This window comes from Arachis ipaensis, chromosome B4, assembly GCF_059453495.1.
Source record: "Arachis ipaensis isolate K30076 ecotype BB chromosome B4, ASM5945349v1, whole genome shotgun sequence".
Taxonomy (NCBI): domain Eukaryota; kingdom Viridiplantae; phylum Streptophyta; class Magnoliopsida; order Fabales; family Fabaceae; genus Arachis; species Arachis ipaensis.
Genome location: NC_142439.1, coordinates 82226647 through 82298735, shown reverse-complemented (window position 1 = coordinate 82298735; position 72089 = coordinate 82226647). Strand labels below are relative to the sequence as shown.

Genomic DNA, 72089 nt, shown 5'->3' with positions numbered 1-72089 from the left:
CACTACACTTTTCAGGTATACCTCCCATTAAAGCAGATATAGAACTACCTAAAGGAATAGTTTCTAATTCATTAATTTTGTCTTTATGTATACATAAATCTTTTAGAAACTTTGCGTATTTAGGTACCTGCTGAATAACATCAAAAAGGAGAATAGTTACCTCAACCTCTTTGAATATTTCTACCATTTTGGGATCAAGTTCCATCTGCTTCCTGGGCTTCCTTGCAATTTGTGGAAATGGAATAGGAATGGCATTTTCTGCAGGGTCTGCATCCTTTGGTGCTTCCTTCTGTGGTTGAGCTTCTTCTTCTTCAACCATGTCTTGTATGTCCTCTTCCTCTTCAGCATCCTCTACTTCCACCACCTCTTCAGCTGAGGCGTGTTCTGATGGGATTGGCTCCTCCTGATTCCTCTCTTGCAGTGTGGTTCCAGACCTTAGGGAGATGGCATTGATGCCACCCTTTGGATTGGGTAAGGGTTGAGAAGGAATTCCACTGGAGCTTGCATGTTGAGTATTTGAAGTATTGGATGATCCTAGCTGAGAGATGAGAGCTTGTATAGCGGATGTTAGACCGATAAGTGAACTTTCCATATTCCTTTGTCCTTGCGCAATGGATTGAATCACCTCGTCACTCGGAGAGGAATTAGATTGAGTGATCTGTGGAACTTGTTGTTGGTTGTGCTGTGCTCCTTGGGATTGCCTCAGGTGAGGTGCTCTGTAAGGCTGGTTCTGGTTCTGCTGCCTGTTATTGTTATTATTCCACCTCTGATTTCCTTGTTTGTCTCTGCCTCTTCTGTTATTGTTGTCCCTCCAACTCTGGTTAGAATTATCTCTCCAACCTTGGTTGGAATTATCCTGCCATCCATGGTTGTAGCTGCCACCTTGATTGTATCATTGATTGGGGAGGTCATAGAAGTTATGAGTGGCTGCCACAGTGTTGTCTTCCTGCTGGAGCTACGGACATTCATCAGTATAATGGCTATAATCAGCACAGATTCCGCACACTCTTTGTGGGAATAACTGTTGGCTTTGCTGCGCTTGTTGTTGACTCAACTGCATCTGCTTCAGTAAGTTGGTCATTTCACATATACTCTGAGTTAGAGCAGTAGTCTCTCTGCTAGAAGAGACCTCTGCAACAACTTTTGACCGGCTTTGTTTCTGCCTATGATTCCGAGTAGATTTAGCTAAGTCGCTGATCAATTGCCATGCCTTATCAGTGGTCTTGTACTTTTTCATAGACCCATTGCTAGCACTTTCCAAAGTGGTCTTATCTTGAGGCCTCATGCCCTGTGTGACGTAGCCGAGCAACACTATCTTGTCAATCATATGGTGGGGGCATGCTTCCAGGAGATTGTTGAAGTGCTCCCAGTATTCGTAGAGAGTCTTGGATTCGTCCTGAACAATCATGGAAATGTCTTTCCTCAGTTTATCAGTGACTTTAGTTGGAAAGAATTTTTCCAAAAATTCTCTTCTAAGCGTATCCCAGTCAGAAACAGTTACTGCGGGTTGAGTGTAGTACCACTCTCTCGCCTTTCCCTCAAGAGAGAATGGGAAGGCTTTTAACAAAATAGAAGTTTCATCTGCACCATCACGCCTGACAGTAGAATAGGCTGCTTGGAAATCCCTAAGGTGCTTGATAGGCTCTTGAGCAGATAAGCCATGAAACTTAGGCATCAAGTTGAGTAGTGCAGTCTTTATTTCAAAATCTGTAGCTACCGCTGGGTGATGCGCTTGAAACGGTTGCATTGTAAAATCAGGGACTCCAGCCTCCTGGATAGTAACTCTCCTAGGTGCTGCCATGTCACCTGCACGTAAATCAACCGAATCAGTAGAACAAGAGCTTGTTTCTTCCTTACATGACGTTTCAGATTCGCCCTTGGGGAGGACTAACTGGTTTATCAACCTCCCCACACTTAAACATTAGCATGTCCTTATGCTTAGTTGAAGGAGATAAAATAAATGAGTAGGAACATGTAAAACTCATGCAATGCAATGCAACCTATATATATGAATGCAACTGTATGATTTTTGTCTACTTGATCAATAGTAAATAAGCTCTTCAAAACAATTACAAATCAAATTTCACTAATTCAATTCTCATGCAGTAAGAACAGATAAAAATGCAAGAAGGCAGCTCATGAAAGCAGGAAACATAGAGTTTTAAGCATTGAACCCTCACTGATGATGTATATACGCTCTAATCTCTTTAGTGTATAGGCAATCACTCTATCCTTCTCTAATCATGCTTTCTAATTTTTGTTCTTCTCCTAATCAATCAACAACATTTAATATACCAATGCAGACATCATGAGGTCATTTCAAGGTTGTAATGGGGCCAAGGTAATGGTAAGGATACATATATGGCTAAGTAAGCTTATAAACTGAATCTTTAATTAACCCAAGCTTTAACATAACCTATGTATATATTCTATATAACTTTAGAATTTATACCTAGCTACCCAGAATTTCTCTTTCACATTCCATACTCATGTATCAACTTTTATTTTAATTTTATCATACATGCATTGACCTTGAATTCCTAACTTAACGTTGGGGTAATTTTGTCCCCTTATTTATTTATTGAATATTTTTTATTTTTTTTAATATAAGCATAAAAATAAACATAGCTTATCAATGCACATAGATTTTTAATTCTTATAGTTTCACATGAGTAGGTATCCAAATTCCCATTATATTATCATGACACATTCCCTTATTATCTTTTGTTCCCACAATTTCCCATACTTAATTAGCACACACAATTCTATCTTAAGCTAACCAAAGATTCAGTTTGGGATATATAATTGTTTTTCCGCTTAAGACTAGTAATGTGGTAAAATATAGAACAAATGGGATTTAAAGCCTCAAAGTGGCTAACAAAGGTAATTGAAAGGGTACGTTTAATTTGGATAAGTGAGCTAAACAATTAATGGCCTCAATCATATGCAAACATATAAATATAATAAATATTGGACATATAGGATGAAACAAAATATAGATTACAATCATAGAGAAGTAAACAAACAGGAATAAAATAATTATGGTTAAATAATGTAACCATGCATAAAGGCTCAAATCTCACAGGTTGTGTGTTCTTTAGCTCAAAAATCAAGTTCCAAATACAACTTCAAGCAAATTTAACATAAAAATTTAATTAAAATTAGTGAAATTTTGTTCCAAAAATAGAGTCTTAGAAGAAACTTATTGTCTTTTTAATCAAGTGGAACATGCATGCAACTAATCTATTGCTATGCAATTTATTCTATTCTATAAAAGAAAAACTAATTAAATATCCTAATTTATTGGTGTTTAGGGAAGAGAAATTACCTCCGGAAGTCAGGTACTGACTGACCTCCCCACACTTAAGGCTTTGCACCGTCCTCGGTGCCATCTGTCAGGAATAGGGGTGGCCTGGTAGCAGTATCTCCACAGTCGGGACCATCATGGCTCCCTGTGCTAGTAAAGAAAGTGGAGTCCGGGGTGTCTAAATCCTTGAATTTTCCCATAATCAGCTCCTTGAGGTATGTGAATCGGCGCTTGTTACGACGCTCTCTCATCTTAGCTTTGTGTTCCTGCCGATCCAACCTTTCGAGTATCTGATGGAGCAGTTGGTCTGTGGTAGGTGCTTGTGGTACGGAAGGAGGAATGTCCTGAGCCGGTTAAGTGGGCTGGCTTGTAGTGGCTGCTGAGGGTCTGATATATTTCCCATTAGGGACATATTGATCATCCTGTGGAAGTATGGCTTTGGTGTCCCCGGCTCTGAAGGAGACTCCGGCTGCTGAGACGAGATCTGAGACCAAGGCGAGAAAAGGTAAGTTGCCCGCGATTTATACGTGTCCCACGGTATTCCGGATGTGTCTTGGTAGGTTCAGAGGCTGGTCTATAAGGATGCACCATAGTAGAACGGCCATGTCCACAGTGAAGGAGGACTCGCGAGTGCTCGGAAAGACGTAATGAGACATGATTTGTGCCCATACGCGAGCCTCCAAGGTAAGTGCTGAAGCCGAAATTCCCTTAGGGCGGGTACGATGGTATCCGTAGACCCATCGGCTGCCAGGTTGTGCGATAACTCTGAGAACGGCGTCCCAGTCAAATTGGTACATCTGGCGCTTGAGTGCGGATTCTTGAAAGGCGTCCAAACCTTCTGGAATAGGGGGAAGACCTAAAGCTTTTTGAATGGCCTCTTCTGTAATGGGGACTTGCTTCTGACGGACAAAGACAGACTGCAGGGTTGGCTGGTGGAAGTTGGAGTAGAACTCGACTACCCAAGAAAGATTGACCTGCCTCGGCTGTCTCTGTAGGAAACCCCATTGTCTTTGTGCAATTTGCGGCTTAACAAAGGTAGCAATATGGTTTGGGAGGAGAAGAAGGTATTCGTTGTTGTAGCTCCTTTCTGCCTGGATGGGGAACATCTGCTCACAGTAGCGATTGGGAAATCGTGCAGTGTCCTTTGCTGGGAAGGCTTTTTCTTTATCATCAACCTTTATAATCCTCTTAAGTCTCTTTGTTGAGGGTTTAACCGTAGTTGAAGAGGGTTCTGCCACTAATGCTCTTTTTATTCCTCTTCTTGCTGTTGATTTGGGAGTAGCTTTCTCTTTTCCTTTTTTGGTGGCCATTCTGAAAAAGGGCAGAGAAAGTAAATTAAATTCAAAGAGATAGAGCAAGGAAGAGAATGGAAAAGGGTGGTTATGAATGCACAGTAAAAGGTAAAAGATGTTAACACATGGTCATGACTACATGTGAAAAGTCATCAATGGAAAATAGTTAGTGCATATGATGACAAGTGAATGCAAGGTGTTTATTGGCATGCTGGCAAAGGCATGAGTAGCATAGATCAAGCATCACTCGTAACAAATCATCACGTTTGTGTTGACAATTATTTATGACGAATAAAATATAAAAGGGTTTTTGTGAAAAACGGGCATTTAATAGTAGGATAGAATAACGTAGAAAAGTGTAAAATGCCATATGGGCTTTTTTCACAAACACATAGCATGCATGGTGAAATAATGTATGGAAAGTATTAAATTGAACATTCAAGCAACCCTTTAAAAAGTAATACATAATTGCCAAACAAATTTAGAACAATCCACAAGCATATAATGAGAAATAATGACTCAAATAAATTTCTAACACCAAGTAAAAAGGAAGAAAATTTGAATAATGAAAGGAGAAAGAAAAGAAAAGAAGATAACATATAAAAATAAGAAGAAAAATAGAAAAGTAAGGGGAGAAGAAGAAAAAAGAAAACCTTGTTAATGGGGGGAGAGAGAGAGTGAGGGTGGAAAAAGTGAGAAAGAAGGAAGAAGGAGGAAAGAAGAAGCGAGGAAGGAAGAAATAAGGAGGGAAAAGAGAAAATAGGATTGGAGGAGAAAAAGATAAGATAAGTGGCAAATCAGGAAAGTTGTGAGGTGCAATCAACGTGGTCGCGTGGGGAACGCGGTCGCGTGACTTGCGCTGATACTGATTGATGAGCGGATAATTTATACGCTTTTTGACATTGTTTTTAGTATGTTTTTAGTAGGATCTAGTTACTTTTAGGGATGTTTTTAATAGATTTTGTATTAAATTCACATTTCTGGACTTTACTATGAGTTTGTGTGTTTTTCTGTGATTTCAGGTATTTTTTGGCTGAAATTGAGGGACTTGAGCAAAAATCAGATTCAGAAGTTGAAAAAGGATTGCTGATGCTGTTGGATTCTGACCTCCCTGCACTCAAAGTGAATTTTCTGGAGCTACAGAACTCGAAATGGCGCGCTTTGAATTGCGTTGGAAAGTAGACATCCAGGGCTTTCCAGAAATATATAATAGTCCATACTTTGGCCAAGAATTGACGACGTAAACTGGCGTTCAACGCCAGCCTTCTGCCCAAATCTGGCGTCCAGCGCCAGAAAAGGATCCAAAACCAGAGTTGAACGCCCAAACTGGCACAGAAACTGGCGTTCAACTCCACAAATGGCCTCTGCACGTGCTACACTTAAGCTCAGCCCAAACACACACCAAGTGGGCCCCGGAAGTGGATTTATACATCAAATACTTACTCATGTAAACCCTAGTAGCTAGTTTATTATAAATAGGACCTCTTACTAATGTATTAGGCATCTTTGGATGTCTGGTTCTTAGATCAGAGGGGCTGGCCATCTCGGCCATGCCTGGACCTTCACTTATGTAATTTCATACGGTAGAGTTTCTACACTCCATAGATTAAGGTGTGGAGCTCTGCTGTTCCTCAAAGATTAATGCAAAGTACTACTGTTTTCTATTCAATTCTTCTTATTTCTCTTCTAAGATATCCATTCGCACCCAAGAACGTGATGAAGGTGATGATTATGTGTGACGCTCATCATCCTTCTCCCTTATGAACGCGTGCCTGACAACCACTTCCGTTCTACATTAGAATTGAATGAGTATCTCTTAGATCTCTTAGTCGGAATCTTCGTGGCGTAAGCTAGAATGATGGCGGCATTCAAGAGAATCCGGAAAGTCTAAACCTTGTCTGTGGTATTCCGAGTAGGATTCAATGATTGAATGACTGTGACGAGCTTCAAACTCGCGAGTGCTGGGCGTTAGTGACAGACGCAAAAGGAGGGTGAATCCTATTCCAGCATGATCGAGAACCGACAGATGAATAGCCGTGCCGTGACAGGGTGCGTGAGCATATGATTCACTGAGAGGAGGGGATGTAGCCACTGACAACGGTGATGCCCTTGCATACAGCCAGCCATGGAAAGGAGTAAGACTGATTGGATGAAGATAGCAGGAAAGCAGAGGTTCAGAGGAACGAAAAGCATCTCCATTCGCTTATCTGAAATCCCTGCCAATGAATCTACATAAGTATCTCTATCCCTTTTATTGTTTATTTTAATCTAATAAAATATCATGTTTAAATTCGCCTGACTGAGATTTGCAAGGTGACCATAGCTTGCTTCATACCAACAATCTCCGTGGGATTCGACCCTTACTCACGTAAGGTATTACTTGGACGACCCAGTGCACTTGCTGGTTAGTTGAATGGAGTTGTGATCACACGTGCCATTACCAGGGATTATTAAGATCCCAATTCATCACACCATGATCTCTTTGGGGTATTTTTGATTTCATACAAATACAAAGAGACTAACTTTGAGGATCACAATTTCGTCCACCAAGTTTTTGGTGCCGTTGCCGGGGATTGTTCGAGTTTGGACAACTGACGGTTCATCTTGTTGCTCAGATTAGGTAATTTTCTCTTTATTTTATTTTCAAAAATTTTTTCAAAAACTTTTTCAAAAAAAAAAAAAAAAATTTTTTTTTTCTTTGTTTTCGTTTTTCTTCAAATAAATTTTCGAAAAAAAAAAATGTTTTCAACTATGTACTAAAAATTTTTTACTAAAAATAATGTTTTCAAAAATAAATTATTCTATGGCTTCAAAATTTTTAAGAATGAATTCTAGTGTTTCATGAAATATGTTGAATCATATCTGGCTGTAAAGCCATACCCAAACTACTTTGGGATTGGTATTCAACTAATCACTCCAGCCCATGTAATTATATGTTAAAGCTTGGCTGGCTGTTAAGCCATGCCAGACCCTTTGATTGGAGCTTTAAGACTAACATGGTAAGATTCCTGGAATTCATATTAAAAATTTTAGAATCCATATTTTTCCTTTAATTTTCGAAAAATATAAAATAAAAATCCAAAAAAATTAGAAAATCATAAAAATCAAAAATATTTTCTGTTTCTTGTTTGAGACTTGAGTCTTGTTATAAGTTTGGTGTCAATAGCATATGCATCTTGCATTTTTCGAAAATTTCATGCATTCATGGTGTTCTTCATGATCTTCAAGTTGTTCTTGGTAAGTCTTCTTGTTTGATCTTGATGATTTTTTGTTTTGTGTCTTTTCATGTTTATCATATGCATTCTTGAATTCTTAGTGCGTAAGCATTAAAGAATTCTAAGTTTGGTGTCTTGTATGTTTTCTTTGCATTAAAAATTTTTCAAAAATATGTTCTTGATGTTCATCATGACATTCAAAGTGTTCTTGGTGTTCATCTTGACATTCATAGCATTCTTGCATGTATCACATGTTTTGATCTAAAAAATCTCATGCATTGCATATTTTTCATGTTTTCATAAAAATTCAAAAAATCAAAAAAATATCTTTCCCTTTTTCTCTCATCAAATTCGAAAGTTTGAGTTGACTTTTTCAAAAATTTTAAAAATCAAATTGTTTCTCATGAGTCAAATCAAATTTTCAATTTGAAATTCTTATCTTTTTCAAAATCTTTTTCAAAATTATTAGTTATTTTCGAAAAATTTCAAAAAAATATTTTTAAAAATCTTTTTCTTATTTTTATATAAAATTTTCGAAAATAACTAATCAATTAATGTTTTGATTCAAAAATTTGAAGTTTGTTACTTGCTTGTTAAGAAAGATTCAAACTTTAAGTTCTAGAATCATATCTTATGATTTCTTGTGAATCAAGTCATTAATTGTGATTTTAAAAATCAAATCTTTTTCAAAACTAATTTCAATCATATCTTTTCAAAAATATCTTCTTATCTTATCTTTTTCAAAATTTGATTTCAAAATATCTTCTCTAACTTCCTATCTTTTCAAAAGTTGTTTCAACTAACTAACTAACTTTTTGTTTGTTTCTTAACTTTTTCAAAACTACCTAACTAACTCTCTCTCTCTCTAATTTTCGAAAATATCTCTCCCCTTTTTCAAAATTTCTTTTTAATTTATTAATTATTTTAATTTTAAAAAAAAAAAAACTTAATTTTCGAAAATTACTAACAATTTTTCAAAAACCATTTTCAAAAATCACTAACTCTTTTTCAAAATAATTTTCGAAAATTATTCCTCCCCCATCTCATTCTATTTATTCATTCATATCCTAACATCTAATCTCACATTCCAATCCTCACAGTTGTGTTTCTTCCATTATATTACATTCTTTATCTTCCCCTCTTCTTCCACTCACAAAGGGATCCCTAAACTGTGGTATAAAGGATCTCTATTATTATTATCATTTTTCTGGCCATTCTTCCTTGTCATATGAGCAGGAGCAAGGATAAGAACATTCTTGTGGAAGCAGATCCAGAACCTGAAAGAGCTCTGAAGAGAAAATTTAGAGAAGCTAAAATACAACAATCCAGAGATAACCTTTCAGAAATTTTCAAACAGGCAGAGGAGATGGCAGGCGAAAATAATAATAATGAAAGGAGGATGCTTGGTGACTTTACTGCACCTAATTCCAATTTACATGGAAGAAGCATCTCCATTCCTGCCATTGGAGCAAACAATTTTGAGCTGAAACCTCAATTAGTTTCTCTAATGCAGCAGAACTGCAAGTTTCATGGACTTCCATCTGAAGATCCTTTTCAGTTCTTAACTGAATTCTTGCAGATATGTGATACTGTTAAGACTAATGGAATAGATCCTGAAGTCTACAGGCTCATGCTTTTCCCTTTTGCTGTAAGAGACAGAGCTAGATTATGGTTGGATTCTCAACCTAAAGACAGCCTGAACTCTTGGGATAAGCTGGTCACGGCTTTCTTAGCCAAGTACTTTCCTCCCCAAAAGCTGAGCAAGCTTAGAGCTGATGTTCAAACCTTCAGACAGAAAGAAGGTGAATCTCTCTATGAAGCTTGGGAAAGATACAAACAGTTGACCAAAAAGTGTCCTTCTGACATGCTTTCAGAATGGACCATCCTGGATATATTCTATGATGGTTTATCTGAGTTATCAAAGATGTCATTGGACACTTCTGCAGGTGGATCCATTCACCTAAAGAAAACGCCTGCAGAAGCTCAAGAACTCATTGACATGGTTGCTAATAACCAGTTCATGTATACTTCTGAAAGGAATCCTGTGAATAATGGGACACCTATGAAGAAGGGAGTTCTTGAGGTTGATACTCTGAATGCCATATTGGCTCAGAATAAAATATTGACTCAGCAAGTCAATATGATCTCTCAGAGTCTGCATGGAATGCAAGCTGCATCCAACAGTACTCAAAAGGCATCTTTTGAAGAAGAAGCCTATGATCCTGAGAACCCTGCAATAGCAGAGGTAAATTATTTAGGTGAACCTTATGGAAACACCTATAACTCAACATGGAGAAATCATCCAAATTTCTCATGGAAGGATCAAAAGCCCCAACAAGGCTTTAACAATGGTGGAAGAAACAGGTTTAGCAATAGCAAGCCTTTTCCATCATCAACTCAGCAACAGACAGAGAACTCTAAACAAAATGCTTCTAATTTAGCAAATCTAGTCTCTGATCTATCTAAGGCCACTGTAAGTTTCATGAATGAAAAAAGGTCTTCCATTAGAAATCTGGAAGCACAAGTGGGCCAGCTGAGTAAAAGGATCACTGAAATCCCTCCTAGTACTCTCCCAAGCAATACAGAAGAGAACCCAAAAGGAGAGTGCAAGGCCATTGACATAAGCGCCATGGCCGAACCTGTGAGGAGAGGAGAGGACATGAATCCCAAGGAGGAAGACCTCCTGGGGCATCCAGTGATCAATAAGGAGCTTCCCTCTGAGGAACCAAAGGAATCTGAGACTCATCTAGAGACCATAGAGATTCCATTGAACCTCCTTATGCCCTTCATGAGCTCTGATGAGTATTCCTCTTCTGAAAAGAATGAGGATGTTACTGAAGAGCAAACTGCCAAGTTTCTTGGTGCAATCATGAAGCTGAATGCCAAATTATTTGGCATTGATGCTTGGGAAGTTGAACCTCCCTTGTTCATCAATGAACTAAGTGATCTGGATCAACTGACATTGCCTCAGAAGAGACAGGATCCTGGAAAGTTCATAATATCCTGTACCATAGGCACCATGATCTTTAAGGCTCTGTGTGACCTTGGTTCAGGAATAAACCTCATGCCCCTCTCTGTAATAGAGAAACTGGGAATCTATGGGGTGCAAGCTGCTAAAATCTCATTAGAGATGGCAGACAGCTCAAGAAGATAGGCTTATGGACAAGTAGAGGACGTGTTAGTAAAGGTTGAGGGCCTTTACATCCCTGCTGATTTCATAGTCCTGGATACTGGAAAGGAAGAGGATGAATCTATCATCCTAGGAAGACCTTTCCTGGCCACAGCAAGAGCTGTGATTGATGTTGACAGAGGTGAAATAGTCCTTCAATGGAATGAGAACTCCCTTATATTCAAAACTCAAGGATCTCCCTCTGCAACCATGGAGAGGAAGCATGAAAAGCTTCTCTCAAAGCAGAGTCAACCAGAGCCCCCACAGTCAAACTCTAAGTTTGGTGTTGGGAGGCCACAACCAAACTCTAAGTTTGGTGTTGAACTCCCATATCCAAACTCTAAGTTTGGTGTTGGAGAGTCTCAACAAAGCTCTGCACATCTGTGAGGCTCCATGAGAGCTCACTGTCAAGCTATTGACATTAAAGAAGCGCTTGTTGGGAGGCAACCCAATGTTTATCTAATTCTTATTTTATTGTTTTTCATGTTTTCCTAGGTTCATGATCATGTGGAGTCACAAAATAAACAAAAAATTCAAAAACGGAATCAAAAACAGCAGAAGAAAAATCACACCCTGGAGGAGCATCTGTCTGGCGTTCAAACGCCAGAACAGAGCATGGTTCTGGCGTTCAACGCCAGAAATGGCAGCAAATGGGCGTTGAACGCCCAAAATGGGCACCAACCTGGCGCTGAACGCCCAGAGTTGTGTGCAAGGGCATTTTGCATGCCTAAATTGGTGCAGGGATGTAAATGCCTTGACACCTCAAGATCTGTGGACCTCACAGGATCACCTCAGGATCTGTGGACCCCACAGGATCCCCACCTACCTTCACTCACTCTCTTCTCTCTTCTCAATCATCCTTTATTCCCAATAAACACTCATCCCTTCTTTCTTCCATTTACCCCTCACACCCATACACCCACTTACCTTCAAAATTCAACATCTCTCTCTCATCCAATCCCACCCATATGGCCGAATACACACAGCCATCCATCTCCTCCATATCTTCTTCTTCTTCTATTCTTTCTTCTTTTGCTCGAGGGCGAGCAACGTTCTAAGTTTGGTGTGGTAAAAGCAGAGTTTTTTTTCTTTTTTTTTTCCATAACCATTGATGGCACCTAAGGCCAGAGAAACCTCTAGAAAGAGGAAAGGGAAGACAAAAGCTTCCATCAAGGGTCTATAGCTCAGTGGTAGAACATTTGACTGCAAATCAAGAGATCCCTGAGATACCTCAGGGGATACATTTTCTTCCACACAATTATTGGAAGCAACTAAGGGTGGAACATCAAGAGCACTCCTTCATCCTTCATGAAATCAGAGAAGATCTAAAAGCAATGAAGGAGGAGCAGCAAAGACAAGGAAGAGACATAGAAGAGCTCAAGGACATCACTAAGGTGGACTCATTCCTTGTTCTTACTTTCTCTGTTTTTCCTTTTCTATGTTATGTGCTTATCTATGTTTGTGTCTTCATTACATGATCATTAGTAGTTAGTAACTATGTCTTAAAGATATGAATGTCCTATGAATCCATCACCTCTCTTAAATAAAAACTGTTTTAATTTAAAAGAACAAGAAGTACATGAGTTTCGAATTTATCCTTGAACTTAGCTTAATTATATTGATGTGGTGACAATGCTTCTTGTTTTCTGAATGTATGCTTGAACAGTGCATATGTCTTTTGAAGTTGTTGTTTAAGAATGTTAAATATGTTGGCTCTTGAAAGAATGATGACTAGGAGACATGTTATTCGATAATCTGAAAAATCATAAAAATGATTCTTGAAGCAAGAAAAAGCAGCAAAGAACAAAGCTTGCAGAAAAAAAAAAAAAATAGGCGAAAAAAAAAATTTAGAAGAAAAAGAAAAAAGCAAGCAGAAAAAGCCAAAGCTCTTAAAACCAAGAGGCAAGAGCAAAAAGCCAATAACCCTTAAAACCAAAAGGCAAGGGCAAATAAAAAGGATCCCAAGGCTTTGAGCATCAGTGGATAGGAGGGCCTAAAGGAATAAAATCCTGGTCTAAGCGGCTAAACCAAGTTGTCCCTAACCATGTGCTTGTGGCGTGTAGGTGTCAAGTGAAAACTTGAGACTGAGCGGTTAAAGTCAAGGTCCAAAGCAAAAAAAGAGTGTGCTTAAGAACCCTGGACACCTCTAATTGGGGACTTTAGCAAAGCTGAGTCACAATCTGAAAAGGTTCACCCAATTATGTGTCTGTGGCATTTATGTATCCGGTGGTAATACTGGAAAACAAAGTGCTTAGGGCCACGGCCAAGACTCATAAAATAGCTGTGTTCAAGAATCATCATACTGAACTAGGAGAATCAATAACACTATCTGAACCCTGAGTTCCTATAGATGCCAATCATTCTGAACCTCAATGGATAAAGTGAGATGCCAAAACTATTCAAGAGGCAAGAAGCTATAAGTCCCGCTCATATGATTGAAGCTCTGTTTCATTGATAGTTTGGAATTTATAGTATATTCTATTCTTTTTATCCTATTTTGATTTTCAGTTGCTTGGGGACAAGCAACAATTTAAGTTTGGTGTTGTGATGAGCGGATAATTTATACGCTTTTTGACATTGTTTTTAGTATGTTTTTAGTAGGATCTAGTTACTTTTAGGGATGTTTTTAATAGATTTTGTATTAAATTCACATTTCTGGACTTTACTATGAGTTTGTGTGTTTTTCTGTGATTTCAGGTATTTTCTGGCTGAAATTGAGGGACTTGAGCAAAAATCAGATTCAGAAGTTGAAAAAGGACTGCTGATGCTGTTGGATTCTGACCTCCCTGCACTCAAAGTGGATTTTCTGGAGCTACAGAACTCGAAATGGCGCGCTTCGAATTGCGTTGGAAAGTAGACATCCAGGGCTTTCCAGAAATATATAATAGTCCATACTTTGGCCAAGAATCGACGATGTAAACTGGCGTTCAACGCCAGCCTTCTGCCCAAATCTGGCGTCCAGCGCCAGAAAAGGATCCAAAACCAGAGTTGAACGCCCAAACTGGCACAGAAACTGGCGTTCAACTCCACAAATAGCCTCTGCACGTGCTACACTTAAGCTCAGCCCAAACACACACCAAGTGGGCCCCGAAAGTGGATTTATACATCAAATACTTACTCATGTAAACCCTAGTAGCTAGTTTATTATAAATAGGACCTCTTACTATTGTATTAGGCATCTTTGGACGTCTGGTTCTTAGATAAGAGGGGCTGGCCATCTCGGCCATGCCTGGACCTTCACTTATGTAATTTCATACGGTAGAGTTTCTACACTCCATAGATTAAGGTGTGGAGCTCTGCTGTTCCTCAAAGATTAATGCAAAGTACTACTGTTTTCTATTCAATTCTTCTTATTTCTCTTCTAAGATATCCATTCGCACCCAAGAACGTGATGAAGGTGATGATTATGTGTGACGCTCATCATCCTTCTCCCTTATGAACGCGTGCCTGACAACCACTTCCGTTCTACATTAGAATTGAATGAGTATCTCTTAGATCTCTTAGTCGGAATCTTCGTGGCGTAAGCTAGAATGATGGCGGCATTCAAGAGAATCCGGAAAGTCTAAACCTTGTCTGTGGTATTCCGAGTAGGATTCAATGATTGAATGACTGTGACGAGCTTCAAACTCGCGAGTGCTGGGCGTTAGTGACAGACGCAAAAGGAGGGTGAATCCTATTCCAGCATGATCGAGAACCGACAGATGAATAGCCGTGCCGTGACAGGGTGCGTGAGCATATGATTCACTGAGAGGAGGGGATGTAGCCACTGACAACGGTGATGCCCTTGCATACAGCCAGCCATGGAAAGGAGTAAGACTGATTGGATGAAGATAGCAGGAAAGCAGAGGTTCAGAGGAACGAAAAGCATCTCCATTCGCTTATCTGAAATCCCTGCCAATGAATCTACATAAGTATCTCTATCCCTTTTATTGTTTATTTTAATCTAATAAAATATCATGTTTAAATTCGCCTGACTGAGATTTGCAAGGTGACCATAGCTTGCTTCATACCAACAATCTCCGTGGGATTCGACCCTTACTCACGTAAGGTATTACTTGGACGACCCAGTGCACTTGCTGGTTAGTTGAATGGAGTTGTGATCACACGTGCCATTACCAGGGATTATTAAGATCCCAATTCATCACACCATGATCTCTTTGGGGTATTTTTGATTTCATACAAATACAAAGAGACTAACTTTGAGGATCACAATTTCGTCCACCAAGTTTTTGGTGCCGTTGCCGGGGATTGTTCGAGTTTGGACAACTGACGGTTCATCTTGTTGCTCAGATTAGGTAATTTTCTCTTTATTTTATTTTCAAAAATTTTTTCAAAAACTTTTTCAAAAAAAAAAAAAAAAATTTTTTTTTTCTTTGTTTTCGTTTTTCTTCAAATAAATTTTCGAAAAAAAAAATGTTTTCAACTATGTACTAAAAATTTTTTACTAAAAATAATGTTTTCAAAAATAAATTATTCTATGGCTTCAAAATTTTTAAGAATGAATTCTAGTGTTTCATGAAATATGTTGAATCATATCTGGCTGTAAAGCCATACCCAAACTACTTTGGGATTGGTATTCAACTAATCACTCCAGCCCATGTAATTATATGTTAAAGCTTGGCTGGCTGTTAAGCCATGCCAGACCCTTTGATTGGAGCTTTAAGACTAACATGGTAAGATTCCTGGAATTCATATTAAAAATTTTAGAATCCATATTTTTCCTTTAATTTTCGAAAAATATAAAATAAAAATCCAAAAAAATTAGAAAATCATAAAAATCAAAAATATTTTCTGTTTCTTGTTTGAGACTTGAGTCTTGTTATAAGTTTGGTGTCAATAGCATATGCATCTTGCATTTTTCGAAAATTTCATGCATTCATGGTGTTCTTCATGATCTTCAAGTTGTTCTTGGTAAGTCTTCTTGTTTGATCTTGATGATTTTTTGTTTTGTGTCTTTTCATGTTTATCATATGCATTCTTGAATTCTTAGTGCGTAAGCATTAAAGAATTCTAAGTTTGGTGTCTTGTATGTTTTCTTTGCATTAAAAATTTTTCAAAAATATGTTCTTGATGTTCATCATGACATTCAAAGTGTTCTTGGTGTTCATCTTGACATTCATAGCATTCTTGCATGTATCACATGTTTTGATCTAAAAAATCTCATGCATTGCATATTTTTCATGTTTTCATAAAAATTCAAAAAATCAAAAAAATATCTTTCCCTTTTTCTCTCATCAAATTCGAAAGTTTGAGTTGACTTTTTCAAAAATTTTAAAAATCAAATTGTTTCTCATGAGTCAAATCAAATTTTCAATTTGAAATTCTTATCTTTTTCAAAATCTTTTTCAAAATCAAATCTTTTTCAAAATTATTAGTTATTTTCGAAAAATTTCAAAAAAATATTTTTAAAAATCTTTTTCTTATTTTTATATAAAATTTTCGAAAATAACTAATCAATTAATGTTTTGATTCAAAAATTTGAAGTTTGTTACTTGCTTGTTAAGAAAGATTCAAACTTTAAGTTCTAGAATCATATCTTATGATTTCTTGTGAATCAAGTCATTAATTGTGATTTTAAAAATCAATTCTTTTTCAAAACTAATTTCAATCATATCTTTTCAAAAATATCTTCTTATCTTATCTTTTTCAAAATTTGATTTCAAAATATCTTCTCTAACTTCCTAACTTCCTATCTTTTCAAAAGTTGTTTCAACTAACTAACTAACTTTTTGTTTGTTTCTTAACTTTTTCAAAACTACCTAACTAACTCTCTCTCTCTCTAATTTTCGAAAATATCTCTCCCCTTTTTCAAAATTTCTTTTTAATTTATTAATTATTTTAATTTTAAAAAAAAAAAAACTTAATTTTCGAAAATTACTAACAATTTTTCAAAAACCATTTTCAAAAATCACTAACTCTTTTTCAAAATAATTTTCGAAAATTATTCCTCCCCCATCTCATTCTATTTATTCATTCATATCCTAACATCTAATCTCACATTCCAATCCTCACAGTTGTGTTTCTTCCATTATATTACATTCTTTATCTTCCCCTCTTCTTCCACTCACAAAGGGATCCCTAAACTGTGGTATAAAGGATCTCTATTATTATTATCATTTTTCTGGCCATTCTTCCTTGTCATATGAGCAGGAGCAAGGATAAGAACATTCTTGTGGAAGCAGATCCAGAACCTGAAAGAGCTCTGAAGAGAAAATTTAGAGAAGCTAAAATACAACAATCCAGAGATAACCTTTCAGAAATTTTCAAACAGGCAGAGGAGATGGCAGGCGAAAATAATAATAATGAAAGGAGGATGCTTGGTGACTTTACTGCACCTAATTCCAATTTACATGGAAGAAGCATCTCCATTCCTGCCATTGGAGCAAACAATTTTGAGCTGAAACCTCAATTAGTTTCTCTAATGCAGCAGAACTGCAAGTTTCATGGACTTCCATCTGAAGATCCTTTTCAGTTCTTAACTGAATTCTTGCAGATATGTGATACTGTTAAGACTAATGGAATAGATCCTGAAGTCTACAGGCTTATGCTTTTCCCTTTTGCTGTAAGAGACAGAGCTAGATTATGGTTGGATTCTCAACCTAAAGACAGCCTGAACTCTTGGGATAAGCTGGTCACGGCTTTCTTAGCCAAGTACTTTCCTCCCCAAAAGCTGAGCAAGCTTAGAGCTGATGTTCAAACCTTCAGACAGAAAGAAGGTGAATCTCTCTATGAAGCTTGGGAAAGATACAAACAGTTGACCAAAAAGTGTCCTTCTGACATGCTTTCAGAATGGACCATCCTGGATATATTCTATGATGGTTTATCTGAGTTATCAAAGATGTCATTGGACACTTCTGCAGGTGGATCCATTCACCTAAAGAAAACGCCTGCAGAAGCTCAAGAACTCATTGACATGGTTGCTAATAACCAGTTCATGTATACTTCTGAAAGGAATCCTGTGAATAATGGGACACCTATGAAGAAGGGAGTTCTTGAGGTTGATACTCTGAATGCCATATTGGCTCAGAATAAAATATTGACTCAGCAAGTCAATATGATCTCTCAGAGTCTGCATGGAATGCAAGCTGCATCCAACAGTACTCAAAAGGCATCTTTTGAAGAAGAAGCCTATGATCCTGAGAACCCTGCAATAGCAGAGGTAAATTATTTAGGTGAACCTTATGGAAACACCTATAACTCAACATGGAGAAATCATCCAAATTTCTCATGGAAGGATCAAAAGCCCCAACAAGGCTTTAACAATGGTGGAAGAAACAGGTTTAGCAATAGCAAGCCTTTTCCATCATCAACTCAGCAACAGACAGAGAACTCTAAACAAAATGCTTCTAATTTAGCAAATCTAGTCTCTGATCTATCTAAGGCCACTGTAAGTTTCATGAATGAAACAAGGTCTTCCATTAGAAATCTGGAAGCACAAGTGGGCCAGCTGAGTAAAAGGATCACTGAAATCCCTCCTAGTACTCTCCCAAGCAATACAGAAGAGAACCCAAAAGGAGAGTGCAAGGCCATTGACATAAGCGCCATGGCCGAACCTGTGAGGAGAGGAGAGGACATGAATCCCAAGGAGGAAGACCTCCTGGGGCATCCAGTGATCAATAAGGAGCTTCCCTCTGAGGAACCAAAGGAATCTGAGACTCATCTAGAGACCATAGAGATTCCATTGAACCTCCTTATGCCCTTCATGAGCTCTGATGAGTATTCCTCTTCTGAAAAGAATGAGGATGTTACTGAAGAGCAAACTGCCAAGTTTCTTGGTGCAATCATGAAGCTGAATGCCAAATTATTTGGCATTGATGCTTGGGAAGTTGAACCTCCCTTGTTCATCAATGAACTAAGTGATCTGGATCAACTGACATTGCCTCAGAAGAGACAGGATCCTGGAAAGTTCATAATATCCTGTACCATAGGCACCATGATCTTTAAGGCTCTGTGTGACCTTGGTTCAGGAATAAACCTCATGCCCCTCTCTGTAATAGAGAAACTGGGAATCTATGGGGTGCAAGCTGCTAAAATCTCATTAGAGATGGCAGACAGCTCAAGAAGATAGGCTTATGGACAAGTAGAGGACGTGTTAGTAAAGGTTGAGGGCCTTTACATCCCTGCTGATTTCATAGTCCTGGATACTGGAAAGGAAGAGGATGAATCTATCATCCTAGGAAGACCTTTCCTGGCCACAGCAAGAGCTGTGATTGATGTTGACAGAGGTGAAATAGTCCTTCAATGGAATGAGAACTCCCTTATATTCAAAACTCAAGGATCTCCCTCTGCAACCATGGAGAGGAAGCATGAAAAGCTTCTCTCAAAGCAGAGTCAACCAGAGCCCCCACAGTCAAACTCTAAGTTTGGTGTTGGGAGGCCACAACCAAACTCTAAGTTTGGTGTTGAACTCCCATATCCAAACTCTAAGTTTGGTGTTGGAGAGTCTCAACAAAGCTCTGCACATCTGTGAGGCTCCATGAGAGCTCACTGTCAAGCTATTGACATTAAAGAAGCGCTTGTTGGGAGGCAACCCAATGTTTATCTAATTCTTATTTTATTGTTTTTCATGTTTTCCTAGGTTCATGATCATGTGGAGTCACAAAATAAACAAAAAATTCAAAAACGGAATCAAAAACAGCAGAAGAAAAATCACACCCTGGAGGAGCATCTGTCTGGCGTTCAAACGCCAGAACAGAGCATGGTTCTGGCGTTCAACGCCAGAAATGGCAGCAAATGGGCGTTGAACGCCCAAAATGGGCACCAACCTGGCGCTGAACGCCCAGAGTTGTGTGCAAGGGCATTTTGCATGCCTAAATTGGTGCAGGGATGTAAATGCCTTGACACCTCAAGATCTGTGGACCTCACAGGATCACCTCAGGATCTGTGGACCCCACAGGATCCCCACCTACCTTCACTCACTCTCTTCTCTCTTCTCAATCATCCTTTATTCCCAATAAACACTCATCCCTTCTTTCTTCCATTTACCCCTCACACCCATACACCCACTTACCTTCAAAATTCAACATCTCTCTCTCATCCAATCCCACCCATATGGCCGAATACACACAGCCATCCATCTCCTCCATATCTTCTTCTTCTTCTATTCTTTCTTCTTTTGCTCGAGGGCGAGCAACGTTCTAAGTTTGGTGTGATAAAAGCAGAGTTTTTTTTCTTTTTTTTTTCCATAACCATTGATGGCACCTAAGGCCAGAGAAACCTCTAGAAAGAGGAAAGGGAAGACAAAAGCTTCCATCAAGGGTCTATAGCTCAGTGGTAGAACATTTGACTGCAAATCAAGAGATCCCTGAGATACCTCAGGGGATACATTTTCTTCCACACAATTATTGGAAGCAACTAAGGGTGGAACATCAAGAGCACTCCTTCATCCTTCATGAAATCAGAGAAGATCTAAAAGCAATGAAGGAGGAGCAGCAAAGACAAGGAAGAGACATAGAAGAGCTCAAGGACATCACTAAGGTGGACTCATTCCTTGTTCTTACTTTCTCTGTTTTTCCTTTTCTATGTTATGTGCTTATCTATGTTTGTGTCTTCATTACATGATCATTAGTAGTTAGTAACTATGTCTTAAAGATATGAATGTCCTATGAATCCATCACCTCTCTTAAATAAAAACTGTTTTAATTTAAAAGAACAAGAAGTACATGAGTTTCGAATTTATCCTTGAACTTAGCTTAATTATATTGATGTGGTGACAATGCTTCTTGTTTTCTGAATGTATGCTTGAACAGTGCATATGTCTTTTGAAGTTGTTGTTTAAGAATGTTAAATATGTTGGCTCTTGAAAGAATGATGACTAGGAGACATGTTATTCGATAATCTGAAAAATCATAAAAATGATTCTTGAAGCAAGAAAAAGCAGCAAAGAACAAAGCTTGCAGAAAAAAAAAAAATAGGCGAAAAAAAAAATTTAGAAGAAAAAGAAAAAAGCAAGCAGAAAAAGCCAAAGCTCTTAAAACCAAGAGGCAAGAGCAAAAAGCCAATAACCCTTAAAACCAAAAGGCAAGGGCAAATAAAAAGGATCCCAAGGCTTTGAGCATCAGTGGATAGGAGGGCCTAAAGGAATAAAATCCTGGTCTAAGCGGCTAAACCAAGTTGTCCCTAACCATGTGCTTGTGGCGTGTAGGTGTCAAGTGAAAACTTGAGACTGAGCGGTTAAAGTCAAGGTCCAAAGCAAAAAAAGAGTGTGCTTAAGAACCCTGGACACCTCTAATTGGGGACTTTAGCAAAGCTGAGTCACAATCTGAAAAGGTTCACCCAATTATGTGTCTGTGGCATTTATGTATCCGGTGGTAATACTGGAAAACAAAGTGCTTAGGGCCACGGCCAAGACTCATAAAATAGCTGTGTTCAAGAATCATCATACTGAACTAGGAGAATCAATAACACTATCTGAACCCTGAGTTCCTATAGATGCCAATCATTCTGAACCTCAATGGATAAAGTGAGATGCCAAAACTATTCAAGAGGCAAGAAGCTATAAGTCCCGCTCATATGATTGAAGCTCTGTTTCATTGATAGTTTGGAATTTATAGTATATTCTATTCTTTTTATCCTATTTTGATTTTCAGTTGCTTGGGGACAAGCAACAATTTAAGTTTGGTGTTGTGATGAGCGGATAATTTATACGCTTTTTGACATTGTTTTTAGTATGTTTTTAGTAGGATCTAGTTACTTTTAGGGATGTTTTTAATAGATTTTGTATTAAATTCACATTTCTGGACTTTACTATGAGTTTGTGTGTTTTTCTGTGATTTCAGGTATTTTCTGGCTGAAATTGAGGGACTTGAGCAAAAATCAGATTCAGAAGTTGAAAAAGGACTGCTGATGCTGTTGGATTCTGACCTCCCTGCACTCAAAGTGGATTTTCTGGAGCTACAGAACTCGAAATGGCGCGCTTCGAATTGCGTTGGAAAGTAGACATCCAGGGCTTTCCAGAAATATATAATAGTCCATACTTTGGCCAAGAATCGACGATGTAAACTGGCGTTCAACGCCAGCCTTCTGCCCAAATCTGGCGTCCAGCGCCAGAAAAGGATCCAAAACCAGAGTTGAACGCCCAAACTGGCACAGAAACTGGCGTTCAACTCCACAAATAGCCTCTGCACGTGCTACACTTAAGCTCAGCCCAAACACACACCAAGTGGGCCCCGAAAGTGGATTTATACATCAAATACTTACTCATGTAAACCCTAGTAGCTAGTTTATTATAAATAGGACCTCTTACTATTGTATTAGGCATCTTTGGACGTCTGGTTCTTAGATAAGAGGGGCTGGCCATCTCGGCCATGCCTGGACCTTCACTTATGTAATTTCATACGGTAGAGTTTCTACACTCCATAGATTAAGGTGTGGAGCTCTGCTGTTCCTCAAAGATTAATGCAAAGTACTACTGTTTTCTATTCAATTCTTCTTATTTCTCTTCTAAGATATCCATTCGCACCCAAGAACGTGATGAAGGTGATGATTATGTGTGACGCTCATCATCCTTCTCCCTTATGAACGCGTGCCTGACAACCACTTCCGTTCTACATTAGAATTGAATGAGTATCTCTTAGATCTCTTAGTCGGAATCTTCGTGGCGTAAGCTAGAATGATGGCGGCATTCAAGAGAATCCGGAAAGTCTAAACCTTGTCTGTGGTATTCCGAGTAGGATTCAATGATTGAATGACTGTGACGAGCTTCAAACTCGCGAGTGCTGGGCGTTAGTGACAGACGCAAAAGGAGGGTGAATCCTATTCCAGCATGATCGAGAACCGACAGATGAATAGCCGTGCCGTGACAGGGTGCGTGAGCATATGATTCACTGAGAGGAGGGGATGTAGCCACTGACAACGGTGATGCCCTTGCATACAGCCAGCCATGGAAAGGAGTAAGACTGATTGGATGAAGATAGCAGGAAAGCAGAGGTTCAGAGGAACGAAAAGCATCTCCATTCGCTTATCTGAAATCCCTGCCAATGAATCTACATAAGTATCTCTATCCCTTTTATTGTTTATTTTAATCTAATAAAATATCATGTTTAAATTCGCCTGACTGAGATTTGCAAGGTGACCATAGCTTGCTTCATACCAACAATCTCCGTGGGATTCGACCCTTACTCACGTAAGGTATTACTTGGACGACCCAGTGCACTTGCTGGTTAGTTGAATGGAGTTGTGATCACACGTGCCATTACCAGGGATTATTAAGATCCCAATTCATCACACCATGATCTCTTTGGGGTATTTTTGATTTCATACAAATACAAAGAGACTAACTTTGAGGATCACTGATTGACACGGTCGCGTCGGTCACGCAGTCGCGTGACCCGTTTTATGCCACTGGCGCGAGGGCAGCCTCGCACTCGCACAACTCTTTGTTCAAAATCATTAAGTGCCAAATATTGGGTGACGCGATCGCGTGGGGCATGCGATCGCGTGAGAGGCCGTTAGAAGGATATGACGCGGTCGCGTTGGTCACGCGGCCGCGTGGGAAGGATTTTGCGTTTAGCACCAATCCAGCACCACTCTAGCACAACTTTCGGTTGTGCACCCTTTTGACGTCGAATTCTAGGGCACGCGGCCGCGTGGGTCACGCGGTCGCGTGGGAGGCTAATGTTCCCATGTGACGCGGACGCGTCGGCGACGCGGTCGCGTGGGGCAATTTGTGTCATTGGCACGCCTCCAGCCACGCTCCTGCGTGACTCTCTGTTTGTTTTTATTTTCTCCCATCTCCTTGTGACGCAGACGCGTCAATGATGCGGTCGCATCGCGTAACATTTTTTTCAATTAAAATTAAAAATAGAAGTATGTAAATGAAAATGCACGAAATGTACTAATAAAGAGAAGAGTTATTAAATAAAAAAACTAAAAATAAAGAAAAGAACGATCATACCATGGTGGGTTGTCTCCCACCTAGCACTTTGCTTTAACGTCCGTAAGTTGGACGCTCCATTAGCTCAATCTTCGGCTATGTGAGGATCTTCCAAGAGGAAGATCTCGAGCTCTTTGTTTTTCTGCATCCGCTCTCTATGGTACAGCTTTAAACGATGTCCATTAACTTTGATAAGTTCAGAGTTGGAAGGATGGCTTAGGTGATAAACTCCGTATAGTTCGGCCTTCTCTACTCTGTATGGACCTTCCCATCTTGATCTCAACTTGCCTGGCATGAGCCTCAGTCGAGATTTGTAAAGGAGGACTAAGTCTCCAAGTTGAAACTCTTTTCTCTTAATGTGCTGATCATGTACAGCCTTCATCTTCTCCTTATATAGTCTTGAATTCTCATAAGCTTCTAGGCGAAGGCTTTCCAATTCTTGCAGTTGCAATTTCCTTTCAGCTCCGGCTTCCTCAATTCCCATGTTGCACTCCTTTACTGCCCAAAAGGCTTTGTGCTCGACTTCAACAGGGAGATGACAAGCCTTTCCATAGACTAAGCGGAAAGGACTCATCCTAATGGGTGTCTTGTATGAGGTTCTGTATGCCCAAAGTGCATCTTGTAGCCTGGTGCTCCAATCTCTTCTATGAGGTTTGACTATCTTCTGCAAGATATGCTTTATCTCTCTGTTTGACACCTCGGCTTGCCCATTAGTCTGAGGATGGTATGCTGTTGCAACCTTATGAATTATTCCATGCTTCTTCATTAGTCCTGTTAGTCTCCTGTTACAAAAATGGGTGCCTTGATCGCTCACGATTGCTCGTGGTGATCCAAAGCGACAAATAGTGTGGTTTCTCACAAAGGAAACAACAGTGTTAGCATCATCAGTGCGGGTAGGAATTGCTTCCACCCATTTGGAAACATAATCCACAGCTAACAATATATAAAAATAACCATTAGAATTTGGAAATGGACCCATGAAGCCAATGCCCCAAACGTCAAAAATTTCACAGAAAAGCATAATTTGTTGAGGCATCTCATCCCTCCTGGATATATTACCAAATTTTTTGGCATGGGAAACAAGATCTACAAAATTCAGCAGCGTCTCTAAAAAGTGTAGGCCACCAGAATCCACGGTCTAAGATTTTTCTAGCAGTTCTTTGAGGGCTAAAATGTCCTCCACTCTCAGATGAGTGACAGGCCTCTAAGATGGACTGGAATTCTGATTGAGGCACACACCGTCTAATTACCTGGTTAGCGCCACATCTCCATAAATATAGGTCATCCCATATATAATATTTAGACTCACTTTTCAGCTTGTCTCTTTGATGCTTAGAAAAGTTCGAAGGAAAAGTGCGGCTAACTAGATAATTAGCTACAGGTGCATACCAAGGGACTACCTCAGATACAGCTTGCAGATTATCAAATGGGAAATTATCAGCTATAGGAGTAGGGTCATCTGAAATGTGCTCAAGGCGACTCAAGTGGTCTGCCACTAAATTCTGGTTACCACTCCTATCCTTAATTTCTAAATCAAATTCTTGTAATAGCAGTATCCAACGTATAAGCCTTGGTTTGGACTCCTTTTTAGCTAATAGATACTTTAGAGCTGCGTGGTCCGAGTACACTACTACCTTCATACCAAGTAAATAGGCTCGGAATTTATCCAGAGCAAAAATAATAGCAAGAAGCTCTTTCTCAGTAGTAGTGTAATTGGATTGTGCTGCATCTAGAGTTTTAGACGCATAAGCAATAACAAAAGGGTCCTTACCTTCACACTGAGCCAATGCTACTCCTACTGCGTGGTTGGAAGCGTCGCGCATTATTTCGAATGGCTGGCTCCAGTCCGGTCCTCTCACAATTGGAGCTTGAGTCAGGGCAGTTTTCAGCTTATCAAACGCTTGTTTGCAATCTTCACTGAACTCGAACTCAATATTCTTCTGCAGTAGTCTGGATAAGGGAAGTGCTACCTTACTGAAGTCCTTAATGAATCTCCTGTAAAAACCTGCATGGCCAAGGAACGAGTGGACTTCCCTCACAGAAGAGGGGTAAGGTAAACTAGAAATAACATCCACCTTTGCTGGATCTACAGAAATGCCAGTATTAGACACAACATGTCCTAGTACAATCCCTTGTTTAACCATAAAGTGACATTTTTCAAAATTTAATACAAGGTTTGTACTGACACATCTATCTAATACTCTAGATAATCCATCTAAGCAAAGGCTAAAGGAATCGCTATAAACACTAAAATCATCCATGAAAACTTCCATACAGTCCTCAATAAGATCAGAGAAAAGACTCATCATGCACCTTTGGAGGGTAGCTGGTGCATTGCACAAGCCAAAGGGCATTCTCTTGTAAGCATAAGTCCCAAAAGGACATGTAAAAGTAGTCTTATCCTGATCCTCAGGAGCTATATAAATCTGGAAATAACCTGTGTAATCATCTAGAAAACAATAATGTGATTTACTTGACAGGCGATCCAGCATTTGATCAATGAATGGAAGAAGATAGTGATCCTTACGGGTTGCTTGGTTGAGGCGTCTGTAGTCAATGCAGACCCTCCATGCTCATTCTTCATTGTAGTGACTCCAGACTTCTTTGGTACTACTTGTACTGGGCTTACCCATTCACTGTCTGAGATAGGATAGATGATATCTGCCTCCAATAGTCTGGTCACTTCCTTTTTGACAACCTCTAAGATAGTGGAGTTCAGTCTTCTCTGGTGTTGATGAACGGGCCTTGCTCCCTCTTTTAAAAATATTCTGTGCTCACATACTTGAAGGTTGATGCCTACTATATCTGCCAAACTCCACCCAATTGCCTTCTTGTGCTTCCTCAGCACACTAAGTAACTGCTCTTCTTGTTGAGAAGTGAGTTCTCTTGCAATGATAACTAGACACTGTTGCTTGTCCTCAAGGTAAGCATATTTGAGGTGTGGAGGAAGGGGTTTCAAGTCTAACTTCTGATCATGGTCAGGCTCTGGGTTGTCTGGAGCTGGTAACAATGGTAAAGCACTGTCATTATCCTCTAAGAATGTCTCCACACTTGGACCTTGTCCTGTGTGCTTCTCCTCTAACTCCTCCTGGTGAACTTCAGCTACAGTTTCATCTATGATGTCACACTGGAAGATAGAATGATCTTCTGGAGGGTGCTTCATAACTCCATTCAGATTGAAACTTACTAATCGGCCATCTATTTCAAAAGAGTATGTTCCTGAAAAAGCATCCAATTTGAACATAGATGTCTTCAGGAATGGTCTTCCAAGTAGGATTGATGATGGCTTCTCTGAGTCATTTTGGGGCATCTCCAGAATATAAAAATCAGTAGGGAATGTGAGTCCCTTAATGCCCACTAATACATCTTCAGCAACTTCAACCACTGTAACAATGCTTTTATCTGCTAACACAAAACGAGCTACCGACCTTTTTAAGGGAGGGAGACTCAAAATATCATATATAGACAAAGGCATTATACTCACACATGCTCCTAAATCACACATGCAGTCAGAAATTATCACACCAACAATAGTACAATTAACCATACAAGGACCTGGGTCACTACACTTCTCAGGTAAACCACCCATTAAAGCAGATATGGAACTACCTAAAGGAATAGTTTCTAATTCATTAATTTTGTCTTTATGTATACATAAATCTTTTAGAAACTTTGCAAATTTAGGTACCTGTTGAATAACATCAAAAAGAGGAACAGTTACCTCAACCTTTTTGAATATCTCTACCATTTTGGGATCAGGTTCCAGCTGCTTCCTGGGCTTCCTTGCAAGTTGTGGAAATGGGATAGGAGTGGTATCTTCTACAGTATCTGCGCCCTGTGGTGCTTCATCCTGTGGTTGAACTTTTTCTTTTTCAGCTATGTCCTGTATGTCCTCTTCCTCTTCAGCATCTTCTAGTTCTACTACCTCTTCAGCTGAGGCGTGTTCTGGTAGGCTTGGCTCCTCCTGATTCCTCTCCTGCAGTGTGGTTCTGGACCTCAGGGTGATGGCATTAATGCCACCCTTGGGATTGGGTAATGGTTGAGAGGGAATTCCACTGGAGCTCAAAGGCTGGTTATTGGAGTTATTCATTGATCCAATCTGTGAGACAAGAGCTTGCAAAGTAGCATTCAGACTATTTAGAGTGGCATTAATGTTATTTTCCATGGTCTGTTGTCTCCGATCAATAGATTTAGTAAATCATCATTAGAAGATGAGGAAGGATAAGCAATTTGAGAGGTCTGCTGTTGGGTATTCTGGGGTCCTTGGGACTGTCTCAGGTGAGGTGCTCTGTAAGGCTGGTTCTGGTTCTGCTGCCTGTTGTTATTATTATTCCACCTCTGATTTTCCTGATTGTCTCTGCCTCCTCTGTTGTTGTCCCTCTAATTCTGGTTAGAATTGTCCTACCATCCATGGTTGTAATTGCCACCTTGATTGTACCCTTGGTTGGGGCGGTCATAGAAGTTATGAGTGGCTGCTACGGTGTTGTCTTCCTACTGGAGCTGTGGACACTCATCAGTATAGTGGCTATAATCAGCACAGATTCCGCAAACTCTCTGTGGGACTAACTGTTGGTTTTGCTGTGGTGGAGAAGGTTAAGCTTGCTGAACTTGCTGTTGATTCAATTGCATCTGCTTCAGCAAGTTGGTCATTTCACAGATACTCTGAGTTAGAGCAGCAGTCTCTCTGCTAGAGGATACTTCTGCAACGGCTTTTGAACGGCCTTGTTTCTGCCTGTGATTTCGAGTAGATTCAGCTAAGTCGTTGATTAATTGCCATGCCTCATCAGTGGTCTTGTACTTTTTCATAGACCCATTGCTAGCACTTTCCAATGTGGTCTTATCTTGGGGCCTCATGCCTTGTGTGACGTAACCGAGTAATACTATCTTGTCAATCATATGGTAGGGGCATGCTTCCAGAAGATTATTGAAGTGCTCCCAGTATTCATAGAGAGTCTCAGATTCATCCTGAACAATCATGGAAATGTCTTTCCTCAGTTTATCAGTAACTTCGGCTGGAAAGAATTTTTCCAATAATTCTCTTCTCAGTGTATCCCAGTTGGATACAGTTGCTGCTGGTTGAGTGTAGTACCACTCTCTTGCCTTCCCCTCAAGAGAAAACGAGAAAGCTTTCAGCAAAATTGAAGTTTCATCTGCACCATCACGCCTGACGGTAGAACAGGCTACTTGAAAATCTCTCAGGTGCTTGATAGGTTCTTGAGTAGGCAAGCCATGAAACTTGGGCATCAAATTTTGCAGTGCGGTCTTTATTTCAAAGTCTGTAGCCACCGCTAGGTGATGCGCTTGAAATGGTTGTATTGTAAAATCAGGGGCTCCAGCCTCCTGGATAGTAACTCTCCTAGCTGCTGCCATGTTACCTGTACGTAAATCAACCAAATCAATAGAACGGGGGCTGGTTTCTTTCTCAAGTGATGTTTCAGATCCGCCCTCAGAGAGGACTAATTGACGCCGAGCTTGCCTTATTCATGAAATAGTTCTTTCAATCTCAGGATCGAATACTAGCAAGTTTGGATCAGGAACTAAACGCGTCATCTAACGAAAGAAACAAGCAGCTCATGGTAGCAAGATAAAATAAAATGCAAATAAATAAAATCCAATCAATAACTTTAGCACTCTATTGCAACTCCCTGGCAACGGCGCCAAAAATTAACGTGGCGGAAATTGGCTAATTAAGAATTGATATAAGTTGTGCGTTGCAAGTATAGTTCTTAACCAACCAGAAATCCTCTTATCAATTTAGAAAGGTTATCACAAAAATTAAAATTTAAAATACTGGGAGTATGAATCCCAGGTCGTCTCCCAACGAGTTGTAGAAAGGTGTGCTATTTTATTAATCAGATATTTTCATAAATAGTTTGAGTTGAATAAACAGGAAATTAAATTGGGGAAATTAAGTAATTTAAATAAAAGCCTTGACTGGGAGTAGATTAGTTGGAAGCTCTATTCTTGTTGCAGTACTCTCAAGATTAATTGATAATTGAAGGTCGTTCTGTTTAGTTATCCCTTACTAAATAAGGGAAAGTCAAACAAGTTAGAATGATCTTTCTACTCACAAGTCCCAATCCGCTTACTTGGAAGGACTGGCATTAGTGACTAGAGAGCCATCCAACAGTAAACCCAATTACAATCTCTCTTTTGAGTATTCCAACTCAAGGGTTCCTTTTAATCAACTCCCCATCAAGTTAGGGAACTACTCGCTCATTGTGATTATGGAACACATAACATAGAAAAGGGAACTAATGAAAGACATAATAAATAAAACTTAAAGGAATCAATTGAAAATAAAAGTGACTCTTGTATTAATAAATTCTAAAATAATTCAATAATAAAATTGAGTAAATTAAAGGACATGGAAGAGTAATACCAAGTAAAGAAAACGAACTAGAATGACGAAGTCTTGATGAGGTAATAACTCTTCTCAATATCCGAATGCAAGGAGCAATCGAAATAAAAAAAAAATCCTAAGAACTATGAATGTGTAGAGAGAAAACCTAGAGGAGGAGTAAAACTAAATTTAAAAACTGAAAATTGTGTAGAATGAATGTTCTTTTGGTTTCTGCATGTTCTCTGGCTCTAGTCTGCTTTTCTGGGCCGAAAACTGGGTCAAAACAGGGCCCAAAATCGCCCCCAGCGAATTCTGCAGATTATGCAGATCACGCATGTCACGCGATCGCGTCATTCATGCGGACGCGTCATGCGGCGTTTTGCTTTGTCACGCGGGCGCGTCGTCCACGCCTCCGCGTCACTTGTGGTATTCCAATCCGCATGGTCGCGTGAGCCATGCGGCCGCGTCACTGCGATTTTCTCTCTTCTGCGCGGTCGCGTGAGCCATGCGGCCGCGTCACTTCTCGCTGGTCATATCTTTAATTTCTTGTGTTCCTTCCATTTTTGCAAGCTTCCTTTCCAATCTCCAACTCATTCATGCCCTATAAAGCCTGAAACACTTAACACATAGATCACAGTATCGAATGGAATAAAAGAGAATTAAAATGCATAATTAAAAGTCTATAGGAAGCAAGTTTTCAATCATGTAATAATTTTAGGAAGGAAATATAAATGCATGCTAATCATACGAATAAGTGGGTAAAGATCATGATAAAACCACACAATTAAATACATTATAAACCATAAAAAAGTGGTTTATCATTAACCGACACCGAGCTTGCCTTATACGTGAAATAGTTCTTTCAATCTCAGGATCAAATACTGGTAAGCTTGGATCAGGAAGTGAACGCGTCATTTAATGAAAGAAACATGCAGCTTATAGTAGCAAAATAAAATAAAATGCAAATAAATAAATTCCAATAAATAACTTAGCACTCTATTGCAACTCCCCGGCAACGGAGCCAAAAATTGACGTGGCGGAAATTGGCGAGTTAAGAAATTATTATAAGAGATACGTTGCAAGTACAGTTCTTAACCAACAAAAATCCGCTTATCAATTTAGAAGGGTTATCACAAAATTAGAATTAAAATACTGGGAGTATGAATCCCAGGTCGTCTCCCAATGAGTTGCAGAAAGATGTGCTATTTTATTAATCAGATATTTTCCAAAAGGGGTTTGAGTTTGATAAACAGAAAATTAAATCAGAGAATTTGTGTAATTTAAATAAAAACCTTGACCGGGAGTAGATTAGTCGGAAGTCCTATCCTTGTTGGAGTTCTCCCAAGATCAATTGATAATTGAAGGTTGTCTGCTCAGTTAACCTTTACCAGATAAAGGAAAGTCAAGCAAGTTGGAAGTCAGTTTCTATTCACAAGTTCTAATCCTCTCCCTTGGGAAGGACTAGTGTCAGTGACTAAAGGGTGACCCAACGATAAACCCAATTATAATTTTACTCTTGAGCATTCCAACTCAAGGTTCTCCTTTTAGTCAACTCCCAATCAAGTTATGGAACTACTCGCTCATTATGATTGTAAACTTCACAAAATAAGAAAGGAAAATAAAGAAAGACATGATAAATAATAATAATCAAAGAGACCAATTAAAAATAAAAATAGTTCTTGTATTAATAAATTCTAAAAATAATCCAATAGTAATTCTGAACAAATTAAGGATATGAAAGAGTAAGTGACTAGTAAGGAAACAAACTAGAATGATGAAGTCTTGGCGGAGGTAATAACTCTTCTCAATATCCCAATCCAAAAAGCAATAAAAAAACAAAATCCTAAGAACTATGAATGTGTAGAGAGAAAACCTAGAGGAGGAGTAAAATCAGATCTAAAACTAAAATATGCGGAATGAATATCCTTCTGGTCTCTGCATGTTCCCTGGCTCTAATATGCTTTTCTGGGCCGAAAACTGGGTCAAAACAGGGCCCAAAATCGCCTCCAGCGAATTCTGCAGATTCTGCAAATCGCGCACGTCACGCGATCGCGTCATCCATGCGTTCGCGTCATCCAGCATTTTGCCTTGCCACGCGTGCGCGTCGTCCACACATTCGCGTCACTTGTGCAATTTCCAATCCATGCGTTCGTATCAGGCACGCGATCGCGTCACTGCAATTTCCTCTATTTTGTGCGGTCGCGTGAGCCATGCGCCTGCGTCACTTCTCGCTGGTCATCACCTTAATTTCTTGTGTTCCTTCCATTTTTGCAAGCCTCCTTTCCAATCCCCAAGTCATTCATGCCCTATAAAGCCTAAAACACTTAACACACGGATCACGGCATCGAATAGAATAAAGGAGAATTAAAATACATAATTAAAAGTCTCTAGGAAGCAAGTTTTCAACCATGGAGTAATTTTGGGAAGGAATTGTAAATATATGCTAATTTAATGAATTAGTGGGTAAAGATTTGATAAAACCACACAATTAAACACAATATAAACCATAAAATAATGGTCTATCAGCGTGTTTGTGCCTAAGGCACACCTAGAGCCCTGCTCCCGCGCAACTCCCTGTTTCATTTCTTCTTTGTTTCGCATGCACATATGACGTGTACGCGTTAGCGACGCTTGCGCGTCGCGTGCAATATTTTTTTTATGCAGAATGCAGATGCAAATGCAGACTATATGTAGAAATTATGAGAAGAGTCACTAAATGAAATTAAAAATAGAGAAAAGAACAATCTTACCATGGTGGGTTGTCTCCCATCCAGGACTTTGCTTTTACGTCCTTAAGTTGGACGGTCTTCAGGCTCATTCTGCTTCTGTTGGTGAGTCTTCCAAGAGGTAGACCTTTAGCTCTTTGTGTTCCTTCATCTTCTCACCATGATATTGTTTTAGGCGATGTCCATTGACCTTGATGAATTTGGAGCTAGAAAGATGACGCAGGTGAAAGACTCCATATGGCTCTGCCTTTTCTACTCTGTATGGACCTTCCCATCTTGATCTCAGCTTGCCTTGCATGAGCCTCAGTCTGGAGTTATAAAGGAGAACTAACTCCCCTGGTCTGAACTCTCTCCTTTTTATGTGCCTGTCATGTACAACCTTCATCCTCTCTTTGTATCGCCTGGAGTTGTCATATGCTTCTAGGCGAAGGTTCTCTAATTCCGCTAATTGCAGCTTCCTTTCAGTGCCAGCTTCCTTAAATCCCATGTTGCACTCCCTCACAGTCCAGAAATCCTTGTGTTCCACCTCTACTGGAAGGTGGCAAGCCTTTCCATACACTAAGCGGAAGGGGCTCATCCCAATGGGTGTCTTGTATGCTATTCGATACGCCCAGAGTGCATCAAAAAGTCTTGTGCTCCAGTCCTTCCTATGAGGCTTTACTATCTTTTCCAAAATACGCTTTATTTTTCTGTTAAATTCTTCTGCTTGCCCATTAGTCTGGGGATGGTAAGCTGTTGCCACTTTGTGAATAATCCCATGCTTCTTCAGTAATCCTGCTAATCTCCTGTTACAAAAATGGGTGCCTTGATCGCTCACGATTGCTCATGGTAATCCAAAACGACATATAATATGGTTTCTAACAAAGGAAACAACAGTGTTAGCATCATCAGTACGGGTAGGGATTGCTTCCACCCATTTAGAAACATAGTCTACAGCTAACAGTATATAAAGGTAACCACTAGAGTTTGGAAATGGACCCATGAAGTTAATGCCCCAAACATAAAAAATTTCACAGAATAGCATAATCTGTTGGGGCATCTCATCCCTCTTGGATATATTATTACCAAACCTCTGGCATGGGGAACAAGATTTACAAAAGGTAGCAGCATCTTTAAAAAGAATTGGCCACCAGAATCCACAGTCTAAAAGTTTTCTAGCTGTTCTTTGAGGGCCAAAATGTCCTCCACTCTCAGAAGAGTGGCAGGCCTCTAAAATGGACTGGAATTTTGATTGGGGCACACACCTTCTAATTATCTGGTCAGTACCATACCTCTATAAATATGGGTCATCCCATATATAATATTTAGATAGTCTTTTCAGCTTGCTTCTCTGATGCTTAGTAAAATTAGGAGGGAAAGCATGGCCGACGTTAGGATTTTTGCCAGTAAAGAATGTCATAAAAATAGTCGCATTGTAGATATAGTCTCTAAATCGACAAAAATCCCTTCGTACAAACATTTTGGTTGTCACAAGTAACAAACCCCTTTGAAATTGATAACCGAGTATTCAAACCTCGCGCCGTCTTCTCAAGAAATTGCAGGGAGGTATGTTCTTATTATTGGTTATGAGTTTGTAAATTGGGGTTTTGGAAGTAAGGAGGGAATATGTTATATGACAAGTAAAATAAAATAATAATATTAAAATCTCTTGGCAAGGTATAAGAATTGGAATTCCTATCCTAGTTATCCTTATCAAGTGTGAAGAGAATTGGGTTTTAATCCCACTTGGTCAGCCTTTATTAAACAAAGGAAGGTTAAGTGGACTGATTAGCTTGATTCTCAAGTCCTAGTCAACTCCTGTAGAGAGACTAGTATTAGAGCAATCCTAGCTAAAGCAAAATATGCCAATTTCAATCACTTGCTGAGTTTGATAACTCAAGTACTACCAATTGCCTAACCAAAGCCAAAAGGGAGAAAAATATCTAAATTAAATTAAAAGCATCAATATAAGCAAAGCAATCTTAAATCTGAAAATACCTCGAATTGCATTAACAAAAGAAATTAAATCTGGCATAGATGTTCATAAATTAAATTGAGAAAATAACAAAAAATAAAGAACCTGGGATTGAGAGTCACTCCTAAAACTAAGAGAAATCCTAAATCCTAATCCTAAGAGAGAGGAGAGGTTCTCTCTCTCTAAAAACTACATCTACTCCTAAAATTGTAAATATGAGAGCCTCCCATGAATGGATGTATTCCTCTACTTTATAGCCTCTAATCTGTGTTTTCTGGGCCGCAAACTGGGTCAAAAACAGTCCAGAATTCGCTGGTTTCGAATTTTGCCATGCTGGATTTCCGTCACTGCGACGTGGCCGCATGGATCACGCGATCACGTCGCCTAGCGTCAGGGGAACTATAGCATATTATATATAAAATCGAAGCTCCGGACGTTAGCTTTCCAACGCAACTAGAACCGTGTCGTTTGGACCTCTGTAGCTAAAGTTATAGCTGTTTGAGTGCGAAGAGGTCAGGCTGGACAGCTTAGCAATTTCTCCAACTTATTGTATTCCTTCCACTTTTGCATGCTTCCTTTCCATCCTCTGAGCCATTCCTACCCTATAATATCTGAAATCACTTAACACGCATATCAAGGCATCTAATGGTAATAAGAGAGGATTAATAATAAGCAAATATAAGATCAAAGAAGCATGTTTTCAATCATAGCACAAAATCAGGAAGGAAATATAAAACCATGCAAATATTATGAATAAGTGGGTAAAGAGTTGATAAAATCCACTCAATTGAGCACAAGATAAACCATAAAATAGTGGTTTATCAACCTCCCCACACTTAAACATTAGCATGTCCTCATGCTAAGCTCAAGAGAAACTATAAAGATGAAGAGGAATGATAGAGAGTATGAAATGCAATCCTATCTATATGAATGCAACTACATGCAAAATGTTTCTACCTACTTGGTTAAAAATAAATAAGTTCTCCAAGACAAACATAAATCAGATTTCACTAATTCATATCATAAAATAAAAATCAGGTAAACTTGTAAGAAGACAGCTCATGAAAGCAGGGAACATAGAATCAAGCATTGAACCCTCACTGGTAGTGTATATCACTCTAATCTCTCAAGTGTATAGGGTTATTCACTCTACTCTTCTTTAGTCATGCTTTCTAAACCTTGTTCTTCATCTAACCAATCAACAAATATTTAATGTACCAATGCAAACATCATGAGGTCTTTTCAAGGTTGTAATGGAGCTGAGGTAAAGGTAAGGATATATGTATGGCCAAGTGAGCTATAATATGAATCTTCAATTAACCTAAGCTCTCACCTAATATACATATACTCTATATACTTTTAAATTCATGCCTAGCTTCCCATAATTCTCACTTTTGTATAATTCCCATACTCATGTACCAAATTTTTCTTTAATTTTTATCACATGTGCATTGATCTTTTATTAAACTTAATATTGGGGTAATTTTGTCCCCTTATTTACTTATTTATTGAGTATTTTTGGATTTTTCTTTTTTTTTTGTAAAGAAACAAACATAACTTATCAATGCACATGGATTTTCTATTATTTTTCTATTTTGGTTTTTCATGAGTAGATTCCCAAATTCCTGATATTCAAATAAATTAGAAACATTATACTTTTTCTTTATTAACCCATGTTCCCACAGTTTCCCCATACTTAATTAACACACTATCTTAAGCTAACCAAAGATTCAATTGGGATATTTAATTATTTTTCTACTTTAAGGCTAGTGAAGTGGTAAAATACAGAACAAGAGGGGGTTAAAAGGCTCAAAGTGACTGACAAGGATGATTTAAAGGGTAGGCTTATTTGGGATAAGTGAGCTAAAATCAAATAATGGCCTCAATCATATGCAAACATGTAAATACACTAAATAATGGACATATAGGTTGGAACAAAATATAGATTACAATCATAGAGAAGGGAACACACAGGAATAAAATATTTATGGTTAAATAATGTAACCATGTAAATAAGCTCAAAGTCTCACAGGTTGTGTGTTCTTTGACTCAAAAACCATGTTCCAAATACAACTTCAAACAAATTTAACACATAAAAATTTTTATTTAAATTAGTGAAATTTTTTCAAAAATAGGATCTTAAAAAGAGATTTATTATTTTAACCAAGTAGTAACTAAATGCACAAAATCAAATAAATATGCAATCAAATATGCAGATGCAACAATGAACAAATAAAGAAAATAAGATTATTGGTGTTGAAAAGAAAGTACTAACCCACGGAGATCGGTATCGACCTCCCCACACTTAAAGATTGCATCGTCCTCGGTGCATGCTGAGATGTGCAGGTGGACGGGTCTTCTCCAACTGATGTTTTTCTCCAAGGATTTTGCTGATGGACTTGTTTGTCTCCCCATGTAAACGTCTTCCGATTCCCTTCCGGGTGGCCATCCTAAAAGAAAAAGGGAAGAAGAGTAACCCAGAAATAAAGATAGGAAAATAAATAAAACATGGGTTGGTTAATGCCAAATAATGAGGGTCTCAATTACATGGTAGCTACAACATGCAAGTGAGAAAATAATAGAAGCACATGGCATGCCAGTGGTGTGAAAATTTGCAACAATGGAGAAGAGAATGGGAAATAAGAGATAATATAAATTCATGTCAATGCAAGGGTAATATAGATATAAAAGATTGGCATTGATTTAAATAATATTACTCAATAAGAATGAAACAAGTCACTAAGCACTAAGAAAATACCAGAAAAGATGTAACAGTTGAATAAGAACATTTGAACACCAATAATAATTTTAGAAAAATAAAAATATGCAATGAATGAAAGTATGCAAATAAATTAAATAAAATAGAATGGAAGTGAGAGAAAATAAGAAAGGAAGAAGAAAGAAATAAGAAAAGATAAGAAGAATAAGGATTCGGAGAAGAAAAGATAAGAAAATTGGCACTAATCTGGATAGGTTGTGTGACGCTGGTGACGCGGTCGCGCGGGTGACGCGGTCGCGTGGTGCGCGATAAGGTTGGCGACGCAGACGCGTGGGGCACGCGATCGTGTGACTCAATTTGTGCTAGTGGCGCGAGTGCAGCCTCGCGGTCGCACAACTCTCTGTTCGAAACTTGGTATTGCCAAAATCCAGGGTGACGCGGTCGCGTAGGGCATGCGATCACGTGAGTGGCCTTATTTCCAATATGACGCGGACGCGTGGGTGACGCGTTCGCGTGGCAGGGCTTGTGCTACTAGCACGGGTCCAGCCCAACTCCAGCTCAATTTTCTGCCAGACACCCTTTTTACGCTGATTTCAGGTCACGCGGCCGCGTGGGTGACGCGGTCACGTGGGGTGATTTGTGCCATTGGCACGCCTCCAGCGCTGCTCCTGCAAAACTCTCTGTTCATATTAATATTGTCTCCCATCTCCTTGCGACGCGGACGCGTCGCTTATGCGGTCACGTTGCGTGCTCGCTTTTTTTTTTTTTTTTAATCATGGTGGGTTGTCTCCCACCTAGCACTTTTAGTTAAAGTCCTTAAGTTGGACATTGGAGGAGTATCCTGTTATGGTGGCTTATGCTTGTATTCATCCAGGAATCTCCACCAATGTTTGTATTTCCAATAGCCTCCGGGATCCAAAACTAGGCACGTAAAGCCTTTGAGCAGCTTCAAACAGATTCTTAGGCTCCCGGGGTGTTGGATGTCAGAACAGATTCCAGGATCCCAAATCTTACTTTTACACTCGTCTTTAAGTTGATTATCATGATTCCATCTGGGTGGTTCAGCTTTAGAATTCTCACTGAAGCTTCCAAACAACTTCCTAGACCCATTCAATTGAGCTTTACACCAACCTTTGCGTTTAAACTTAAAGCTTCCAACTATAATGAACCGTACAGGACAATTCTTACCACTGGCCATCTTCCTCTTACTCTTAATGCCACAAAGAGTTCTAAGTTGACCATCCGTCTCCAGTAGCCCATATTCAAGTGGGATTAGAAAGCTAAGGGATATGAATTTTACCCACTTGAATGTTGTGAAGGATGATGGCAACTTAGGGGGAGGGGTTTCCAACAACTTTGGCAAGGTAATTTCAAGCTCTACTCCCTTGTGCTCTTCTTTGACATCTTCTACCTCTTGATCAACCTCTACAAAATCTTCAATCATGATCTACCTTTAAGGTTGTACGCTCTTCTCAACATCAACATCAAACACCGTGGAAGGAGGCTCTATGACAGGACTTTCCAATGGAGGTACAACATCTCTTAAGTCTGCAACCATTTCTTCCTTTTTAATAATTGATGCTTTGTCCAGTTGTTTAAGTATAAAATCGTACTCATCCTCGATTTTTTTCTTTCTATGACAACTCCTTTCAACTATTCTTTCATCTTCAAGGGTCTCTCCTACCCTTACCCGTAGGGCCTCCTCTAGCTCTTTATGAAGTATGGATTCGCGAAGATGATTCCTTCTTTCCTGTTCCATATCAATAGCATAATTGGGATTATCTTGCTCTTGGATTGATGGATGTGGGTGCTCTTCCATGGATAGTTGTGATGGGATGGAGAGATTATTCTGTGGTTGACAAGGAAGTGCACTAGAGCTTGATGGTTGATTGTTGAAGGTATTTGGTGGTCTGATTTGGGTGAGGAGAGCTTGTATAGTAGAGTTTAGATCGGCAAGTACTTTCTCCATAGAGGTTTGGGGTAGATAGGAGGGTTCATTTGGTTCATAAGGTGGTTGGTATGGTGGATGAGGGTTAGGGTCATATGGAGGTGAGTGGTGGAAAAGGGCTTGTGAGTATGGTGGTCCCAAGTTGTGTTGAGGAGGTTCATAGGCATATGATGGTGGTTGTTGATAGTCCATTGGAGGTGGTTGTTGCCATGAGGGTTGATTAAATCCTTGTGGCTCCTCCCATCTTTGATTGTTCCAACCTTGATGCCTTTTCTCATTGTAATTTCTTCTTCCTGCAACATAATTGTAACCAGACTCATAGCCAAAGGGGTGAGAGTTCATAGTAGCAAATAAAAATTAAAAATGAAAATAAAAATAATTTTAAATTAAAAGGTTATTTAAATTTTGAATTTGAAAATTTTTAAATTTAAATTTTGAAAATTTTTAAATTTGAATTTTGAAATTTGATTTTTGAAATAAGATAAGATAAGATAAAAAATTTTTAAAAAAATAAAAATCTGAAAATTTTTTTTTTCGAAAAAATTAATTAAAAATTTTTTTGAATTTAATGAGGAAAGAGAAAAACAATAAAATGACACCAAATTTCAAATTTTTATATCAAAACGAAGAAAACAACTAAGAACAGCTTGAAGGTCAAGATGAACGTGAATAACAACGTGAAGATCAAGATGAACACTAAAAAAAAATTTTTCGAAAAATTTTTAATAACTAAATAAAAACCAATAACCTCTTAATTTATGAAAAAGCAAAAAAATAGGAACAAAAATAAAAACAAATAAACAAGTAAAAAGCAAATATTTACAATAACCAATAATAAGGCACACGTTTGCAATTCCCCGGCAACGGCGCCATTTTTGACGTTAGGATTTTTGCCAGTAAAGAATGTCATAAAAACAGTCGCGTTGTAGATATAGTCTCTAAACCGACAAAAATCCCTTCGTACAAACGTTTTGGTTGTCACAAGTAACAAACCCCTTTGAAATTGATAACCGAGTATTCAAACCTCGGGTCGTCTTCTCAAGGAATTGCAGGGAGGTATGTTCTTATTATTGGTTATGAGTTTGTAAATTGGGGTTTTGGAAGTAAGGAGGGAATATGTTATATGACAAGTAAAATAAAATAATAATAATAAAATCTCTTGGCAAGGTATAAGAATTGGAATTTCTATCCTAATTATCCTTATCAAGTGTGAAGAGAATTGGGTTTTAATCCCACTTGGTCAGCCTTTATTAAACAAAGGAAGGTTAAGTGGACTGATTAGCTTGATTCTCAAGTCCTAGTCAACTCCTGTGGAGAGACTAGTGTTAGAGCAATCCTAGCTAAAGCAAAATCTGCCAATTTCAATCAGTTGCTGAGTTTGATAACTCAAGTACTACCAATTGTCTAACCAAAGCCAAAAGGGAGAAAAATATCTAAATTAAATTAAAAGCATCAATATAAGCAAAGCAATCTTAAATCTGAAAATACCTCGAATTGCATTAACAAAAGAAATTAAATCTGGCATAGATGTTCATAAATTAAATTGAGAAAATAAATAAAAATAAAGAACCTGGGATTGAGAGTCACTCCTAAAACTAAGAGAAATCCTGAATCCTAATCCTAAGAGAGAGGAGAGGTTCTCTCTCTCTAAAAACTACATCTACTCCTAAAATTGTAAATATGAGAGCCTCCCATGAATGGATGTATTTCTCCACTTTATAGCCTCTAATCTGTGTTTTCTGGACTGCAAACTGGGTCAAAAACAGTCCAGAATTCGCTGATTTCAAATTTTGCCACGCTGGATTTCCGTCACTGCGACGCGGCCGCATGGATCACGCGGTCGCGTCGCCTAGCGTCAGAGGAACTATAAAATATTATATATCAAATCGAAGCCCTAGATGTTAGCTTTCCAACGCAACTAGAACCGCGTCGTTTGGACCTCTGTAGCTAAAGTTATAGCCGTTTGAGTGCGAAGAGGTCAGGCTGGACAGCTTAGCAATTTCTCCAACTTATTGTATTCCTTCTACTTTTGCATGCTTCCTTTCCATCCTCTAAGCCATTCCTGCCCTATAATATCTGAAATCACTTAACACACATATCAAGGCATCTAATGGTAATAAGAGAGGATTAATAATAAGCAAATATAAGATCAAAGAAGCATGTTTTCAATCATAGCACAAAATCAGGAAGGAAATATAAAACCATGCAAATATTATGAATAAGTGGGTAAAGAGTTGATAAAATCCACTCAATTGAGCACAAGATAAACCATAAAATAGTGGTTTATCAATGGCTAACTAGATAATTAGCTACAGGTGCATACCGATGAACTACTTCAGATACTGCGTGCAAGCTATCAAATGGAAAAGCATCATTGATAGGAGTGGAGTCATCCTTAATGTGCTCAAGGCGACTCAAGTGGTCTGCCACTAAATTTTGGTTACCACTCCTATTCTTAATTTCTAAATCAAATTCTTGTAGCAACAGTATCCAACGTATTAGCCTTGGTTTAGACTCTTTTTTAGCTAATAAGTACTTTAGAGTTGCATGGTCTGAGTACACTACCGCCTTGGTACCAAGTAAATAGGCTCAAAATTTATCCAGAGCAAAAAAATAGCCAGAAGCTCTTTTTTAGTAGTGGTGTAATTAGACTGGACATCGTCTAAGGTCTTAGAAGCGTAAGCAATTACGAAAGGATCCTTACCTTCGGGCTGAGCCAGCGCCGCTCCTGCTGCATAGTTGGAGGCATCATACATAATCTCAAATGGCTGGCTCCAATCTGGTCCTCTCACAATTAGAGCTTGAGTTAAGGCGATCTTCAGCTGATCAAATGCATTTATGCAGTCCTTACTCAGCTTGAATTCAACATCTTTCTGCAGCAGTATGGATAAAGGCAATGCTACCTTACTGAAGTCCTTAATAAACCTCCTGTAGAAACCTGCATGGCCAAGGAACGAGCGGACTTCCCTCACGGAGGAGGGATAAGGTAAACTAGAAATTACATCTACCTTTGCTGGATCTACAGAAATACCAGTGTTAGAGACAACATGTCCTAGAACAATCTCTTGTTTTACCATAAAATGACATTTTTCAAAATTCAATACAAGGTTTGAACTAACACACCTATCTAATACTCTAGCTAAAATATCCAAGAAAAGGTTAAAGGAATCTCCATATACACTAAAATCGTCCATAAAAACTTCCATACAGCTTTCGATAAGATCTGAAAAGATACTCATCATGAATCTTTGAAAAGTAGCCGGTGCATTACATAAGCCAAAAGGCATCCTCTTATATGCATACGTTCCGAAGGGACATGTAAAAGTAGTCTTTTTCTAATCTTCAGGAGCTATATGAATTTGAAAATAGCTTGTATAACCATCTAACAAGCAGTAATGGGATTTACCTGACAGACGATCAAGCATCTGATCGATAAATGGCAAGGGGTAATGATCCTTGCGAGTAGCTTGGTTGAGACGCCTGTAATCAATGCAAACTCTCCATGAATTCTGCACTCTAGTTTTCAGGAGCTCTCTATGCTCATTCTTTACTGTTGTGACTCCAGACTTCTTGGGCACCACTTGTACTGGACTGACCCATTCGCTGTCTGAGATGGGTAAATGATGTTTGCTTCAAGTAGCCTGGTCACTTCTTTCTTGACAACTTCTAAGATGGTGGGATTCAATCTTCTTTGGGGTTGACGGACTGGACTTGATCCCTCTTCTAAAATTATCCTATGCTCACAAACTTGAGGGCTGATGCCTACTATATCCGCCAAGCTCCACCCAATTGCTTTCTTGTGTCTTCTCAGCACACTAAGCAGCTGCTCCTCCTGTTGGAAAGTGAGTTCCCTTGCAATGATAACTGGGAGCTTCTGATTATCCTCAAGGTAAGCATACTTGAGGTGGGGTGGAAGGTATTTTAATTCCAATTTCTGCTCATGGCTAGGCTCTGGATCATTTGGAGCTAGTGATAATGGCAAAGTGTCCTCATTGTGTTCAGAGGGTGTCCCCACACTTGGACCTTGCTCCATGTGCCTCTCTTCTGCTTCTTCTTGGTGAACTGCAGCTACAGTTTCATCAATGATGTTGCACTGGAAGATGGAATGATCTTCCGGAGTGTGCTTCATAGCTTCATTCAAATTGAAAGTCACTGCTCTGCCATCTATCTCAAAGGAGTAAGTTCCTGAGAAGGCATCCAGCTTGAACTTTGAAGTCTTCAGGAATGGCCTTCCAAGCAGGATTGATGATGGTCTTCCTAAGTCATTAAGGGGCATTTCCAAGATATAGAAGTCAATGGAAAATGTGAGCCCCTTAATGCTTACCAGCATGTCTTCAGTAATTCCAATCACTGTGATGATGCTTTTATCTGCTAAAACAAAACGAGCTGCCGACCTTTTTAAGGGAGAGAGCCTCAAAGCATCATATATAGACAATGGCATAATACTCACGCACGCTCCTAAATCACACATGCAGTCAGAAAATATTACACCCCCAATGGTACATTTAACCATGCATGGACCTGGATCACTACATTTTTCAGGTATACCTCCCATTAAAGCAGATATAGAACTACCTAAAGGAATAGTTTCTAATTCATTAATTTTATCTTTATGTATGCATAAATCCTTTAGAAACTTTGCATATTTAGGTACTTGTTGAATAACATAAAAAAGGGGAACAGTTACCTCAACTTTTTTAAAAATTTCTACCATTTTGGGATCAAGTTCCATCTGCTTCCTGGACTTCCTTGCAAGGTATGGAAATGGAGTAGGAATGGTGCCACTTGCAGCTTCTGCTTCCTTTGGTTCTCCATTCCTTGGCTGAACTACTTCTTCTTCAACCATATCTTGTACTTCCTCTTCCTCTTCAACATCTTCCACTTCAACTATGTCTTCAACTGGGGCGTGTTCTTGTGGGCTTGGCTCCTCCTGATTCCTCTCTTGCAGTGTGGTTTCGGACCTCAAAGTGATGGCATTGATGCCACCCTTGGGGTTAGGTACGGGTTGAGAAGGAATTCCACTAGAGCCTGAAGGCTAGTTGGTGGGAGTAGGTAACGAATCTATCCAAGAGATGAGAGCTTGTAAAGTGGCATTCAGACCATTTAAAGTAGAATTCAGTGTAGTCTGCATGTCTTGTTGTCCTTGTGCATGAGAACGAAACATCTTGTCATTTGATGAGGAAGGAGGATAAGTGATCTGAGGGACCTGTTGTTGGTTATGCTGGGGTCCTTGGGACTGCCTTAGGTGACGTTCTCTGTAAGGCTGGTTCAGATTATGCTGTTGATAGGAATGGTTCTGTTAATTCCGGTTCTGCTAATTGTTATTGTTATTCCACCTCTGATTTCCCTGGTTATCTCTGCCTCCTCTGTTATAGTTGTCCCTCCAGCCATGGTTGGAATTATCTCTCCAGCCCTGGTTGGAGTTGTCTTGCCACCCTTGGTTATAGTTCCCACCTTGGTTGTAGTTGCCGCCTTATTGATTGTATCCTTGATTCGGGCGGTCATAGAAGTTATGAGTAGCTGCCAAGGTGTTGTCTTCTTGTTGGAGCTGCGGGCATTCATCAGTGTAATGACTATAATCAGCACAAATTCCGCATGCTCTTTGGGGGACCAACTGTTGACTTTGTTGTGGTGGGGGAGGCTGAGGTTGTTGTTGATTCAATTGCATCTACTTCAGTAGGTTGGTCATTTCACATATAGCTTGTGTGACGGCAGTAGTCTCACTGCTAGAGGAAACCTCTGCAACAATCTTTGAGTGGCTGTTCCTGTGCCTGTGATTCCGAGTGGACTCAGCTAGGTCGCTAATCAGTTGCCATGCTTCATCTGCGGTTTTGTACTTTTTCAGAGAACCATTACTAGCCCCATCCAATGTAGTCTTATCCTGAGGCTTCATGACTTGAGTGAAGTAGCTTATCAACACCAACTTGTCAATCATGTGGTGGGGGCATGCGTCCAGAAAGTTCTTGAAGGCTTCCAGTACTCATAGAGAGTCTTCGATTTACCTTGAATAATGCAGGAGATCTCTTTCCTCAATCTATTTGTAACTTCAGCTGGAAAGTATTTTTTCAAGAATTCTCTCCTGAGCGTATCCCATTTGGTAACAGTTGCTTTAGGTTGGGAGTAGGACCACTCCCTCGCCTTTCCCTCAAGAGAAAACAGGAAGGCGATTAGCAGAATAGAAGTTTCATTTGCACCATGACGCCTAACAGTAGAACAGGCTGTCTGAAAATTACTTAGCCATATATACATCCTCACCCTTACCTTGGCCCCATTACAACCTTGAAAAGACCTCATGATGTTTGCATTGGTATATTAAATGTTGTTGATTGGTTAGGAGAAGAACAAAAATTAGAAAGCATGATTAGAGAAGAATAGAGTAATTACCCTATACACTAGAGAGACTAGAGTGTACATACATCTTCAGTGAGGGTTCAATGCTTGAAATTCTATGTTTCCTACTTTCATGGGCTATCTTCTTGCATTTTTAGCTGTTCTTACTATATAAGAATTGAATTAGTGGAATTTTATTTGTAATTGTTTTGAAGAGCTTATTTGCTTTTGATCAAGTGGACAAGAATCATATAGTTGCATTCACATATATAGGTTGCATTGCATTGCATGAGTTCTACATGTTCCTACTCGTTCATATTATCTCCTTCAACTAAGCATGAGGACATGCTAATGTTTAAGTGTGGGGAGGTTGATAAACCACTATTTTATGGTTTATAATATGTTTAATTGTGTGGTTTTATCATGATCTTTACGCACTTATTCTTATAATTAGCATGCATTTATATTTCCTTCCTAAAATTATTACATGATTAAAAACTTGCTTCCTAAAGACTTTTAATTATGTATTTTAATTCTCCTTTATTCCATTCAATGTCGTGATCTGTGTGTTAAGTGTTTCAGGTTTTATAGGGCACGAATGAGTTGGAGATTGGAAAGGAAGCTTGCAAAAATGGAAGGAACACAAGAAATTAAGGAGATGACCAGCGAGAAGTGACGCGGCCGCATGGCTCACGCGACTGCGCGAAAGAGAGAAAATCATATTGACGCGGCCGCATGGCTCACGCGACCACGCGGATGGAATAGCACAAGCGACGTGGAGGAGTGGAGGACGCGCCCACATGGAGAAGCAAAACGCTGAATGATGCGTCCGCATGAATGACGCGATCGCGTGACGTGCGCGATCTGCATAATCTGCAGAATCGCTGGGGGCAATTTTGGGCCCTGTTTCGACCCAGTTTTCGGGCCAGAAAAGCAGATTAGAGCGAGAGAACATGCAGAAACCAACAACAAAATTCATTCCACAAAGTGTTAGTTTTTTAGATCTAGTTTTCCTCTCCTCTAGGTTTTCTTTTCTCTCTACACATTCATAGTTCTTAGGATTTTTATTTCTATTGCTTTTTGCATTGGGATTTTGAGAAGGGTTATCACCTCATCAAGACTTCGTCATTCTGGTTCGTTTTCTTTACTTGGCTTTACTCTTCCATGTCCTTTAATTTACATAATTTTACTATTGAATTATTTTAGAATTTATCAATACAAGAATTACTTTTATCTTTAATTGATTCCTCGAGTTTTATTTATCATGTCTTTCTTTAATTTCCTTTCCTATGTTATGAATTCCACATTCACAATGAGTGAGTAGTTCCCTAACTTAATGGGGAGTTGATTGAAATGAACCCTTGAGTTGGAATGCCCAAAGGAGAAATTGTAATTGGGTTTATTGTTGGATTGATCTCTAGTCACTAACGCCAGTCCTTCCAAGTAAGCGGACTGGGACTTGTGAATAGAAACAACATTCCAACTTGTTTGACTTTCCCTTACCTAGTAAGGGATAACTAAACAGAACAACCCCCAATCATCAGTTAATCTTGAAAGTACTGCAACAAGAATAGGGCTTCCAACTAATCTACTCCCAGTCAAGGCTTTTATTTAAATTACATTAATTCTCTGATTTAATTTCCTGTCATTCAACTCAAATCTTTTTGAAAACCATCTGATTAATAAAATAGCACACTTTCCTGCAACTCGTTGGGAGACGACCTAGGATTCATACTCCCAGTATTTTAATTTTAATTTCTATGACACTCTTTTTAAATTGATAAGCAGATTTCTGGTTGGTTGAGGACTATACTTGCAATGCATATCTTATAACAATTCTTAACTCGCCAATTTCCGCCACGTCAATTTTTGGCGCCGTTGCCGGGAAGTTGCAATAGAGTGCTAAAGTTATTAATTGGAATTTATTTATTTGCATTTTATTTTATTTTGCTACTATGAGTTGCTTGTTTCTTTCGCTAGATGACGCGTTCACTTCCTGATTCAAGCTTGCCAGTATTCGATCCTGAGATTGAAAGAACTATTTCATGAATAAGGCAAGCTCGGCGTCGGTTAGTCCTCTCTGAGGGCGGATCTGAAATGTCATTTGAGGAAGAAACCAGCCCCCGTTCTACTGATTCGGTTGATTTACGTATAAGTGACATGGCAGCACCTAGGAGAGTTACTATCCAGGAGGCTGGAGCCCCTGATTTTACAATGCAACCGTTTCAAGCGCATCATCCAGCGGTGGCTACAGACTTTGAAATAAAGACCGCACTGCTCAATTTGATGACCAAGTTTCATGGCTTACCTGCTCAAGAGCCTATCAAGCACCTGAGAGATTTTTAAGCAGCCTGTTCTACTGTCAGGCGTGATGGTGCAGATGAAACTTCAATTTTGCTAAAAGCCTTCCCGTTTTCTCTTGAGGGAAAGGCAAGAGAGTGGTACTACACTCAACCCGCTACAACTGTATCCAACTGGGATACACTCAGAAGAGAATTTTTGGAAAAGTTCTTTCCAGCTGAAGTTACTGATAAACTGAGGAAGGATATTTCCATGATTGTTCAGGATGAATCTGAAACTCTCTATGAGTACTGGGAGCGCTTCAATAATCTTCTGGAAGCTTGCCCCCACCATATGATTGACAAAATAGTATTACTCGGCTACGTCACACAGGGCATGAGGCCCCATGATAAGACCACATTGGAAAGTGCTAGCAATGGGTCTATGAAAAAGTACAAGACCACTGATGAGGCATGGCAATTGATCAGCGACTTAGCTGAATCTACTAGGAATCACAGACAGAAATAAGGCTGTGCAAAAGTCGTTACAGAAGTATCCTCTAGCAGAGAGACTGCTGCTTTAACTCAGAGTATCTGTGAAATGACCAACTTGCTGAAGCAGATGCAATTGAACCAACAACAAGTTCAGCAAGCTCAACCTTCTCCACCACAGCAAAACCAACAGTTAGTCCCACAGAGAGTTTGCGGAATCTGTACTGATTATAGCCACTATACTGATGAATGTCCGCAGCTCCAACAGGAAGACAACACCGTGGCAGCCACTCATAATTTCTATGACCGCCCCAACCAAGGATACAATCAAAGTGGCAATTACAACCATGGATGGCAGGACAATTCTAACCGGAATTGGAAGGACAACAACAACAGAGGAGGCAGAGATAATCAGGAAAATCAGAGGTGGAATAACAACAACAACAGGCAGCAGAACCAGTACCAGCCTTACAGAGAACCTCACCTGAGGCAATCCCAAGGACCACAGAATACCCAACAACAGACCTCTCAAATTACCTATCCTTCTTCTTTTGCTAATGATGACTTACTACAATCTATTGATCGGAGACAACAGACCATAGAAAATAACATTAATGCCACTCTGAATGGTCTGAACGCTACTTTGCAAGCTCTTGTCTCCCAGATTGGATCAATGAATAACTCCAATAACCAACCTTTGAGCTCCAGTGGAATTCCCTCTCAACCATTACCCAATCCCAAGGGCGATATTAATGCCATCACCATAAGGTCCAAAACCACACTGCAGGAGTGGACTCAGGAGGAGCCAAGCCCACCAGAACACACCTCAGCTGAAGAGGTAGTGGAAATAGAAGATGTTGAAGAGGTAGAAGACATACAGGACATAACTGAAAAAGAAGAAGTTCAACCACAGGAGGAAGCATCAAAAGGCGCAGACACTGCAGAAGACACCACTCCTATTCCATTTCCATAACTTGCAAGGAAGCCCAGGAAGCAGTTGGAACCTGATCCAAAAATGGTAGAGATATTCAAAAAGGTTGAGGTAACTGTTCCTCTATTTGATGTTATTCAACAGGTACCTAAGTATGCAAAGTTTCTAAAAGATTTATGTATACATAAGGACAAAATTAATGAATTAGAAACTATTCCTTTAGGAAGTTCCATATCTGCTTTAATGGGTGGTTTACCTGAAAAGTGTAGTGACCCAGGTCCTTGTATGGTTAATTGTACTATTGGTGGTGTAGTATTTTCTGATTGCATGTGTGATTTAGGAGCATGTGTGAGTATAATGCCTTTGTCTATATATGATATTTTGAGGCTTCCCCCCTTAGAAAGGTCGGCAGCTCGTTTTGTGTTAGCAAATAAAGCATTATTACAGTGGCTGGAGTTACTGAAGATGTATTAGTTGGCATTAAGGGACTCACGTTCCCCACTGATTTTTATATCCTGGAAATGCCCCAAAATGACTCAGACAAGCCATCATCAATCCTACTCGGAAGGCCATTCCTGAAGACCTCAAAGTTTAAATTAGATGCTTTTTCAGGAACATACTCTTTTGAAATAGGTGGCCGTGTAGTGATCTTCAATCTGAATGGAGTTATGAAGCATCCTCCGGAGGATCACTCTATCCTCAAGTGTGACATTATAGATGAAACTGTGGCTGAAGTCCATCAGGAAGAATTTGAAGAGAAGCACGCAGGACAAGGTCCAAGTGTGGGGACATTCTCAGAGGACAATGACAGTGCTCTACCACTGTTACCAGCTGCAGACAACCCAGAGCCTGACCATGATCAGAAGTTAGAATTAAAACCCCTTCCTCCACACCTCAAATATGCTTACCTTGAAGATGAGCAGAGGTTTCCAGTTATCATTGCAAGGGAACTTACTTCTCAACAAGAAGAGCAATTACTTAGTGTGCTGAGGAAGCACAAGAAGGCAATTGGTTGGAGTTTGGCAGACATAGTAGGCATAAACCCTCAAGTCTATGAGCATAGAATATTTTTAGAAGAGGGAGCAAGACCTGTCCGTCAACCCCAGAGGAGACTGAACCCCACTATGTTAGAGGTTGTCAAAAAGGAAGTGACCAGACTAATAGAGGCAGATATCATCTATCCCATCTCAGACAGTGAATGGGTAAGCCCATTGCAAGTGGTGTCAAAGAAGTCTGGAGTCACTGCATTGAAGAATGAGTATGGAGAGCTCCTGACAACCAGAGTTCAGAACGCTTGGAGGGTCTGCATTGACTACAGGTAAATCACATTATTGTTTTTTAGATGGGTATACAGGTTATTTCCAGATTCATATAGCTTCTGAGGATCAGAAAAAGACCACTTTTACATGTCCTTTTGGGACTTATGCTTACAAGAGAATGCCCTTTGGCTTGTGCAATGCACCAGCTACTTTTCAGAGGTGCATGATGAGTCTTTTCTCTGATCTTATTGAGGACTGTATGGAGGTTTTTTTGGATGATTTTAGTGTTTACGGCGATTCCTTTAGCCTTTGCTTAGATGGATTATCTAGAGTATTAGATAGATGTGTCAGTACAAACCTTGTATTAAATTTTGAGAAATGTCACTTTATGGTAAAACAAGGTATTGTACTAGGACATGTTGTGTCTAATACTGGCATTTCTATAGATCCAGCAAAGGTGGATGTTATTTCTAGTTTACCTTACCCCTCTTCTGTGAGGAAAGTCCGTTCGTTCCTTGGCCATGCAGGTTTTTACAGGAGATTCATTAAGGACATCAGTAAGGTAGCACTTCCCTTATCCAGGCTATTGCAGAAAGATATTGAGTTCGAGTTCAGTGAAAATTTCAAACAAGCGTTTGCTAAGCTGAAAACCACCCTGACTCAAGCTCCAATTGTGAGAGGACCAGACTGGAGCAGCACTGGCTCAGCGTTAAGGTAAGGATCCTTTTGTTATTGCTTATGCGTCTAAAACTTTAGATGCCGCTCAGTCCAATTACACTACTACTGAGAAAGAGCTTCTTGCTATTATTTTTGCTCTGGATAAATTCCGAGCCTATTTACTTGGTACTAAAGTAGTAGTGTATTCAGACCACGCAGCTCTAAAGTATTTATTAGATAAAAAGGAGTCCAAACCAAGACTTATACGTTAGATACTGCTATTACAAGAATTTGATTTGGAAATTAGGGACAGGAGTGGTAACCAGAATTTAGTCGCAGACTACTTGAGTCGCCTTGAACATACTACAAATCACTCCACTCCTATAGCTGATAATTTTCCATTTGATAACCTGCAAGCAGTATCTGAGATAGTTCCTTGGTATGCACCTGTAGTTAATTATCTAGTTAGCCACACCTTTCCTCCAAACTTTTCTAAGCATCAAAGAGACAAGCTGAAAAGCGAGTCTAAATTTTATATATGGGATGACACATATTTATGGAGATGTGGCGCTGACCAGGTAATTAGAAGGTGTGTGCCTCAATCAGAATTCTAGTCCATCTTAGAGGCCTGTCACTCATCTGAGAGTGGAGGACATTTTGGCCCTCAAAGAACTGCTAGAAAAATCTTAGACTGTGGATTCTGGTGGCCTACTCTTTTTAGAGACGCTGCTGAATTTTGTAGATCTTGTTTTCCATGCCAGAAATTTGGTAATATATCCAGGAGGGATGAGATGCCTCAACAAATTATGCTTTTCTGTGAAATTTTTTATGTTTGGGGCATTGACTTCATGGGTCCATTTCCAAATTCTAATGGTTATTTTTATATATTGTTAGCTGTAGATTACGTTTCCAAATGGGTGGAAGCAATTCCTACCCGTACTGATGATGCTAACACTGCTGTTTCCTTTGTGAGAAACCATATTATTTGTCACTTTGGATCACCACGAGCAATCGTGAGCAATCAAGGCACCCATTTTTGTAACAGGAGACTAACCGGATTAATGAAGAAGCGTGGGATAATTCATAAGATTGCAACAGCATACCACCCACAGACTAATGGGCAAGCCGAGGTGTCAAGCAGAGAAATAAAATGTATCTTGCAGAAGATAGTCAAACCTCATAGAAGAGACTGGAGCACCAGGCTACAAGATGCACTTTGGGCGTACAGAACCGCATACAAAACACCCATTGGGATGAGTCCTTTCCGCTTAGTTTATCGAAAAGCTTGTCATCTCCCTGTTGAAGTAGAGCACAAAGCCTTCTGAGTATTAAAGGAGTGCAACATGGGAATTGAGAAAGCCGGAGCTGAAAGGAAATTGCAACTGCAAGAATTGGAAAGCCTTCGCCTGGAAGCTTATGAGAACTCAAGACTATACAAGGAGAAGATGAAGGCTGCACATGATCAGCACATCAGGAGGAAAGAGTTCCAACCTGGAGATTTAGTCCTCCTTTACAAATCTCGACTGAGGCTCATGCCAGGCAAGTTGAGATCAAGATGGGAAGGTCCATACAGAGTAGAGAAGGCCGAACTGTACGGAGTTTATCACCTAAGCCATCCTTCAAGCTTTGAACTTATCAAAGTTAATGGACATCGTTTAAAGCTGTACCATGGCGAGCAGCTGAAGAAAAACAAGGAGCTCGAGATCTTCCTCTTGGAAGATCCCCACATAGCTGAAGACTGAGCTAGTGGAGCGTCCAACTTACGGACATTAAAGCAAAGTGCTAGGTGGGAGACAACCCACCATGGTATGATTGTTCTCTTTTTTATTTTTAATTTTCCTATTCAATAACTCTTCTCTTTATTAGTACATTTCGTGCATCTGCATTTACATACCTTTAAAAAAAAAAGTTACGCGATGCGACCGTATCATTGACGCGCCCGCGTCGCAAAGAGATGAGAGAAAATAATAAACGAACAGAGAGTCACGCAGGAGAGTGGCTGGAGGCATGCCAATGGCACAAATCGCCTCACGTGACCGCATCGCCGATGCGTCCGCGTCGAGTGGGAATACTGGCCTCCCACGCGACCACGTGCTCCACGCGGCTGCGTGACCTGGACTTCGACGTAAAAAGGGTGCACGACCGAAAGTTGTGCTAGAGTGGTGTTGGATTGGTGATGAACGCATAATCCTTTCCACGCGGCCGCGTGACCGACGCGACCGCGTCACCTCGCAACAATTGACCACTCACACGATCGCATGCCCTACGCGATTGCGTCACCCAATATTTGGCAATTAATGATTTTGAACAGAGAGTTGTGCGAGCGCGAGGCTGCCCTCGCGCCATTAGCCTAAAACGGGTCATGCGACTGCGTGACCGACGCAACCGCGTCAATCAGTTTCAACGCAACTCGCGCGACCGCGTGCCTCACGCGACCGCGTCGCTTGCGCCGCACAGTTTTCCTGATTTGCCAATTATCTTATCTTTTTCTCCCCAAATCCTATTTTCTCTTTTCCCTCCTTATTTCTTTTTCTTCCCTTCCCCCCTTCTTCCTTCTTTCTCACTTTTTACACTTTCTCTCTCTCTCTCTCACCCCCATTAACAAGGTTTTTCTTTTTCTCCTTCCCCTCTTACTTTTCTATTATTCCTCTTATTTTTATATGTTATCTTCTTTTCTTTTCGTTTTACCTTCACTATTCATATTTTCTTTTTCCTTTCTTTTTCCTTTTTATTTGGTGTTATAAATTTATGTGAGTCATTATATGCTTGTGGATTGTTATAAACTTTTTTGACAATTATATATTACTTTTTCAAGGGATGCTTGCATGTTCAAATTCATGCTTTCAATAACTTAACTATCATGCATGCTATGTGTTTGTGAAAAGGCCCATATGGCATTAAGCATTTTTTTTCTACTTTATTCTACTTTTAAATGCTTGCTTGTCACAAAATCCTTTTTATATTTTATTAATTTAATATAATTGTTATTACAAACAAATTGTTAGTTTGAAAGACTTGGTAATCTCACTTGGACATTGAATGCTTGATCTATGCTACTTATGCCTTTGCCTGCATGCCAATAAACCCCTTGCATTTAATTGTCCCCACATGCACTTGCTATATTTTCATTGATGAACTTTTCACATGTAGTCATGACCATGTGTTAACGTCGTTCTTCTTTATTGTGCATTGATTACCACTTTTCCCGCCCTTTTCCGTGCTCTATTTCTTTAAGTTTAATTTACTTTCTCTTTCCTTTTTCAGGATGGCCACCAAGAAAGGAAAGGAGAAAGCTACTCCCAAATAACCAGCAAGAAGAGGAACAAAAAGAGTATTAGTGGCAGAACCCTCTTCAACTGTGGTTAAGCCCTCAACAAAGAAAATTAAGAGGATTATAAAAGTTGATGATAAAGAAAGAGCCTTCCCAGCAAAGGACACTGCGCGATTCCCCAATCGCTACTGTGAGCAGATGTTCCCCATCCTGACAGAAAGGAGTTACAACAACGAATACCTTCTTCTCCTCCCAATCCACATTGCTACATTTGTTGAGCTGTAGATTGCACGAAGACAATGGGATTTCCTACAGAGACAGCCAAGGCAGGTCAATCTTTCTTGGGTAGTCGAGTTCTACTCCAACTTCCACCTACCAACCTTGCATTCTGTCTATGTCCGCCAGAAGCAAGTCCCCATTACAGAAGAGGCCATTCAAAAAGCTTCAGGTCTTCCCCCTGTTCCAGCAGGATTGGACGCCTTTCAAGAAGCTGCACTCAAGCGCCAGATGTACCAATTTGACTGAGATGCTGTTCTCAGAGTTATCGCACTACCTGGCAGCCGTTGGATCTACGGATACCATCGCACCCGCCCTAAGGGAATATCGGCTTCAGCACTTACCATGGAGGCTCATGTATGGGCACAGATCATGTCCCATTACGTCTTTCCGAGCACTCACGAATCATCCTTCACTGCGGACATGGCCGTTCTTCTATGGTGCATCCTTACAGACCAACATCTGAATCTACCTAGACATATCCGGAATGCCATGGGACACGTACAAATCGCGGACAACTTACCTTTCCCCGCCCTGGTCTCAGATCTTGTCTCAGCAGCCGGAGTCTCCTACAGAGCTGGGGACACCAAAGCCGTACTTCCAGGGGATGATCAATACGTCCCTAATGGGAAATATATCAGACCTCCAGCCACCACTATCAGCCAGCCTACTGAACCATTTGAAGATATTCCTTCTTTAACACCACAAGCACCTACTACAGACCAACTGCTCCAGCAGATACTTGCAAGGTTGGATCGGCAGGAACAGAAAGCTAAGATGAGAGAGCACTGTAACAAGTGCCGATTCACATACCTCAAGGAGCTGATTTTGGGAAAATTCAAGGACTCAGACACCTCAGACTCCACTTCCTTTACCAGCACAGGGAGCTATGATGGCCCCGACGATGGAAATACTGCTACCAACCCACCTTTGTTCCTGACAGATGGCACCGAAGACGGTGCAAAGCCTTAAGTGTGGGGAGGTCGGTCAGTACCTGACTTCTGGAGGTAATTTCTCTTCCCTAAACACCAATAAATTACGATATTTAGTTAGATTTTTCTTATATAGAATAGGATAAATTGCATAGTAATAGGTTAGTTGTATGCATGTTCTGCTTGATTGAAAAGGCAATAAGTTTCTTCTAAGACCCTATCTTTGGAACAAAACTTCACTAATATTAATTAAAACTTTTATATTAAATTTGCTTGAAGTTGTATTTGGAACATGATTTTTGAGCTAAAGAACACACAACCTGTGAGAATTGAGCCTTTATGAATGGTTACAATATTTAACCATAATTGTTTTATTCATGTGTGTTTACTTCTCTACGATTGTAATCTATATTTTGTTTCATCCTATATATCCAATGTTTATTATATTTATATGTTTGCATATGATTGAGGCCATTATTTGTTTAGCCCACTTATCCAAATTAAGCCTACCCTCTTAATTACCTTTGTTAGCCACTTTGAGCCTTTAAATCCCATTTGTTTTATATTTTACCACATTACTAGCCTTAAGCGGAAAAATAATTATATATCCCAAATTGAATCTTTGGTTAGCTTAAGATAGAATTGCGTGTGTCAATCAAGTATGGGAAATAGTGCGAACAAAGATAATAAGGGAATGTGTTATGATAATATAATGGGAATTTGGGTACCTACTCATGTGAAACTATAAGAATTAAAAATCTATGTGCATTGATAAGTTATATTATTTTTATGTTTTTATGTTTATCAAAAAAAAATTTCAATAAATAAATAAGGGGACAAAATTACCCCAATGTTAAGTTAAGAATTCAAGGATCAATGCATGTATGATAAAATTAAAATAAAAAGTTGAAACATGAGTATGGAATGTGAAAGAGATTTCTGGGTAGCTAGGTATGAATTCTAAAGTTATATAGAATATACATAGAGGTTAGGTGAAAGCTTGGGTTAAATAAAGATTCAATTTATAAGCTTACTTAGCCATATATACATCCTCACCCTTACCTTGGCCCCATTACAACCTTGAAAAGACCTCATGATGTTTGCATTGGTATATTAAATGTTGTTGATTGGTTAGGAGAAGAACAAAAATTAGAAAGCATGATTAGAGAAGAATAGAGTAATTACCCTATACACTAGAGAGACTAGAGTGTACATACATCTTCAGTGAGGGTTCAATGCTTGAAATTCTATGTTCCCTGCTTTCATGAGCTATCTTCTTGCATTTTTAGCTGTTCTTACTATATAAGAATTGAATTAGTGGAATTTGATTTGTAATTATTTTGAAGAGCTTATTTACTTTTGATCAAGTGGACAAGAGTCATATAGTTGCATTCACATATATAGGTTGCATTGCATTGCATGAGTTCTACATGTTCCTACTCGTTCATATTATCTCCTTCAACTAAGCATGAGGACATGCTAATGTTTAAGTATGGGGAGGTTGATAAACCACTATTTTACGGTTTATAATGTGTTTAATTGTGTGGTTTTATCATGATCTTTACCCACTTATTCTTATAATTAGCATGCATTTATATTTTCTTCCTAAAATTATTACATGATTGAAAACTTGCTTCCTAGAGACTTTTAATTATGTATTTTAATTCTCCTTTATTCCATTCGATGCCGTGATTTGTGTGTTAAATGTTTCAGGCTTTATAGGGCACGAATGAGTTGGAGATTGGAAAGGAAGCTTGCAAAAATGGAAGGAACACAAGAAATTAAGGAGATGACCAGCGAGAAGTGACGCGGCCGCATGGCTCACGCGACCGCGCGAAAGAGAGAAAATCGCATTGACGCGGCCACATGGCTCACGCGACCGCACGGATGGAATAGCACAAGTGACGCAGAAGCGTGGACGACGCGCCCGCGTGGAGAAGCAAATCGCCGAATGACGCGTCCGCATGAATGACGCGATCGCGTGACGTGCGGGATCTGCATAATCTGCAGAATCGCTGGGGGCGATTTTGGGCCCTATTTTGACCCAGTTTTCGGCCCAAAAAAGCAGTCTAGAGCCAGAGAACATGCAGAAACCAACAATAACATTCATTCCGCAGAGTTTTAGTTTTTTAGATCTAGTTTTCCTCTCCTTTAGGTTTTTTTTTCTCTCTAAACATTCATAGTTCTTAGGATTTTTATTTCTATTGCTTTTTGCATTTGGATTTTTTGAAGAGTTATCACCTCATCAAGACTTCGTCATTCTAGTTCGTTTTCTTTACTTGGCTTTACTCTTCCATGTCCTTTAATTTACTTAATTTTACTATTGAATTATTTTAGAATTTATCAATACAAGAATTACTTTTATCTTTAATTGATTCCTCGAGTTTTATTTATCATGTCTTTCTTTAATTCCCTTTCCTATGTTATGAATTCCACATTCACAATGAGTGAGTAGTTCCCTAACTTGATAGGGAGTTGATTGAAAGGAACCCTTGAGTTGGAATGCTCAAAGGAGAAATTGTAATTGGGTTTATTGTTGGATTGCTCTCTAGTCACTAACGCCAGTCCTTCCAAGTAAGCAGCCTGGGACTTGTGAATAGAAACAGCATTCCAACTTGTTTGACTTTCCCTTACCTAGTAAGGGATAACTGTTGTGCGAAATCGTGATCGTTCCTTCCTTGGTAACGGTGCTACAAACTCAATACGCACGTTCATGTTCTTAATTCTGTTTCACAACTTTGTACAACTAACCAGCAAGTGCACTGGGTCGTCCAAGTAATAAACCTTACGTGAGTAAGGGTCGATCCCACGGAGATTGTCGACTTGAAGCAAGCTATGGTCACCTTGTAAATCTCAATCAGGCGGATTCAACTGATTTTATGAATTGATAAGCAAAAGATAAATAAAATATAAAATAGGATAGTGGTACTTATGTAATTAATTGGTGAGAATTTCAGATAAGTGTATAGAGATGCTTTCGTCCCTCTGAACCTCTGCTTTCCTGCTGTCTTCATCCAATCCTTCCTACTCCTTTCCATGGCAAGCTGTATGTTAGGCATCACCGTTGTCAATGGCCACCTGTCCTCTCAGTGAAAATGGTCCAATGCGCTGTCACTGCATGGCTAATCATCTGTCAGTTCTCGATCATACTGGAATAGGATCCATTGATCCTTTTGCGTCTGTCACTACGCCCAGCACTCGCGAGTTTGAAGCTCGTCACAGTCATTCAATCCCTGAATCCTACTCGGAATACCACAGACAAGGTTTAGACTTTCCGGATTCTCAAGATTGGCCGTCCATGGGTTCTAACTTATACCATGAAGACACTAAAAACTCGGACTCGGTCCCCTGTATTAGATATCCAAGAGATATCCATTCAATCTAAAGTAGAACGGAAGTGGTTGTCAGGAACGCGTTCATAATTTGAGAATGATAATGACTGTCACGATCATCACATCCATCATATTGAAGTGCGAATGAATATCTTAGAAGCGGAATAAGTTGAATTGAATAGAAAATTAGTAGTACTTTGCATTAATCTTTGAGGAGTAGCAGAGCTCCACACCTTAATCTATGGTGTGTAGAAACTCTACCGTTGAAAATACATGAGTGATAAGGTCCAGGCATGGCCGAATGGCCAGCCCCCAAAACGTGATCAAAGGATCAAAAGATGAAACTAAAGATGTTCCGCAGATAGTAAAAAGTCCTATTTATACTAAACTAGTTACTAGGGTTTGCAGAATTGAGTAAATGATGCAGAAATCCACTTCTGGGGCCCACTTGGTGTGTTCTTGGACTGAGCATTGAGCTTTACACGTGTAGAGGTCTTTCTTGGAGTTGAACACTAGTTTGTAACCTGTTTCTGGCATTTAACTCCACTTTGCAACCTGTTTTTGGCGTTTGACTCCAGAATGCAGCATGGAACTGGCGTTCAACGTCAGTTTACATCGTCTATCTTTAATAAAAGTATGGACTATTATATATTGCTGGAAAGCCCTGGAGGTCTACTTTCCAACGCAATTAAGAGCGCGCCATTTGGAGTTCTGTAACTCCAGAAAATCCACTTTGAGTGCAGGGAGGTCAGAATCCAACAGCATCTGTAGTCCTTCTTCAACCTCTGAATCTGATTTTTGCTCAGGTCCCTCAATTTCAGCCAGAAAATACCTGAAATCACAGAAAAACACACAATCTCATAGTAAAGTCCAGAAATGTGAATTTTAATTAAAAGCTAATAAAAATATACTAAAAACTAACTAAATTTCACTGAAAACTATGTAAAAACAATGCCAAAAAGCGTATAAATTATCCGCTCATCACAACACCAAACTTAAATTGTTGCTTGTCCCCAAGCAACTGAAAATCAAATAGGATAAAAAGAAGAGAATATCCTATAAATTCCAAAATATCAATGAAACTTAGCTCCAATAAGATGAGCGGGACTCGTAGCTTTTTGCCTCTTGAATAGTTTTGGCCTCTCACTTTATCCATTGAAGTTCAGAATGATTGGCATCTATAGGAACTCAGAGTTCAGATAGTGTTATTGATTCTCCTAGTTCAGTACGTTGATTCTTGAACACAGCTACTTTATGAGTCTTGGCCGTGGCCCTAAGCACTTTGTTTTCCAGTATTACCACCGGATACATAAATGCCACAGACACATAACTGGGTGAACCTTTTCAGATTGTGACTCAGCTTTGCTAAAGTCCCCAATTAGAGGTGTCCAGGGTTCTTAAGCACACTCTGTTTTTGCTTTGGACCTTGACTTAAACCGCTCAGTCTCAAGTTTTCACTTGACACCTTCACGCCACAAGCACATGGTTAGGGACAGCTTGGTTTAGCCGCTTAGACCAGGATTTTATTCCTTTAGGCCCTCCTATCCACTGATGCTCAAAGCCTTGGATCCTTTTTATTTACCCTTGCCTTTTGGTTTTAAGGGCTATTGGCTTTTTGCTCTTGCCTTTTGGTTTAAAGAGCTTTTGGCTTTTTCTGCTTGCTTTTTCTTTTTCTTTTTCTCTTTTCTTTTTTTTTGCTATTTTTTTTCTCTTTTTTTTCTGCAAGCTTTTGTATTCACTGCTTTTTCTTGCTTCAAGAATCATTTTTATGATTTTTTAGATTATCAAATAACATGTCTCCTTTTCATCATTCTTTCAAGAGCCAACATATTTAACATTCATAAACAACAACTTCAAAAGACATATGCACTGTTCAAGCATTCATTCAGAAAACAAAAAGTATTGTCACCACATCAATATAATTAAACTAAGTTCAAGGATAAATTCGAAACTATGTATTTCTTGTTCTTTTGTAATTAAAACATTTTTCATTCAAAAGAGGTGATGGATTCATATTCATAACTTTAAGGCATAGACACTTAGACACTAGTGATCATATAGTAAAGACACAAACATAAATAAAACATAAAGCTCCAAAATCGAAAAAAAGAAAATAAATAGACAAGGAGATTAAGGAATGAGCCCACCTTAGTGAGGGTGGCGTCTTCCTCTTCTTGAAGAACCAATGGTGCTCTTGAGCTCCTCTATGTCTCTTCCTTGTCTTTCTTGCTCCTCCCTCATAGCTCTTTGATCTTCTCTAATTTCATGGAGGATGATGGAGTGCTCTTGATGCTCCACCCTTAGTTGTCCCATGTTGGAACTTAATTCTCCTAGGGAAGTGTTGATTTGTTCCTAATAATTCTGTGGAGGAAAGTGCATCCCCTGAAGCATCTCAGGGATTTCATGGTGAGGAATCTCCTCATGCTCATGTTGAGGTCCATGATCTCTTATTTGCTCCATCCTTTTCTTAGTGATGAGTTTATCCTCTTCAATAAGGACATCTCCCTCTATGTCAATTCCAGCCGAATTGCAGAGGTGGCATATGAGGTGAGGAAAGGCTAACCTTGCCCAAGTGGAAGACTTGTCAGCTACCTTGTAGAGTTCTTGAGGTATAATCTCATGAACTTTCACCTCTTCTCTAATCATGATACTATGGATCATGATGGCCAGGTCTATAGTAACTTCAGACCGGTTACTAGTAGGAATGATTGAGCGTTGAATGAACTCTAGCCATCCCCTAGCCAATGGTTTGAGGTCATGCCTTCTTAATTGAACCGGCTTGTCTCTTGAGTCAATTCTCCATTGAGCTCCTTCCTCACATATGTCTATGAGGACTTGGTCCAACCTTTGATCAAAGTTGACCCTTCTTGTGTAGGGGCGTGCGTTCTCTTCCATCATTGGCAAGTTGAACGCCAGCCTTACATTTTCCGGACTGAAATCTAAGTATTTCCCCCGAACCATGTGATGAGTATTTTGGTGGAAAGATAAATTTCTCCCAAAACACACAAATCTAACCGGCAAGTGCACCGGGTCGCATCAAGTAATAAAAACTCACGGGAGTGAGGTCGATCCCACAGGGATTGAAGGATTGAGCAATTTTAGTTTAGTGGTTGATTTAGTCAAGCGAATCAAGATTTGGTTGATTGATTGGTGATTTGCAGAAATTAAATTGCATGGAAAGTAAAGGGAACGGGTGATTGGCATGAAATTAAAGAGAACAAGAATTAAATTGCTGAATCTTAAAGTGCAAGTAACATAAATTGCAGAAACTTAGATTGCAAGAAATGTAAATTGCAGAATCTTAAAGTGCAAGAAATGTAAATGGCTTGAAATGTAAAGGGGATTGGGGATTGGATTTACAGAATTTAAACAAGGAAAAGTAAATTGCATCAAGCAGAGAAGTAAAGGAAGAGTGGGATCAAATTGGATCTCAGAGCAGAAAAGTAAATGAACATGGAAAACAGTAACAGAGAATGTAAAATTGGGAAATTAGATCTCAGGACCCAGAGACTAGAAAACCAAGTGAACCAATTGAACCGGGTTGGAGTTTTGCAAAAGTTAGACCAAAAGTTGGAGCAAAAGTTAGGGTCTAACTTTTGGTCCAACTTTTCATATCAGCGAACATATCTTGCTGATACTCACGTTGGTGCAAAAGTTAGGGGTCTAACTTTTGCACCAACGTTGGCCTTCCTTGGTGCACTTGTGGCGCCAACGTTAGCCCAAAAGTTAGGGGCTAACGTTGGCGCAAACTTTTGCTCCTCCCCTTGTAGTTTTCATGTGCCAACGTTAGCCTCAAAGTTAGGGGCTAACGTTGGCGCAAACTTTTGGTGCCCAGGGAGTGTTTTTCTCATGCCAACATTAGCCTCAAAGTTAGGGGCTAACGTTGGTGCAAACTTTTGGTGCCCAGGGGTGATTTTCATGTGCCAACGTTAGCCTCAAAGTTAGGGGCTAACGTTGGCGCAAACTTTTGGTACCCAGGGAGTGATTTTCAAGTTCCAACATTAGCCCAAAAGTTAGGGGCTAACGTTGGGTCTAAATTTTCACCCAAAAGTTTGTGCAAAAGTTTGAGGCTAACTTTAGGTCCAGCTTTTTGCTTCCTGGTTCAATTTCACTTATTCCATTGTCTTCTCTTTACTCCTAGCTATTCCTTCTTGCTTCAACCTTTCTCCAAGCTTTCTTCACCTATCATTAATCAACCAAACACATCAAAGCTATGCTTAAAATCATGAGATATTCATTCTTTCATAATATGTGACAATTATAGTATAAAACCTCATGAAATAGCATGAATTCATACATGGTTGATTCAATCAAAAGAAACATGAAAATCTACCTAATTGGCTTGCTTGTAGCTCAAGAAAGTGCATAATTCTAATGAAAACAAAAGAAAAAGACTAGTTAAAATAGGCTAAGATGACTTGTCATCACAACACCAAACTTAAAGCTTGCTTGTCCCCAAGCAAGAAAAGATTTATTGAGAAGAAAGAATGAAATGGAAGAGGATGTTCATGCTAGCAGAGTATTATTGATAGTTCATGGGATTTTGTGTGGATATGTAAATACTCACTTCTTATTGACTCCTAGGCCTAAAAAGTCTCCTTCAAGCTTCAAGTAACATACTGCTATGACCTCTCATTATTCCTTTATCCTTGGCTATTACTTTGTTTATAAGCTTTATTTGAGTGTCATGTGTAGCAAGTTTATTTCCTTTTCTTTATACTTGACACATTATTCACCATAGACACTTGGCTCACATTCCTTCTTAAAACATTGATGCCCAGCACCTCTTTGGGTTACTAAATGCCTTGTAGTTAGGTTGCTCTTGATAGTGGACTTTCAGCTGATGATCCCGGATTAGTTAACCCAAGTCACCGAATGTTGATGCACTCCTAAGAGCTTACTAATCCAAGCAGATCCTAGTACAAAGACACCACAGGCATATATTTTAAAGTTCAAGCTATTGGTGTCCAGCTTTGTTTCTTTTTGTTTCCTTTTGTTCTGCCACTTTTTGGCTATCTCTTTTCTTTCTTTCTTTTTGTTTTTCTTTCTAACCAAGGAATTTTTTATTGAGATTCATAGACAGTAGGCCACTCTTTACTTAGAAGGAGATATCCTGGCTCTTTATTCACTAAAAGTGAGCTATCATATAATCACACACATACCACCACTTACTTTTATTCTACTTCTATCTAACCGAGATCATCTTGCTTCACATTCAAACATTTCTTTTATTGAACTTAAAGATGCAGGGGACAAAACATGCTTCTTGTCAAGTGAAAGTAAACACACAAGCACACACATAGACTAGCTTACTTATTTTAAAAGAAATTTGAATCTGTTTGAACTAAATGAACACTTTAACAAGACATCAATCAAAAGTATTTCTCAACAGCAAAAGTTAAGTATAGATACAACCTATTGGTTTGTATTTCTTTTGTTCTTCTTTTCTGCTGTGCCCCTTTTTGAGTCTTGATGCATAGTATCTTCAATTGGTGGTTAACTCCCAGACTTAATTCCTTGCTACTTCTTCTGATTCAACAGGTTAACTCTGGGCAAACTTTTGTGTCCTTGCTAAAGGTTATGAAATTGAGACTAAACAAAAACAGTTAAGTTGTTTGAATAATCTGTTTGATTGCTTGGAACTAGCAATGTGCAGGAAGTTAGAATGTAATTTTAAATGAAGTTTTGGTGGAACACCAAACTTAGCATCCTGCATTCTCCCTTCGATTGTTTTTGGTGTGCAACACCAAACTTAGCCTCTTGCAATACATAGCAGTTATCCAACACTCTTATTGAAAAAGTTATGAAAAGAAAACTACCTCAGGTTGGATTGCCTCCCAACAAGCGCTCTTTTATTGTCACTAGCTTGACATCTTTCAATTCTTTTTAAGAGGGCTGTAGGTGTTGAACCTCTTTTTCCTTATCCCATTGTCCTCCCAAATACAGCTTTGCTCGGTGACCATTTGCTGTGAATTGATTCTTTGTTGCCTCATCTAGCAGTTCAATATTCCCATAGGGAAAAATCTTTGTCACCAAGTATGGGCCAGTCCACTTAGACTTCAGTTTGCCAGGGAAAATTTTAAGCTTCGAATTATACAGGAGCACTTGCTGTCCTGGCTTGAATTCCTTCTTTGTGATCTTCTTGTCATGCCACTTCTTAGCTCTCTCCTTGTATATCTTAGCACTTTCATAAGCTTCTAGTCTAAATTCATCCAACTCATTTAGTTGTAACAACCTTTTTTCTCCTGCAGCTCGGGGATCAAGGTTTAGGAGTTTAGTGGCCCAAAAAGCTCTGTGTTCAAGCTCTACAGGGAGGTGGCAGGATTTGCCATACAATAGCTGAAAAGGTGACTTGCCAATAGGAGTTTTAAAAGCTGTCCTATACGCCCACAATGCATCCTCTAGCTTTCTAGCCCAATCTTTTCTTGTGATTCCCACTGTTTTCTCTAGGATCTTCTTTAATTCCCTATTTGCAAGTTCAGCTTGGCCGTTAGTCTGAGGATGGTAAGGTGTGGCTACTTTGTGAATTACTCCATATTTGTGGAGGAGTTTCTCCATCTGTTTGTTGCAAAAGTGACTACCACCATCACTAACAAGACCCTTGGGCACTCCATACCTAGTGAAAATGTGCTTTTTAAGGAATTGGAGGACAATCTGTGCATCACAGGTGGTTGTGGCTATGGCTCCCACCCACTTTGAGACATACTCCACTGCTACCAAGATGTATCTAAAGGAATAAGAAGGAGGAAAAGGCCCCATGAAATCAATTCCCCATAGATCGAACAATTCTAATTCTAAGATAAAGTTTTGAGGAATCTCATTCCTTTTTGTTAATCCTCCTGCTTTCTGGCATTCATTACATTGGTGTACATATTCTCTGGCATCCTTGAAGATAGTTGGCCAATAGAAGCCACTCTGCAGTATTTTTGCGGCTGTTTTTTTCTGGGCCAAAGTGTCCACCATAAGCTGAACCATGACAATGCCACAAGATGTCTCTCACTTCACTTTCAGGAACACACCTTCTGATCACTCCATCAGAGCATCTCTTGAACAAGAAGGGTTCATCCCATGAAAATTTCCTTGCTTCATTGATCAACTTCTTCACTTGTTGCTTAGAGAACTCTTGTGGTATCTTCCTTCCCACTTTGTAATTTGCTATGTCAGCAAACCAAGGTGCTTGCTGGATCTGCAGAAGGTGCTCATCTGGGAAGCTTTCATTTATGGGCTGGGATGCTTTTTGACTTGTTTCATGTGGTAGCCTCGATAGATGGTCAGCGACCTGATTTTCAGTGCCCTTCCTATCTCTTATCTCAATGTCAAATTCTTGTAGGAGCAGTATCCACCTGATGAGTCTTGGTTTAGCATCCTGCTTTGACATCAAATACTTAAGTGCAGCATGATCAGTGTAAACCACAACTTTGGATCCTATCAGATATGATCTAAACTTATCAAATGCATAGACTACAGCTAGCAACTCTTTCTCTGTTGTGGTGTAATTTCTTTGGGCCTCATTCAACACTTTACTTACATAATATATGACATGATGCAAATTTCCCTTCTTTTGCCCAAGTACAGCACCAATTGCAAGGTCACTTGCATCACACATGAGTTCAAAAGGTAATTCCCAATCCGGAGGTGTGATGATTGGTGCTGTTGTGAGTCTATTTTTTAAAGTTTCAAAGGCATGCTGGCAGTTTTCATCAAAAACAAAAGGGTTATCAAGCATTAACAGATTACTCAAAGGTTTGGCTATTTTTGAAAAGTCCTTGATAAACCTTCTGTAAAATCCGGCATGCCCCAAGAAACTTCTGACAGATTTCACATTAATTGGTGGAGGGAGTTTTTCTATGATCTCAACCTTTGCCTTATCAACCTCTATCCCTTTTCTTGAAACTTTATGGCCAAGAACAATCCCTTCGGGTACCATGAAATGGCATTTCTCCCAGTTTAAAACCAAATTAGTTTCTTGGCACCGTTTCAAGACAAGGGTTAAATGGTTTAGGCAAGCATTGAAATTATCACCAAAAACAGAGAAGTCATCCATGAAGACCTCTAGAAACTTTTCGACCATATCAGAGAAGATGGATAGCATACACCTTTGAAATGTGGCAGGGGCGTTGCAAAGCCCAAAGGGAATCCTTCGGTATGCAAAGACTCCAAATGGACATGTAAAGGCAGTCTTCTCTTGATCCTTGGGGTCCACCACGATTTGATTATACCCAGAATATCCATCCAAAAAGCAATAATATGCATGGCCGGCCAACCTTTCCAGCATTTGATCAATGAATGGGAGAGGGAAGTGGTCCTTTCTGGTCGCATCATTCAACCTTCTATAGTCTATGCACATCCTCCATCCAGTCACTGTTCTAGTAGGAATCAACTCATTCTTCTCATTAGTGATGACCGTCATTCCTCCCTTTTTTGGTACAACTTGAACCGGGCTCACCCATGGGCTGTCAGATATTGGGAAGATTATCCCTGCATTCCACAACTTCATTACTTCCTTTTGGACAACTTCCTTCATTGTGGGATTTAGTCTCCTTTGAGGTTGAACCACTGGTTTGGAATTGTCTTCCAAGAGGATTTTATGCATACACACTGCAGGGCTGATACCTTTCAGGTCATCAATGGTCCATCCCAAAGCATCTTTGTGGGCTTTGAGTACATCAAGAAGTTCTCCCTCTTCCTTCTTTGTCAGGGATGAATTTATGATCACTGGGAAGCTTTCCGATGTGCCAAGGAATGCATATTTGAGATGGGTTGGTAAAGGTTTCAGTTCTTGTTTTCGTACATCTTCCTTATTGTCTTGTCTTTCATCTGGCTCAGTAGAGGTCTCAGCCACTTGTTCCTCTGTTGCCCCTTGATTTCCTTCTTGCTCTTGGAGATTTTCTTCCAATATTTCTTCCACCAAACTGTCTATCATATCCACTCTTACGTAATCCTCTTGCTCAGGAACGTGTTGCATTGATTTGAACACATTTATGACCATTTGTTCATTATGGACCCTGAAGATCATTTCTCCTTTTTCTACATCAATGATGGCCCTTGCTGTGTGTAGAAATGGCCTTCCCAGAATGATTGAGTCGTTTCCTTCTTCTTCAGTATCCAAAATTACAAAATCTGCTGGGAAAATAAACTCCCCAACCTTCACTAACAGATTCTCCACAATTCCATTGGGTGTCTTGATTGATCTGTCAGCCATGACTAGTGACATCCTGGTGGGTTTAAGCTCTTCTATTGCAAGTTTTCTCATCATTGAGAGAGGCATTAAATTGATGCTGGCACCCAGGTCACAGAGAGCCTTGTTGAGAATTATCTTGCCAATAGTGCATGAGACTACAAAGCTTCCCGGATCCTTAAGTTTTGGTGGAATACCCCGTTGAATCACAGCACTGCATTCCTCGGTGAGTAATACGGTTTCCTTCTCAAGCCAACTTCTTTTCTTGTTGATAAGATCCTTCAGAAACTTGGAATATAGAGGCATTTGCTCAAGTGCTTCAGCCAAGGGAATATTGATTTCCAGCTTCTTAAAAATCTCAAGGAATTTGTGAAAATTCTGGTCTTTAACCTCTTTGTTGAACCTCTGGGGATAAGGCAGTGGGGGTGTGATGCTCTTTCCTATTTGCTGCTGTCCCTGAGCCACTTTCTTTGAGCTATGTAGTTGGTTGTCCTTCTCTTTAAGTTTCTCAGTACTTTTGTTTGGCATCACAACTTGCTCCTTAGCCTCATCGTCCTTTGCTTGCTTCTCATCCTCTGTTGGTTCTTTGATGTTCTCTGCTTGTTTCTTTGTAGTGTCATTGTTGCTTATCAATGTTCTCCCACTCCTTAATTGTATTGCCTTGCATTCCTCCTTGGGATTTGGGATTATGTCACTGGGCAGTGAGTTTGAAGGTCTCTCAACAGATACTTGCTTGGAGAGTTGCCCAATCTGCCTCTCTAGGCTCTTTAATGATGCTTCATGGTTTTTGTTTGTTATTTCCTAGTGTTTCATCATTTTTTCTATCAAGGTCTCTAAATTGGTGAGTCTTTGAGGTTCAGGTGGTGCTTGTGGTGGGTTGTGAGATGTGGGTGGTGGATGATAGGCATTTTGGTTGGTGGGTTGGTTATTGGATTGGTACTGGTTGAGATTAGGCTAGTTGTTTTGAGGTTTTCTGTATGTGTTTTGGTTAGTCTGCTGCTGGTTGTAGTTTTGGTTGTTTCTTGGGTTGTTTTGGTTTGAGTTCCTCTGCCATGGGTGTTGGTTCTGGTTGTGAGTGTCTCCCCATCTGAGATTGGGGTGATTTTTCCATGAGGGATTGTAGGTATCACCATAGAATTCATTTGGGCTTGAATGCATGTACTGGACTTGTTCCTGCTGTTGCTCCTCTTGGATTTCTTCATTTTGCCCCCATGTGGCTGATGGTTGGCTGGTGTTAACTGCTGCAACTTGGAGGCCATCAATCCTCTTGGTCATTTGCTCAAATTGTTGTTGAATTTGCTGCTGCATTAATTTGTTTTGAGCCAGGATTGAATCCACTCTTTCTAGCTCCATTACTCCTCTCCTTTGTGATGGTTGGCGACCTCTTTGATGAGCAAAGAAATATTGGTTGTTGGCCACCATATCAATGAGTTCTTGAGCCTCCTCTGCAGTTTTCATGAGTTGCAAGGAACCTCCAGCTGAATGATCCAAAACTTCCTGGGATTTTAGTGTTAAGCCTTCATAGAAGTTCTGCAGCTTCTCCCACTCATTAAACATGGCAGGGGGACATTTCCTGATTAGAGCCTTGTACCTCTCCCATGCCTCATAGATGGGTTCAGCCTCCATTTGTGTAAATGTTTGTACCTCAGCCTTCAACCTTATAATCCTCTGAGGTGGGTAAAACTTGGCAAGAAACTTGGTTACCAAATCATCCCAGTTATTGATGCTGTCCCTTGGAAAAGATTCCAACCATTGAGTGGCCTTGTCCCTGAGAGAAAATGGGAATAGCATCAGCTTGTAACTGTCAGGAGGCACACCATTAGTTTTGACAGTGTTGCACATCCTCAAGAAAGTGGACAAATGTTGGTGTGGGTCTTCAAGTGGTCCTCCACCAAAAGAGCAATTGTTCTGAACCAAAGTGATGAGTTGTGGCTTGAGTTCAAAATTATTTGCATTGACATTTGGAGCCAAGATGCTGCTCCCACAATGTCTAGGATTTGCAAAGGTATAGGAAGCCAAAACTCTCCTCTGGGGTGGGTTGTCATTGTTGTTGTCTGCTCCACCTGGTGGATTGGTTGAATGTTCCTCCATTTCTTGGAATTCTTCGTCTGATTCCTCTTCTCCAACAATGTTTTTCCCTCTTTCAGCTCTTCTTAACCTCCTGAGCGTTCTTTCGTCTTGTTCATGAAAATTGGGTGTGGTTCTTCTTGTACCTGACATACAAGCAGAGCATGAGAAATGCACAAAACCAGTGACACTTCAATCTACTGCTAGATTGAAGTGTTAGTTAGTTTAAGCAAAAAATCAAACAGTTAGTGGGTTAATCAAAATTAAAGACAAAGTGCTTGATCTAGATCACCACCTCACTTAATCATTGTCAATCTAATCAATCCCCGGCAACGGCGCCAAAAACTTGATGAGTATTTTGGTGGAAAGATAAATTTCTGCCAAAACACACAAATCTAACCGGCAAGTGCACCGGGTCGCATCAAGTAATAAAAACTCACGGGAGTGAGGTCGATCCCACAGGGATTGAAGGATTGAGCAATTTTAGTTTAGTGGTTGATTTAGTCAAGCGAATCAAGATTTGGTTGATTGATTGGTGATTTGCAGAAATTAAATTGCATGGAAAGTAAAGGGAACGGGTGATTGGCATGAAATTAAAGAGAACAAGAATTAAATTGCTGAATCTTAAAGTGCAAGTAACATAAATTGCAGAAACTTAGATTGCAAGAAATGTAAATTGCAGAATCTTAAAGTGCAAGAAATGTAAATGGCTTGAAATGTAAAGGGGATTGGGGATTGGATTTACAGAATTTAAACAAGGAAAAGTAAATTGCATCAAGCAGAGAAGTAAAGGAAGAGTGGGATCAAATTGGATCTCAGAGCAGAAAAGTAAATGAACATGGAAAACAGTAACAGAGAATGTAAAATTGGGAAATTAGATCTCAGGACCCAGAGACTAGAAAACCAAGTCTAGATCTCAATGCCTTCCTAGATCCAACGAGAACAATTGCAAGGGAAATGTAAATTGCAAAGAAAGTAGATGAAGAACAATTAACCGAAACTGAAATTCAATTAAGCAGTAAATAAAGCAAGATCCAAGGTGAGATTGAAACAGAATTTCTTCAATTCTCCAACCCAAGATCCAAGACAATTGTAATTGAAATTGAAAGCAATAAAACTAAGAGGAAGAGAATTGAATTCTCCTTCCCCGAAACTAAGAAATTAAAGATCACTCAATATCAAAAGCTCTCCGAAAACTATTATGAAAATTCAAAGGGAAAGCTCCCCGAAGAACTTGAATTCTATCCTATTTATACACTTTCTTCAAATGATCTTCAAGCCTTGAGTTGGGCCTTTGCTCTTGGTGGAATTGGGTTGAAAGAGGCCTTGGTTGATTGCTCTTGAAGTTTGGAGAAGAACCAAAGTGAACCAATTGAACCGGGTTGGAGTTTTGCAAAAGTTAGACCAAAAGTTGGAGCAAAAGTTAGGGTCTAACTTTTGGTCCAACTTTTCATATCAGCCAACATATCTTGCTGATACTCACGTTGGTGCAAAAGTTAGGGGTCTAACTTTTGCACCAACGTTGGCCTTCCTTGGTG

The 72089-nt window shown here is 39.5% G+C and overlaps 3 non-coding genes across 3 annotated transcripts; all 3 read right to left on the bottom strand.

The window, feature by feature from the left end:
* Nucleotides 1-9576: 9576 nt before the first annotated feature.
* Nucleotides 9577-9684, bottom strand: LOC148568138 (small nucleolar RNA R71). The gene has a single exon (XR_015882587.1). It is a non-coding gene; the product is annotated as a small nucleolar RNA R71 (small nucleolar RNA).
* A 7975-nt stretch (nucleotides 9685-17659) lies between these two features.
* LOC148568137 (small nucleolar RNA R71) lies at nucleotides 17660-17767 on the bottom strand. The gene has a single exon (XR_015882586.1). It is a non-coding gene; the product is annotated as a small nucleolar RNA R71 (small nucleolar RNA).
* A 30642-nt stretch (nucleotides 17768-48409) lies between these two features.
* LOC148568136 (small nucleolar RNA R71) lies at nucleotides 48410-48517 on the bottom strand. Its single transcript, XR_015882423.1, has one exon. It is a non-coding gene; the product is annotated as a small nucleolar RNA R71 (small nucleolar RNA).
* Between the last annotated feature and the right edge of the window lie 23572 nt (nucleotides 48518-72089).